The sequence below is a fragment of the Zingiber officinale genome, chromosome 3A (assembly GCF_018446385.1).
Source record: "Zingiber officinale cultivar Zhangliang chromosome 3A, Zo_v1.1, whole genome shotgun sequence".
NCBI classification, from domain to species: domain Eukaryota; kingdom Viridiplantae; phylum Streptophyta; class Magnoliopsida; order Zingiberales; family Zingiberaceae; genus Zingiber; species Zingiber officinale.
In genome coordinates, this window is record NC_055990.1 from 47,581,060 (window position 1) to 47,653,148 (window position 72,089).

The 72,089-nt window shown below is 37.8% G+C and overlaps 2 protein-coding genes and 2 long non-coding RNA genes across 4 annotated transcripts; 3 read left to right on the forward strand and 1 right to left on the reverse strand.

The window, feature by feature from the left end:
• The first annotated feature begins 21,717 nt into the window (after window positions 1-21,717).
• LOC122053715 lies at window positions 21,718-30,164 on the forward strand. Its single transcript, XR_006132318.1, has 4 exons — window positions 21,718-21,747; window positions 21,861-21,889; window positions 21,974-22,122; window positions 30,145-30,164. It is a non-coding gene; the product is annotated as an uncharacterized LOC122053715 (long non-coding RNA).
• Window positions 29,529-29,906, forward strand: LOC122053714. The gene is made up of 3 exons (XR_006132317.1): window positions 29,529-29,566; window positions 29,680-29,708; window positions 29,793-29,906. It is a non-coding gene; the product is annotated as an uncharacterized LOC122053714 (long non-coding RNA).
• Window positions 30,165-34,995: 4,831 nt separating the features above from the next.
• On the forward strand, window positions 34,996-52,729 carry LOC122051851 (WD repeat-containing protein 25-like). The gene is made up of 5 exons (XM_042613153.1): window positions 34,996-35,090; window positions 39,790-40,145; window positions 40,216-40,377; window positions 51,262-51,746; window positions 52,245-52,729. The coding sequence occupies exons 2-5, from the start codon at window positions 39,854-39,856 to the stop codon at window positions 52,614-52,616; spliced, it is 1,311 nt and encodes a 436-aa protein (XP_042469087.1). The 5' UTR covers window positions 34,996-35,090; window positions 39,790-39,853; the 3' UTR covers window positions 52,617-52,729.
• A 9,354-nt stretch (window positions 52,730-62,083) lies between these two features.
• LOC122053716 (aspartic proteinase A1-like) lies at window positions 62,084-64,534 on the reverse strand. The gene is made up of 5 exons (XM_042615702.1): window positions 64,215-64,534; window positions 64,066-64,126; window positions 63,186-63,227; window positions 62,935-63,075; window positions 62,084-62,241 (listed from the first exon to the last, which is right to left on the reverse strand). Exons 1-4 carry the CDS (start codon window positions 64,329-64,331, stop codon window positions 63,062-63,064), a joined length of 234 nt encoding a protein of 77 aa, XP_042471636.1. The 5' UTR covers window positions 64,332-64,534; the 3' UTR covers window positions 62,084-62,241; window positions 62,935-63,061.
• Between the last annotated feature and the right edge of the window lie 7,555 nt (window positions 64,535-72,089).

Sequence of the window (72,089 nt, forward strand, 5' to 3'; positions counted from 1 at the left end):
GTGAAGACTGAGTCACGAGCCGCTCAGAAGACCTAATGGCTGGAAATCAATGCAATTTTGGAGGAGCCTCATACACTAATCTATGAAGAAAAATAGGAGGTTCAAGCGTACCCCAACCGACTGGAGGCCACTACATTTATCGTGACTGATCTGAGCAGAAAAAAGAAGGTCGAACTGGTTTCTTATTTACGGCAAGGCCATGATGTGTTCACTGGGCCACTCATGAGCTCCTGGGTATCTCGCCAACAATAGCCCAGCATGAGTTGCACGTCCGATCAGACGCCAATCCAGTAAAGCAAAAGAAAAGGGATTTAACTCAGAATAGAATTAGATTATCCGAGAGGAGGTGGAGAAGCTACTAGATGCAGGGCACATTCAAGAAGTACAGTTCCCTAGCTGGCTCACCAATATAGTGTGGGTCTCCAAGGTGGGTAACAAGTGATTGGTCTGCATTGACTTCAAAAGATCTAAACAAGGTCTGCCATAAGGACTACTACCCTTTGTCGTACATCGATCAGATGGTTGACTCCACGGCGGATTGCAAGCTGGTATGTATGCTGGATGTATATCAGGGCTATCATCAGGTTCCGCTTGCCAAGGAAGATTAGAAAAAGGTCAGGTTTATCATGGCAGACGGGACCTACTATTACAAAGTCATGTCGTTCGAATTGAAGAATGTCAGGACCACCTACCAAAGATTAATAAACAAGGTGTTCCAGCATTAGATCGGTAGAAATATAGAGGTATATGCCAATGATATATTGATAAAATCTCTCTGAGCTACTGACCTATATGTAGATATAGAAGAGGCATGCTAGACCTTGAGGAAGTATCGAGTAAAGCTCAACCCCAGCAAGTGCTTGTTCGGAGCAAGGAGCGAATGATTCCTCAGGTACATTGTAACTGAGCGAGGAATTGAAGCAAATTTGAGCAAGGTGAAGGCACTCCAAGACATGCCCCCTCCACATAATCTAAAGGAAATTCAGCCCTTGATCGAATGAATTACAACCCTGTTAAGATTCATCTCCAAGTCGTCCGATCAGAGCTAGCCAGTCTTTAAAATTGTACGTCAAGCTACCAAGTTTCAATGGGACATTGAATGTGACAAGGCATTGGAGGAACTCAAGAATTACTTATCTTCTTTACCTGTACTAGCAAAGCCCATCGTCAGCGAGCTGCTCTGGATATACTTGTCTTCCATAGAGTGAGCGATCAAATCAGTGTTGGTGTGACAGAACGATAATGAATAATAGCTTGTGTACTTCTTGAGCCATTTATTGAAGGATGCCAAATGCCACTATACCTATCTTGAGAAGTTGGTGTATGGACTGATCCTCACTGCTCGGAGATTATGCCCTTATTTTCTCTTGCATCCTATAATTGTGTTAACTAACGACACACTAAAGAGAGTCCTCCTCAACCTAGAGGCATCCGGACGGCTAATCAAGTGGACTATAGAGCTAAGTGAATTTAATAGACAGTACCAGCCCAGATCGACGATCAAGGCACAAGCCTTAGCTGATTTTGTGATTGAGATACATAACACCAAGCCAGAGTCAACTTGGAAAGTATATGTGGATGGGTTGTCCACTCAAAGGGTAGTGGAGTAGAAATACTTTTAATATCTCTAGGAGAAGATAGGATGCAATTGTCCATTCGGTTGGACTATTGGGCTATAAATAATGAGGCAAAATATGAAGTTTTGATCGCCGGTTTGCAAGCAGTCAGACATGTGGAAGCCACACGGGTGCTTATCCACTTGGATTTCCAATTGGCATCCCAACAACTTTCAAATACTTTCAAAATAAATAATATCATGATGAAATTGTATACCGAGGCTTTCGAAAAGTTAAAGGAAAGATTTCAAGAGATAATCATGCAAAAGATCTCTTGGGCGGACAACCAATATGTGGATAAGTTGGCTAAGCTAATAAGTTCTTTAAGTCCTATAGTGTTGGATAAGTCGATCGATCAGGTGAAGTTGGTAGCTCATATCGAGAGAATAGCTGAGATAGGAACTCCAAGTGATTGGAGGATACCTTTGATTGAGTTCCACCGATCGGGCAGCGTGTCGTCCGACCGAGAGCAGGCTTGGTTGATAAAAAAGAGAGTCAGGCGATTCACATTAATAGGATATCACTTATATAAGAGAGCTTTCTCGAGGTCATTGCTCAAATGCATCAGATCGGGAGATGTTCAATACATCTTGCAAGAAGTACACCAAAGCTCTTATGGCAATCATCCGGATGGTCGTTCACTAGCTCAAAAAATCTTATTGGCTAGATACTTCTAGCTTACCTTACAAGTAGATACCGCTCTAACAGTAGCGACTTGCCTATCATGTCAAAAATAGCAAAACATATCACATCGACCTATAGAAGAGCTGAAGGCATCCATCGTGTCTTGTCCGTTCAACCAGTGATACATGGATATTGTTGGACCTTTTCCTATGGCGATCGGTCAGAGAAAATTTCTTCTCATAGCTGTGGATTACTTCTCTAAGTGGGTGGAGGTTGAATCGCTCGCTAAAATAATCAATTAGATATTTATCAAATTCTTATGGTAAAATATTATGTGTCAATTCGGCGTTCCTCACAAGTTCGTCTCTGACAATGAAAGACAATTTTAGGATGGGCTTAGAGAAAGGTGTGCCGGCTATGACATTCTATAGATCTTCACTTCAGTGGCCTATCCATAGAGCAATGGCCAGGCAAAAATTATGAATAAAGAAATCATCAGAGGACTCAAGACTCGGCTCGACCACGTTGGGAGAAGCTAGATGGACGAGTTGTCGAGCGTGCTATGGGCCACTACACCATGCCTCGAGAAGCCACCGACATAACCTCGTTCCACTTGATATATGGGGGAGAAGTAGTAGTTCCAGTTAAAATAGGCGTGGAGTCCGATCAGAGATAGCTATATGATGAAGAAAATCCCGAGCAGCATCTTATGGAATTAGATTTAATAGATGAAATCAAAGATAAAGAAGTCATTTGGCTAATGTCATATCGGCAAAGGATGAAGTAGAATTACAATAGAAGGGTGATTCCCAGATCATTCTAGGTTGGTGACTTAGTTTGGAAAAGAGTTAAGCTGGTCGGCGATGTCTGCAAGCTAGAAGCCCCATGGTGTGGACCGTATAAAATAATACAAAAATTCAACTCAGGATCTTATTATTTGTAAGATGAGAGCGAGAGGAATCTGGACCAGCCTTAGAGTGCAAACCATCTACAGCCCTATCAGGTCGAGTAATAAGTTTACAATGAAATTTATGTAAATTATAAAGATATTTGTTCTATGAATGAAGGAAAATTTAAATAAAAAATTATTGAGTATTCCAGACTCTCGCATCCTTCGACCGAGTTATAAGTGAGCATTCTCTCACTCTTCCAGACTCTTGAGTAGTTCAGCCAAGTTATAAGTGAGTAAGGCCCTTGCGCTAAGTGTCAAAGACTCTCGCGCCATTCGGCTAAGTTATAAGTGAGCTCAGCTCTCACTCTTCCAGACTCTTGAGATGTTCGACCGAGTTATAAGTTCAGCTCTCATGCTTCCAGACTCTTGTGCCATTTGGCTGAGTTATAAGCGAGCAAAACTCTCATGTCTAAGTGTCAAAGTCTCTTGTGTTGATCAGTCGAGTTATAAGTGAACATGCTCTTATGCTTCCAAACTCTTGAGCCATTCAACCAAGTTACAAGCGAGCAAGGCTCTCACGTTAAGTGTTAAAGACTCTTGCGTCATTCTGCCGAGTTATAAGTGAGCTCAGCTCTCAAGCTTCCAGACTCTTGAGCCATTCGACCAAGTTATAAGTGAGTAAGGTGTTGGTGCGGGAAGCATCTAACGATCGAACCTGAGTTTTGATAATGGCAAAGGATTCAAAGTTAAGGTGTGTTGTGATCTAACATGTTGAATGAGTATTTCAGGAAAAGTCCTAACTGCGGTTAGGCAGGTGAAAAATCCTAGGGGGTGGTAACCCTAGGTCCTAGGGGGTAGTAACCCTAGGTGGAGAAAAGTCCTAGCTGCGGTTAGGCAAAGGGAAAAACCCTAGGGGGTGGTAACCCTAGGTCATAGGGGGTGGTAACCCTATGCGGAAAGTCTTGGCAGGTCGATGGCTTCAGGCAAAAGTCCTAGGGGGTGGTAACCCTAGGTGGAAAGTCCTGGTGTCGCGAACCAGGTGAAAGACTGGACTAGCCGGGAAGCGGATGTCCAGCAGAAAGTCCGGAAGCGTCGAGTGCTGAGCAAAAGTCCAGTCGATCTAGAGGATCGCACTGGCAACATGTCTCTCTGAGTGGAGTAGGTGAGGACGTGTTCCCCGTAGAGGAAGAGGCGTCGGGTCGACCTAGGGTTTCCGGGGAAATCCGAAGTCATCGAATGTTGTCAAAACTTTCATTATTATCATTCATTATGTTTACGTGCTAACTTTGTTTTGCAGGTATGTGTTTGGGACTAACACATTTTGCGAGAACAAAGGAACAAGTTACAACTCGGATGAATGTCCGAGGCGCCCATGGAGCTTGGGCGCCTCAAAAGTAAAAGCAGTAGCGAGAAGGTTGGGCGCCTTAGATGAAGTTCAAGGCGCCTTGGGTCGAAGGTTGAAGGCGCCTTGGGTAGGCTGAAGGCGCCTTGAACTGGATGAAGTTCGACCAAGTCTGTGCTGATCTCCGCGGGTGACTTGGCCTGTTTAAGGCGCCTTGAAGGGCTTTAAGGCGCCTTGAACACCCTTTATAAGGGGTTTCGAGCAGCAGCACCAGAACAACAAATACCAAGTAATCTCTCGTCAACGTGCTGCTCCAGAAAACATTCCGAAGTGTTGCTACAAGTGCCCGACGACCCGAAGCTTCAGATTTGGCATTTCTTGTTGTCGGTATAATACTTATAGCTTTTAATTGTACTCATAATTGTAATCTTTTAACGAGCTTATAGTTGTTGCCCACGGAAAGCGATCAAGGATCGCGGGCCTTCGAGTAGGAGTCGCCTTAGGCTCCGAACGAAGTAAAATCTCTCGTGTCTCTCTGTGTGTATTTGTTCTTTATTCCGCTGCGTGTTTTTAAACTCTGATAGTTCTTCGATTTAACAGAACGATTTAGCCACGAGTGCTATTCACCCCCCCCTCTAGCACGTCTCGATCCAACATAAGGCCCTCGTGCTAAGTGTCAAAGACTCTCGCGTCGTTTAGCCAAGTTATAAGTGAGCTCAACTCTGACTCTTCCAGACTCTTTAGCTGTTTGGCTAAGTTATAAGTGAACAACGCCCTTGCGCTCAGTGTAAAGACTCTCGCATTGTTCGATAGAGTTATAAGTGAGCTCAGCTCTCACGCTTCTAGACTCTTGAGTCGTTCGACCAAGTTATAAGCGAGCAAGGCCCTCGCACTAAGTGTCAAAGACTCTCGTATCGTTCGCCCGAGTTATAAGTGAGCATGCTCTCACGCTTCTAGACTCTTGAGTCGTTCATCCAAGTTATAAGCGAGCAAGACCCTCGCGCTAAGTGTCAAAGACTCTCGCATTATTCAGCTAAGTTATAAGTGAACATACTCTCATGCTTCCAGACTCTTGTGTCGCTTGGCCGAGTTATAAGCGAGCAAGGCCCTTGCGCTAAGTATTAAAGACTTTCATGTCATTCGGCCAAGTTATAAGTGAGCATGTTCTCACATTTCCAAACTTTCTTGTCACTCGATCGAGTTATAAGTGAGCATACACTCACGACTAAGTGTCCAAGACTCTCGCACCATTCGACGGAATTATAAGTGAGTTCAGCTCTCACGCTACCAGTTCTCATGTCATTCAGACAAGTTTTGAGCAAGCTTTGCTCTCACACTCCATATTGCTTGAGTAGACCTTTAATGCTAAGTCTCAGATACTTAAAGAAAGCTTAAATTAGCACATCTACATATCAAGAACTTTATAAAGTAGAACGGGAGTGCATTGAACTAAACTTAGAAATTTTTTACAAGAAGTACTTAGCAGGTACAAGGAGTTGTTACAAAATTAATAGAAAAACTGCGCTAGATCGGCAACTACATCTTCGAGGAGCATTTCCACGATCTTCTTCCTCTTAATAAATGTCACTGGGACCTTCGTTGTTAGAAAGCCGCCTTCCTTTAGCTGCTGAAAGGTCCCCTCAATGCCATAGATGAACAGTTGAATGGTCTAGTCAGTCAACATCTAGTTGAAATCCCTAGAGTAAAGATACTCCACCCTGTAGGTTTCTAGCTAGGTGGGCTCTTCTTCTTTAAATTTGGCCAGTTCGGCCTTCAATGCTCACAGCTTGGCATCCTTCTCATCAACTATTCTTTTAAACTCTCTAAGCTAGAGTTCGTGGCTCACCTGCTCGACCATACGACCAACCTGCTCTGCTACTAATGTGTTTTCTGCCTCCTTGAGTTTTTTGGCTAGAACTTGAGCTTCTTTGTTCTTTATATCCAAGTCCTCAATGGCCCTAAGCTTCCTGGTATTAGCAAAATTGATCTTTGACTCAAAATTATGAACCTGCTTGGTCAGCCGGTCGAGCTGAAAGGCCTGGTCATGATTTTTGTTGTTCTCTATGGCCAGCGCCTACTCGAACCCTAAGAGCTACTTAGAGGTAGTGTCCAAATCTTTCTTTAGTTGGGACACCTCAGCAGTTAATTACTCAACCTAAGCTCGTGAGGCACTTGCTGCCTCAACCGGGGCTTGCAGCTGCTTGTTCTCATGCTCCATGTAGGCTAGTCTCTGGCACATAGCTAGGCTTTCCACCCAAAACTATTGGGGTAAAAAAAATAATAAGTTAACTAAGATTGATCGGGAAACATAAATGTGAAAAGACTGGAAGATCTTACCCTAGTGGATTGTTGGGTGAAGCTACTAACAAGCTCGTCGAGCAGAATTGTTGCCACCCTATCCCTAGCATCCACCCAGGTCTGGGCCAAGGGCCTCTGTATTTTGATCTGATGTTCGAGGGAGCGTTGTTCGACATCATCTGAGTGACGCTAGTCATCAGTTGGTAATCTGATAATGACCGTGATATATCTACGACCACTCAGATCTGAGGGCTCTGAAGTGGGCTTATGCTTGGACTGACTAGAGGAACAGATAATAGACATAGGTGCCACTAGGTCAGTTGGTGGCGACATCAAGTAGGAGATGGGTTGTGCTATGGTGGTCTTGGCCGACAGCTCGGACAGGGAAGGAGTCCAATTGGATGATGGAGGAGTTGGTAGGCCAACCGTCCTCTTAGGGATAGCAGATGAAGAACTCTTACCCCATTCTGACTCGGGTCGCAGAGCCAACATGACTGTAGAGGGCTGCGGAATAGAGGCCTTTGATCGGGAGGAAGCCTTCGATCGGAGCCTTTTTCGGCATTGGTCATGGATCAGTGGTTCATCGGATGTGGTTGATTCTGAAAGAATCACTATGGGTGCCATGGACAGACGCTTATGAGGCAGCTTACAGTAGTAGCTGTGGAATCGCTGCCTGCCGCCCAGCTCACCTCCGCTTCTCTGGTCTGCTCTTCAGAAGGCCCGACCGGCAAGTGCCTGCGGCTCTCCAGCTCGGCCGCCCCCTGGAGTTGATTTCCACATCAGTTAGTTTGCTGGAGTCGTTGAGTAATGACTTGAGCATGATTTGGGCTGCAAAAGAGAAAAAGAAATCAGTTAGATTAAAAAAAATGACACAAGGAGAAATGGCTTACCTAAAGAGTTGGGCAACGGGGCTCGGATGGGACTCAACCCAAACATATACAAGATGCCCTCAAACAGTAACTTATGGATGTGATATTTCTGACTGGCTAGCTGGGTGGCTGCTTAAAGGTAGGTCGGCTCCCATCAGCATTTTCCCATGCTTGGCGCGTTCGACAAAGCCATCTTACTAGCCAGTCAAAGAAACGGGCCGCTTAGGAAGACGAACATAGAAATAGTGGGACTTCCAACCCTTATTAGATGTGAGCATCTTTTTGCAATAGACGACACCCACTCGAGCTTGAAAGAGGAACATGCCCATCTCAGATAACTTTGGGCAATATAAATAATGAAAAATACGGGGTAGGAGAGGAATTCCATATAGACGGAATAACACCATGACCTCACAGTTAGACCCAACCCTGGGTTGGGTAAACAGGTCGGTTGCTGTTGGTGCAGCTAGACCGGCAAGAGGGGAGGGGTGAATTGCCTGCAAATAAAACAAAACCCTCCTCATTCTTTCAACTCAAGAATAACAACAATAATAAAATAAAACAGAAATAAAAGTAAAGCAGAGAAGAGAAGACTCAGGGTTTTACTTGGTTACAACCTAGATGGTTGTTAATTTAAGACAATTGAAAAAGCGCACTACGAATCTCCTTCACTATAGGCAGAGAAGCCTTTTTACACACTAAGAAAGTTCACAAGTTGCTAGGAATTAATTACAGAGTTGATTGCTTAATTCCTAGCTCCAAGGGCCTTTATATAGCACTTGAAAACTCTATCTCGAGTCTTGAGGGCGCCTCCAAAGGGGTTGAGGGCGCCTCCAGGCAAGACATCGAATAAAACTTTATCTAAAGTCGAAATAATCAAGTAGACTGGGTCAAAGGCGCCTTCAATGGCATTGAGGGTGCCTTCAATGTTGAGGGTGCCTTCAATGTTGAGGGTGCCCACAATGCTGTTGAGGGCGTCTTCAACCTGCATGGTATAAATAGCTTCCAACTTCTCTTTTTCTTCTTCTTCCGAAGCTCCGATCGCTTGGGTGATTTCGGCCAACCGAAATAGGGCTCACCCGAACCCAATTTTCGGTCTTCTCCTTGAGCAGGCTTCCGTCCCAACTTCTCGTCCCTCGAACATCGTGCACATTCTTCTCATCCACCGGAGTACTCTTTCGTCCTTCGGATGCACCGAGCTCATCGACTCCCTTCCCGTGTCGTCCTTCTTGCTAGCTGTGTCTTTCGCTCGACTTCCTGCGCTCACCGGAGTACTCTTCCGTAGCTCTTTCATCCTTCGGACACACCAAGCCTGTCGGCTCCCTTCCCATGCCGTCCTTCTCGCTAGCTGCGTCTTTCGCTCGACTTCCTGCGCTCCTAAGTTCCTGCACACTTAGACACAGGGATTAAAACAAATCAGGACCTAACCTAACTTAGTTGATCACATCAAAACAACCACGGGGTTCAACAATCTCCCCCTTTTTGATGTGCATCAACCCAAGTTCAAGTTAGGGTAAACCAAACAAGTAATTTAAAGAAATTACAAAACTAACATTTCAAGCATAAAGTTTGCAATTAAAAATTAATTGCAATACTAAGTATAGAATGAATTTATCTATCAAAATTCAGAAAAAAATGACTTTAACTCCCCCTGAACTTGTATTAACTCTCCCCCTTTGATCACATCAAAAAATATTGGGCTAAAAAATGAAGTAAAGATACTGTTTAAGTTAAAGCAAACTTTAACTCTATTTTTTAAGTTTTAAAAAATATTCAAATAATTGACAAGAATTTTAAAAGCATTAACCGATATTTTATGCTTTATCAGATTGCCAATTAAATATTTAATTCGATAATCGGCTTCTAGGCTGTGGCGAGGCACTAGGTCTTTTTGGTTATTGGATCATCAATCACTTCTAGACAAAGTCTTTTAAGGAATTTTAATATTTAATTTCTTCTGAAAGCCTTGATTAACAGAAGTTTTACTTTAGATATGATTTTGGAACCGAATAGAGGTTCCTTCCTATTGGGTTAGTTAAAAACTTAGGGGATATATATCCTTTAGGTATTTTTCTAAGTTGACCTTGATGATGTTTGATATACCAATTTAATTTATTATAAATTCTAACTTTTTATTTTTGAAATTTATTTAAGCATGCATAACTATTTTTCAATTTTTTAATTTCAATTTTAATTTTTCATTTTCTGAGTTCATATTATCTAACCGTATTTTTAAATCAGCAAATTCTTTTTCTAATTTGACTAAGTCTTTAGTAAGTACTTTGATAAATAGAAAAGACTATTTAAGGGTTAGAGCACGTACCTGACTTACCTCTATTTCTGATGCTCCCCCTTCATCGGAACTTTCTTCTTCTGATGATCCTCCCCCTTCTTCTATGCTCATTTCTGAGTTAGTCTCATCTTCTTCTACTTAATGGTTGGCCATCAGTGCTAATCCCGAGAAGGCTTCGACTTCAGATTCGAGGGTTGATGATTCATCCCATATAGCCTTCAGACTCTTGCGTTTAGTGGTCGTCGGTCTTTGGGACTTCTCCTTATCCCTTTTCTTCAACTTTGGGCAGTCATCCTTGATGTGCCATTCCTCGTTGCAGTTGTAGCATCAGACTGTCCTTCTGTTGCGTTGATGCTTGCTCGACTGCGATCTAGATTTATTAGTTTTAATAAACTTATTTAATTTCCTTACCAATAGTGCCACTTCATTTTCATCGATCGATGCTTCGGAGTCGGGATCATCCATCTCGGCTTGTAGAGCAACATTGTGATTTGACTTCTCTTTAGGTTTTGCAATTCGAGACTCGTGAAGTTCAAAAGTAGAAAACAAGTTTTCTAGCATACTTACCTCAAAGTCCTTAGACATGTAGTAAGCATCTACTAAGGATGCCCACTTTAGAGTTCTTGGGAAGGCGTTGAGCACATACCAGATAGAATCTCGGTTCGTTACCGATTCTCCGAGATTGGTCAATTGAGTTATCAGCTCCTTAATTCTCGCTTGGAGTTGCGCCACCTTTTCACCATTGTTCATCTGGAGATTTCTCAGCTGGGTCCGGAGGATGTCGCGTCTTGCTAATTTCACTTCTGAGCTGCCTTCATGGAGCTCTAGGAAGTTTTCCCAAAGGTCTTTGGCGGAGTCGTAGCTTCCGATCCGACTTACCTCCTGGGGCGGTAGGACACTGAGCGGATGGAATTCTGCCTTTCCATTAGCCACGAAATCGACTTGCTTCTTCTTTGTCCATTGGAATTCTTCTTTATCTTTTGGGATTGAAAAACCATATTTCATAGTTAATAAAATATCAAAATCCGTTTTGAAGAATACCTCAATTCGACGCTTCCATGTCACGAAGTCTCCGTCAAATTTCAAGGGATGAATACTTGTTTTGGCCATCGTCTTGATCTTTGTTGCTTTAGACGGTGGTTAGTCATTCTGAGGTGGTTTGGCTCTGATACCACTTGTTGGTACAACGGGACCGGCAAGAAGGGAGGGGTGAATTGCTTGCAAATAAAGCAAAACCCTCCTCGTTCTTTCAACTCAAGAATAACAACAATAATAAAATAAAACAGATATAAAAGTAAAGTAGAGAAGAGAAGACTCAGGGTTTTACTTGGTTATAACATAGATGGTTGTTAATCCAAGACAGTTGAAAAAGTGCACTATGAATCTCCTTCACTGTAGGCGGAGAAGTCTTTTTACATACTAAGAAAGTTCACAAGTTGCTAGGAATTGATTACAGAGTTGATTGCTTAATTCCTAGCTCCAAGGGTCTTTATATAGCTCCTGGAAACTCTATCTTGAGTCTTGAGGGTGCCTCCAAAGGGGTTGAGGATGCCTCCAAAGGGGTTGAGGGTGCCTCTAGCCGAGGCATCGGATAAAACTTTATCTAAAGTCGAAACGATCAAGTAGACTGGGTCAAAAGCACCTTCAATGGCATTGAGGGTGCCTTCAATGTTGAGGGTGCCCTCAATGCTATTGAGGGCGCCTTCAACCTGCATGATATAAATAGCTTCTAGCTTCTCTTTTTCTTCTTCTTCTGAAGCTCCGATCGCTTGGGTGATTTCGACGAACCGAAATAAGGCTCACCCGAACCCAATTTTCGGCTTTCTCCTCGAGCAGGCTTCCGTCCCGACTTCTCATCCCTCGAACGTCACGCACGTTCTTCTCATCCACTTGAGTACTCTTCCAGAGCTCTTTCTGTTAGTTAGAGCCCTAGAGCCAATCATTTGATGATTGTATGGACTCATGTATATCATATTCATGTATATATATTAAGGCATTTGGTTTTTGGTTATTATGCTTATTTGTATTAGTGCCAGATAAAATAAGTATAGTAACGTCCTAGAGTAGAAAGGTTCTTACCTATATCAATCGATTGGTTGAATCGATAGTGAGATGATATAGGGAACACTACTCTAAATCATTCCTAGTCGAGTATTAACATTCAGGGACAATGTTAATACAATAAGACTAGCATGTAGGTCAGCTCGATAACTTGATCTCACAAGTCATGGATATAGAGATATCAAGCTGACACATGGGTATGCATTAGAGAATGTATACTGAATGACCCGCCATGAGAAAGTATCATGGATCGTTATATGAGTGTCATATACTTTCTCATGTGGCTATTAGTATGACTATTAGTCCTTTGACCTGAAGTCACCATGGATCCCTACATAAGGAGTTATGTACTTTAGTTTCGTCAAACGTCACCCGTAACAGGGTGGACTATAAAGGCGATTACTGGGTATGTAATAAATTATGCAGAGGGATGTGAGTGATGTAGATGGGATCTATCCCTCCCATATAACGGGAGCGACATCAATATTCTTGATAGAGTTAGACCACGAAGTGCATGGCCATGCCCAAATGAGTCAACATGAGATGTTGAGCTCATTTGATCGAGTGAGTCTACTTGGAGTTCAAGATTTAGAATGATTAGAGGATGACACGGTCTATGCCTCATATTGATCAATCAAGATGTCTAGGATAGAAGGACAATGTCACATATTTTGTGAGGAGTCACAATTGGTAGTCACAAGGTGATGTCGGATCTCGACATTCTTGTAACTTGGGTAGTAATGATGTGTTGCTAGATACCGCTCATTACTTATGCTCCTAAATGGGTTTAGGGCATTGCCAACGTTACAAGAACCTATAGGGTCACACACTAAGGATAATTAGATGGAGATTTGGTTCATATGATGAACCAAGAGGATTAGATTCATTTGATGAATCATATTGGATTAAGAGTAATCCAAATTGGGCTAATTGAGTTAGACTCAAGTTGATTCATGTATTCAATGAGTCTAATTTAGATTATGACTCATTAAATCAACTTAATTTAATGAATTAGATTCATTATATTAAGTTGGCTTGAATCATATGGTTGGATTAGATCAACCATGAGAGAGATTGATCAAGTTTGACTTGATTTGAGAGGAAGAGAAAAAGTCATGTTTGACTTGACTTTTTGCCACATCACTAGTGAGTTGGCAAGATGTGGACCAATAGGATTGCTCCACATCATCAATGTGTGCCACCTCATGGAGGTTACAAGCCTCTATAGCATTTAATGTGGGCGGCCCACATTAAATGAGGAGGTTACACTTGTTGCCATGTCATTTAGTGAGGTGGCAAGATGTGGACCAATAGTGTTGATCCACATCATCCTAGAGTGCCACCTCATGGGGGTTACAACTCTTAATGGTCTCCACATTAATTGGAATTAATGTGGGGGTTACACCTCCTAGAGTGGTCGGCCACTTGATGGATAAGGGGTTGTTTGAATTTCCTCTCATTGATTTGATTCACTCTTCTTCTCCCTTGGGTGCTCTCTCTTCTCCTTCTCCCATTCTTTGGCCGAACACTCCATTGGTGCTAGCACACCTTGTGTTTTGGTCATCTCCTTCTACTTGTGTCCGTGTGGATACATATAGAGGTTGTCTACTTTGACAACTAGAGATCCGGCGACATCTTGGACAAGCGGGAACGCGAAGGGCTTCGCTACAAGGGTAATGATCTTAACTTTAGTGTAGATCTAAAGTTTTTACAAACTCATACAAGAAAAATGTTTTTCGAAAAATTTTGTTTACGAATCTTTGCACGAGATCCATGGCTTTAGGTGACTCGGGGTTTCCGCGACGCGAAAAAGCGGTTTTCGCGGCCCGACTAACCCAACACTTTCATCCTTCGGACGCACCGAGCCCGTCGGCTCCCTTCCCGTGCCATCCTTCTCACTAGCTACATCTTCCGCTCGACTTCCTGCGCTCCTAAGTTCCTACACAATTAGACACAGGGATTAAAACAAATCATGACCTAACCTAACTTAGTTGATCACATCAAAACAACCACGGGGTTCAACAGTTGCCTGTTGACTCCGTTCACTGGGCCGAACCAAAACTAGCTCGGCATGTTGTCGGGTCAGTTTCAGTTCCTTAAGTGTAAAATTGGCAAACCGCCAGTTTGGCCTGCCGGTTCAACCAAATTTTTTTATTTTTTTACCTTTAGAACAACCGGTTAACCAGCAGTTCCTAGTCGTTGAGGGAGGGATGGGGTTTTATTTGGGTATTTTTTTTTCAACGATTAGGATCATTTGACCGTTTTGATCAATAGCTATGATTTAGTATCCGTTACTATCCAAAATCTATAAATAGAGAGTTCATTTTATCATTTTTACACATATCTTCTCTACTCTTAATCTCAATTTCATATTCTCTATATGTTTTCGTCTTTATTTCTATACACTTTCGTTTCCAATTTTCAATTATAATGGAAGGAGGTCGTGGAAGTGCATCATCTCAAGCTCGGAAGGGAAAGGAAATAGTGAATCCGTGGGAGGAGGACCCCCAACATTTAATCCACCAATGATGAGATTGAGCACCTTCCGAATCTGACACCCGAAATACAAGGAAGTACCGATGTAATTACTTCTAAGATTCAGAAAATTCCTCATCTAAAGTCTTCTATTTTTACTAAACATTTTGAGAAGGTCACTCTTCCGCCAAGAGAAATGCGTGTAAAATGTAAGCACTACAATGCTTCCTACAAATTCCAAGTCGGCAGCGACTATGGATTGTTGAAATGACATGTAGAAACAAAACACTTAACAGAATATGGACTCGACTGTCCTCAAACATAATTATCAAGATTTTTTTCAACTAGCGATAGTACTAATTTCGATTTATTTTTATATTCGGATAATAAATTAAGAGAATCATTAGCTAAATTTATTTCCGTAAAACATCTTTATTTTAGTTTTAGATCTAAATGCACATTTGAAGATTTTTATAAAGAATCTCTTAATCCATGTGTTAAATGTCTTCCTAGGACTACACTTATTTGTACAATTAAAAATTTAATAAAATAAGGAAAAAAGAATTTAATTGATGAATTTAGTAAATTAGATAATAAAGTTTCTTTATATTCTGATATTTGGAGTGATCATTGGAAACACATTCATATATGGGTGTGACTTACAATTGGATCGATAACTCTTGGAACCTCAAAAAAATATTGTTAGCTTATAGAGTTTTTGATGAATCACATAATGTTCATAACAACGCATAATTATTATGTTTAATTTTAGAAGATCAATATGGATTTATTCATAAAATATTTTCAATATCATTAGATAATGCTAGTTCGCTTGTATAGATGAACTAAAATTTATTTGTCAACCTATTATTGGTGGCTTATTTTTTCATATTCATTGTATATGCCATGTTTTAAATTTATGTGTTCAAGATGGATTAAAAATTTTAGAAAATTATATTAAACCAATTAGAATTGTAATTTCTTATTTATGGTCATATCCATCTATAATGAAACAATAGAATAGGTTTTATAAAACTAATAGAATGAGACCTAAAAAATTTCCATGTGATGTACCAACACGTTGAAATTCAACATACCAATTATTACAAAATTCATTTTAATATAAGGAATTATTATGTTTATTTTTTACATAAAATACTAATACTAATATATATTTATTTTCATAACAATGAAATATTTGTACTAGTATTTGTGAAAATTTAAAAGTATTTAATGATGCAACCGAACAACTTTTTAATATTTTTTATCCCACTGCTCAATTAGTTTTAGAAAAATTTTCTAATATAGTATTAGTTTTAAATGAACATATTAATAATGAATCTTTATCTTCTTGCATCTTAGCTATGAAAACTAAATTGGAAAATATTTTTATTTTATTCTTGAAATTTATTTAAATGCTTTTGCTTTAGATCTTAGATTTAAATTAGAAGTTTTACAAAAAATATTAACTTTATATTATGGCGCTTTAATTCCAATTAAAAATTCTTCTTCGCCTAATCTAGTTAGTATTATATATAATGTTAGAATTAATTTATATAATATTTATAATCAATATTATGTAAAATATGAAACATAAATTAATATTTCTAAAATATAACAAACTACTAGTGGTAATTTAAATCTATAAAAGCACAATTTTTATTAAAACAATGGACAAAATATCCACGAGGATCCTCAAGTTCCACACAGGAACTTGAGAATTATTTTACGACTTCTTTTGATTTTAATGAAACAGATAGTGAAAATTTTGATATCTTAAAGTGGTGGTCATAGAAGGCTCAAAGCTTTCTCGCCCTCTCTGTGATCGTCAAAGAAATTTTAGCTTATCCAGCGTCAACTGTTACTGTAGAACAGATATTCAGTGCCGACGACAACATATTAGATAAATGACGATCAACTTTGTCTCCTAACTCATTGGAAGCCCAAGTATTACTAGACGATTGGACCAGAACTGAGAAAAGAATCCAAGAAATGCAACTTTCAGATAACGAAGTTGAAGATTTTGATATTAAAGGAACGAATATAATAGGAATGGGAAATGGAAGTGAGTGACAATGTAAAAGGGTAAAAATATAAAAGAACTACATGAGCTTTGATTCCCCCATACCTTAAGTGGATGCATAGGAAACTTAAATAAATGCAAGTATTTTTTAAAAATAAATTTTAATTTTTAATTTTTTTAATATAATAATATTGAATTGTGGCGAACCGTGGTGAACCATGAACCGAACTGTGAACCATAGCCGTCTTGGGCGATTAAGGTTAAGGGTCGACTTGCCAGGAACCGTCGAATCGATGGTTCCGAATCGTTGAACCGTCAGTTATGAACCGTGGTCAAGTCTACGCACAGTATCCTAAAGGAATTAGGTACTAACTATTGTAAAGGGATGTTGAAGTATCTACCGACTTTAAAAAAGAAAGGGTGTATAGGAAAGTGGAGACCAACATTCAATTGGTTCTTAAAGAAAGGGATAAAGTCGTCCGGAGGCATGTGGGGATGATCATAGGCAGAAGGAATAACAATTTGGTGATCGTCGGGGATATGATAAGTCATGTTCATTTGATCCACCTCGTCGCCATTGAAATCCGATGAGGTGGAGGTGAACCATAGGCCTGGGATAGCAGGAGGAGGGGAAGGAGAGCACGCTAAATGAAAGATGATGAGATTCAAAGATCGATAGGAAGAAAAGGAAAAGACTTACTGAGAGAAAGTCCCTGGCGATGAATAGAGAGTAAGAAGCAAAGAAGACGAGGATGAAGACGAAGGTACAGATATGGCGAAGAAAGGAATAAAGGGTTTAAAAACCCTGTGGATGGTCATCCCGAGTCGTCCGATCAAGGGTTTGATAAAACCGAGGCTTGATCTGGCTGTTGAATTTGAAAAGGTAGCCATCGCATTAGATCCCAACAGTTGTTTGTCACATCATGCATGCAGTGGCAAGAAAAAGCGACACATGGCCCTCAATCACAAGTGACATTAATGAGAAATGGATGTGTATGATTAAAAAGCATGTGTGACATGCTTTACATTAATGGCGAGGGATTTAAGTGATTTTTGAGAAATTTGGATAATGTTAGCAGTAATTAAAAGACACTAAATGTGGGTGGCTGCTCGGGAAGAAATCAGAAATAGGCTAAGAAACGACTAAGTGTCGTCCATGCTAGATCCGAGCGACATCAACCTTGAAGTATGAGTGGCCTCTTAGGAAAGAGATCAGAAATAAGTTAACAAATAGCTAACTGTCATCCATGTCGGATCCAAGCGGCATCAACCACGGAGTATGAGTGGTCGCTCGTGAAAGAGATCATAAATAAGTTAACAAATGACTAAGTGTCATCCACGCCGGATCCGAGCGGCATCAACCTCGGAGTATGAGTGGCTACTCGGGAAAGAGATCAGAAAAAGGATAGCAAATAGCTAAGTGTCGTCTATGCTAGATCCGAGCGGCATCAATCTCGAAGTCTCCAGATCAGGAAGAGATCAGCTTCTTGTAAAGCGATAAGAACAGTGATTGCCATAGCCGAGTGGCGACTCTAAACCCTAGAATGCCCGATCAGGAAGAAGAGTTGCAGAAAATGTCACGCCCTGAGAGTAAGGTTGTCCGACGAAAATCGGACAGCACCTCCCCTGTAGCAGTGACAAATGAAACCGGTATACATCACCAACAGATAATACATATGCAAATTAAATCACAACCACACAGATAATATGCAGCCTACACGGCTGGAAAATCAAACATAGCGGAAAACAAAAATAACAAGTATAAGGTAACGAAAACTCACCGCGGGCCGGCCCGGCTTGACTCCTTGACAAAACAACCAAATACAAAATAACAAGTCCACAGCCCAATTATTACAATGCTAAATTCAAAGGTTTAACTCACAATAAAATGAAAAACAAAAATCATAAAATCGTCCTCTGAAGCGACGTGGGACCGGCAGTCGGGATCCTCCTCCAAGTGTACTAGCATCGCTATCAGCTACCTGGTGAAATTACCAATGTGGGTGGTGAGTATAAAGACTCAGCGGGTAACAGAATAGACAATGCATGAGTATCATAAAGAACAGGAATACAAAAGGATACAGTCTCGGAAAGATAAATAGCAGATACTACTAGGTAAACAAAGTATATATCCATACCTGATACCATATCCTAGGCTAACAGTGTAAGGTCTGAGATAACATAAACTGCTACAGTACTACTCATAACTACTAGAATCACATATAAAGTATACTGTAATAGTAATCAGGGTCCAAGCATATATAACAGGTATGTGATAACAAAACTGCATAAGTAAACATAGACAGCATAAGCAGGTATATCAAAAAGTAGCGTATGCACGGATGGTCACTCCCGCCCACCCCTCAAGTCCATGACCCCATTATGGACGAGAGGCCGGGACAATGACAGACTGTACACCACTCCAGCTACCACTACTCTCGAGTGGCCGAGGGGACAGTTGCATAGTAGCTGAATAGCTACGTCTGCGACGGGGGTCCCTACTGCCCGCGACTCCAACAGACACTACCCATGAGTGTGCGAGTAGGGGGCATGACAGGACATGTGGCACGCTCCAAGCTACCACTACCCATGAGTGGCCGAGCGTGCGGCCTAGGCCAACGACCGTCTCAACCACAAGGGAGCCAAAGTCATTGGCTATGCATGCAATGACATGATGCAAATAATGCAACAGTCATCATATATATATATAACAGAAAATCAAGTATGCTACATGAATCCGCATGCTCAATACTAAGCATAAATAAACAGTAGTCAAACAGGTAAACATGGCATATAGTATCTGCTAGTTATCAAGAATAACAACGGGAGACTGTATAGATACGAAAGTGAGCATCTCGAAGATTGAGTGGATAAAGTATCAAGCACAAGAAATAAAATGAGTGGAGTCAAGATAAACACTACTTTATCTGGGCTACTCATGCACCAAGAACAATAACTAAAGAAACAAGTAAGAAGTACCCGCCTCAAATGTAGGCTGAATCCGACGTCAACCTCGTCACAATACCCGCCTCGATCAAAGTCCTGTATCAACGTACAAAATTTAACTAACTACATATGAAACTAAATAACTATACTAGTGTACATGTCAGATGAATTAAATCCAAGTTGCATTCATTACCCCAACGAAACCATTCTGATCTACTAATACCCAATCCACAGCCCTAACCGTATGCCTTCAGATCATAAAATTAGGATTCCCCCAAATCATGCATTTGTCCCCAATACAACAATGTACAAAATGACTATTCAATTAAACTAGGTATCTGAAAAACCTAAACCTTACCTTACACCCCACTGATCACTCACTGCCGGAAGGTGAGGTCTTCGGCTCAAACCTTCCAGTGATGCCCACTGCCAAGATTCACGAACAGAGCTCCTACAGAGCCTTCCAACTATTGCAATTACACTATCAATGCACAAATCAGATGGAATACAACCTCAGATCCACAAATCTACTGTCTTAATACTGTAAATATCTTACCTATGAGTCCCGGATGATGACCAGCTGCTGGAGGTTGTGGCCGAGCCCCTCACAGCAAGCCATGCCCAAAACCAATCCACAATCCGTTCATCCTCCAATCTGGACACACATCACAACTTCCACAGCTACCAAAAACCCTAAACAAACAATCCTTACCTCTAATACCTTAGTGACAGCTTCCACCACCAGCGACGAGGTGAATTCCGACGAATTTGGCTCGGCCCTAAAGCTCGGGAAGACGAGATATCTTCCTAAGGTGCAGATCCTCGACCAGCTTTGAGCTCTGGAATGGTGATTCAATCTCCGGCGTCCCCAAAGCTCAGATCTGCTCTCCCGACCATGGATTCTTCGCGAGCAGTGGCGTTTTGAAGGGAACGCTGCAGATGAGGTCGCCGACTAAACGTGGAGGAGGCCAGAGACCCGTCTCGCAACCAAGCGTCGGCGATCGACCGTGGGCGTGCGTCGATGCTGATCCCGTCGACGGATAGGTTGAGCTCGAGGGGGAATCGGGCGTTTTCGGCGGAGTGGACACGAAGGGGATGCGAAGGGAAATGAGGCGACCTTTAGGGCTAGAGTACAGTAGCTTCTTATTTTTATAGGTAGGGTTTAATTACTCCAGCTAATTAACTCCCTAATAAGCCTCTCAAATGGTGATTTCCATTATCCCTTTAAACACTGTCATAAGTCCTCCAAATAAATCCAGAAAAATGTCTAAAAATTCCCAATAATCATTATAGGTTATTTTATTTTGTCGTATCTCACATGCTGCTAATTAGTATTGGTCAAACTTACGACTAAACTTGGAATATATGGGGATAAAGATGGACCCTACTAAAAGTGGATCAAAGCATTGAAGACCAATTGACGTGGAGGTCAAAGACCCAGGACTACAGATCAGGCAAGGTTGGCTAAACGGGCCCTCGATATTGGTCGGGCATGACCGTCTGAATGGCCACCCTCTATAAACTTATGACTGGAGTTAAGAGACAAATAGTAATATTCCTGGCCCACCGTCCCTGTCGAGAGGACCTTATGTCCAATCGGACGACATGCAACCCTTCGACAACCAAAAAATCAAGTGAATGATAGGTTAACAGCCTTACTCTGTATGGCTAAGATTGTAAAATACCGGAAAATAAGCGGATATTAATAAGGGATTTTTCCGGAATTTTTGGAAATTTTTCGAGAATTTTTCGGAGCTCGTACGGACGAGTTCACGGGGATAAAAACGGGGTCCGGAAAAGCCTGTTTTGGCTACCCTATTTTAAAGAGGAAATGTTTAATTTTCTTCCTTTTTCTTTTATTCTTTTTCTTATTTTCCTCCGTCGATCCCTTCATTCCTCTTCCTCACCGAAAACCCGTGCGCCCCTTTTTCCTTCCCCGTCGCGACCGTGCCCTAACCACTCGGCGGTTCTCCTCCTCCCTTCTTCCCTTCTTCTTTTCTTCCCCCGACAGACCTCATTATGCCCTAACTCCTGGTCGCCTTCTTCTCGCTCGGAGCAGCGCCGCCGCCACTTCTTCTTCTCTTCTCCCAAGCACCGGCGACGCTTGCGCCAGCCGTGCCCTAGATCCACCGCCGGCCGCAACTCACAGAGCCGACGACGAGCAGTGCCGGTCTTCCCTCCTCTGTTTCCCGATTCCCCTTCCTCCTCTGTGCCGAACCCCAGTGCCCAACGCCACCTTACCGGCCGAGTTTGATCTGTGCCCTAGTTTCCAGATGCTGAGTTCTTCCTCTCACTGATTGGAATAGCGGTAGGTCATGATCTCATTTTTAGTTTCTGTTGTGGAGGGATTAATCTTTGCTTAGTTTCAGTTATATGGCAGATTAGTTTCTTTTTAATCTACTGTGGCTAATCTTGTTTCAGCTGAGGGTTTTTAAGGAGAAGGTGTCAAGGTTAGTGCTACCAGTAAGTTTCTCAATTAGGTTTTCTTGATGTTGCCTTGATGAATTTGTATCTTCTATTCTTAATTGGAGCAGTAAGGGGGATTCCAGTCAAGTGTTGTGCACTGTGGGGAAGATTTCAGCAAGGAGGTTTTGCTGTGGTATACCTTGTTTCCAGCAACAGTTACTTCGTCCAGCAGTAACTTTCCTTGCCTGTGGTGTAACAGGAGCAGCTGAGAAGTAAGGTAAGGTGTAGAGCATTTGATATATGTTATAGGTCATGATTTTGATTGAATTATTTTAGATAGATGATCATGTGTAGATTAATTCTTGTGGGAAGAATGATGATCATATGATTAGGGTTTTGTCCTAATTTAGGATTAGAGATTTTATTTAGCTATTTGGAATAGTTGTAGCTAAATAAAATATATTTCTATTTTTGACACAGGACTTTGACGCGAGACGCATATCTTGACTACCAGATTGGACTATCCTATTGGAGGCGGGTACTTTTGACTTATTGTCTTTGATATGCATAGTAATGAAATTAACAAGCTGCATTAATTATGTTCCTCATTTGTTTCGGTTAATCACTACCTGATTACCAGTTACCTGCTTGATTGATTGTGTGTTTTGCATTTTGTGTGGTTATGTACCTGATTACATATGCTCATAGGGGTAGTGATATAACCATGTTTCCCATGTTCAGGACCTAGGTTTGATACCTTATTTGATCAGTGTACTTTGATATGATTTGTTCACTATGGTGCACATTATTATATGTCCATAGATCGGTTTAGTATAATACCATGCTTAGTGTCATGCACCATTCGCATGATAGCATGTTGTGTGATAGATTGCTCTATTATTGTCGAGCACATTACCAGTTTCATCACTGTTTGGTGCTCCGTTGTGACGCTCATGGGTAGCGTGACGCAGCGTGATAGCACGTCAGTTTGCTCTTCCGATGCTCCGTTGGTCCGCTTAGGGGTAGTGTGACGTAGCGTGTAGCACGTTAGAGATCTCTCCCCGTCATAGTGTACCGGGAGATGAGAGCATTGCGCTCCCCCATTTATGATTTGGGGTAGGAGTATGTGTGTACTCCGACAGCATCCCGTCCACTCGGTCACTCATCAGGGGTAGTGATGCAGAGTGCACGGTCGTCACAGCCCTACCCACTCGGTCCCACTTTTGGTTGTGAGTTGGCTGACTGGTGTCAGGGGTGACCACGACATGGGCATCATATGCATGATGCATTTATTGCTTGTATTTGTGTTTGCTGCATTTATATGCTGCATATTGTTTGGATACCTATGTTTGACATGCATACAGGTCTTCTATACCTTTCGGACTGTTTGTCCTTATACCAGGTCCTGGTTAGTACAATTTCTCTCCTGTTTACTTCGGTTTGTATTTACCTTTATTTTATCAGGAGACTGTGCGCATGATTAGTGTTAGGTGTTATTTCCTTACTTTGCATATCAATTGTACCTGCTGAGTGTTGGACTCACCCCGCCTCCATTGTTGTTATATTTCAGGATGATGCTGTCAGGAGAGAGTTCTAGTTGCTGGTCCCCTAAAGACCCCGAAGACTTATGGATCTTTTAGTTTTGTTTTGCTTCTTATTTGACCATGTTTACACTTGGTTTTGTTTGATACCTGGATATTGTATGGATTGTCCTTGTTGATGGATTTTTATTCGATATGTTTTATTACATGCCTGCTTGGACGGCAGAAGAGGTGAGTTTGTTGGATTTGTGTTTTATGAGTGTAGTGGAGTAGGAAAAATCAGATTTGATCTTTACGAGTGTAGTTGAGTAGGGTTAATTTCGAGTCAAAGTATTATTGTTCTGTTTACTTGTTATATAAACTGCGTGGAATGTCTGTGATTGTATTTTATTTCTGCTATTATTCCAGCCGCATGTGGCTGAGGTATGTGGATATGTAGAAAGTTTCAGATTGTCCGCGTACAGGGGAGATGCTGTCGAAATTTCTTCGGACAGGGGCTCCTCCGGGGCGTGACAATTTAGTGGTATCATAGCCAAGTTTTACGATCGTTGTTTTCGTATTTTGGATAGTTGGTATAACCTGATACCAATTGATATGGTATCAGAGCGCCAAAGTTTGGCGATACTTGTTTGATTTTCGAGATTTATCTGATACCAATTTATTGGTATCAGAGCGGGTTGTGATACCTACTTTTGGTATTCTGGAGATTATGTGCTAGCCTAAGTTTGCGAGTCAAACTGGGCATTTTCGGATTTTCGTTATGGTTATGTTTCGGGCATCTGTTCCGGATTTTTATATGAATTTTCGGTGATTTTTCTTGTATGTAATTCTGAGGTCAATTTGGGGACTGGACAATGACGGAATATCTCCAGACGGCAAATAAGTAAAAAGGTAGTTATATATTTTGACCTCTTACACTTCCTTGACTTGTTTAGTAATGTGAAACCTCTATGGAATGCCTATATATTTGCTTATTTAAAAGGTAATTCTAGAAGCTTTCAAGCTCATAGAACTGTGATAGTCCTTCATTGTGCAACGATTTGTTTCAATTGACCTATAGGTTATTTCATGCACAAGGACAACAAGGATTGGACATCAATAACAGACTTGGTATTGATGATAAATTTAGATACTGAAATAGGTTGATGGAAATATAGGAAACAACTATATAATCACTATTATGACCATCTGGAAATAACTATGTCATTCATTGTGGTATAACAAGTATTGGATTTTTAAATCTTCCTATCTGTTGCCATGTGTGCTACATGGTTGGTGGATATGGTCCTAGGACCTTTAATTAGACTGCTTTTAGTTAGACTGAACTGAACAATAACCATATAGAGAATGATAAAACGAGAGGTGTCGTGATGCACTCTAATGCCACTTGAGAATAATTTGTAAGAGTTGTCATTGACAAATTCTTACCTGTAGTGTTGCTGGCCGACCATATTATCGATCATATTGATTTTAGTTAATAACCATACAAATAGTATTTAATGCCATAGTTATAATTGAGTTGAATGTTTAGTTATGAATTAAGCTTACAAGTAGAATATGAGATGTTCGCTACCACATATTGCCAAAATATTTGAAATAAGTGAACAGCCTGTTCTTTCCTACTGATCGTGGTGCAAGATAAACACCTATTGAAGTATGTATTGATATTTCTACTCAGATCATGATTAAAAGCAATTTCTGTAGGAAAATATATATATATATATATATATATATATATATATATATATATATATATATATATATATAATAAACAGATAATAAAATAATGACATATTTATTAATATAATTGATAAATAATAGCTATAAAATTAAACTCTGGCTAACATGTTAGTTGGTTAACTAATTAACTCTACTGTAATTTATTCCTTAATAGAGGAAAAGTGATTTAAAACTAGTAAACCTATATGATAAAGATGTATAGAATGATTACTCAGATCTCAATACATCTATATTGTCAGATCTTACTAGTTATGATTTCCGTATTAATACGGTCACCAAAGAGGATGCGCAACGAGCCGACGGATCTATTTTCCTCGATACGATTTCTATTTATCCCTTATCTGTAGATATACTGATAGATACTGGTAGCTCGCATTTTTTATATCCCGTACCTTTATGCGGGAGATTGGTAGATTACCCACTTTCCGACCGTAGCGACTGACCGTTTCCCTACCGTCCGGTGATACTTTAGACGTCACCCAGGAGGTCAGAGGTTGCTCGTTAGGTTTTGGCAACCTAATACTTACGGTGGATCTTTTAGTATTAGAAATGGTTGATTTTGATATTATTCTTGGCATGGACTGTTTGTCAGTATATCATGCTACCGTTGATTGCCAGACGAGGGTGGTCACCTTACGGCCTCCGAACCAACCCTTGTGGGATTTCACTGGCATCAGAGATGACGGCATCTCGATCATTTCGGCGATTCAGGCTCAGAAGCTGCTGTCACATGGTTGTCAGGGTTTTCTGTTATCTTTGATCAGTACTGAGGACAGCAGTAGTTCACAGCTCTCCGACGTTCTTGTAGTCCGGGAGTACCCAGATGTATTTTCAGAGGAGCTGCCAGGTTTGCCTCCCAGAAGGCAAGTTGAGTTCGCTATTGAGCTGATTCCGGGGACCGCACCGGCATCGAAAGCTCCTTATCGTATGGCACCAAAAGAGTTGAACGAGCTGAAGGTTCAACTCCAGGAGCTTTTAGATAGGGGATTTATTCGCCCTAGTGTTTCTCCATGGGGTTCTCCGGTATTATTTGTCAAGAAAAAAGACGGCACCATGAGGTTATATATTGACTACAGACAGTTGAATGCAGTTACCGTCAGAAATAAATATCCTTTACCACGGATCGAGGATTTGTGTGATCAGCTCAGAGGTACTTCAGTGTATTCTAAGATTGATCTGCGATCCGGATATCATCAGTTGAGAGTCAGAGACTCAGATATCCAGAAGACAGCTTTCCGTACGAGATACGGTCATTATAAGTTTTTGGTAATGCCATTTGGGCTTACCAATGCTCCAGCGGTGTTTATGGACTTGATGAACCACATTTTTCTGGAGCATCTGGATCAGTTTGTTATCATTTTCATTAATGACATATTGGTCTACTCGCGTTCCGAGGAGGAGCATGCACAGCATCTTCGCATAGTCTTGGAGATTCTTAGACAACATCAACTGTACGCGAAGTTCAGCAAGTGTGCATTCTGGCTATCCTCAGTCGATTTTCTGGGACACTGGTCTCTAGAAGAGGTATTTCAGTAGACCCTCAGAAGATCGAGGTTGTCACCAATTGGGAGCAGCCGAAGTCAGTTCAGGAGATCCGTAGTTTTCTGGGATTGGCCGGATATTACCGACGTTTTGTCGAGGGTTTCTCACGTATCGCTATACCGCTGACACGCCTTACCAGGAAGGGCGTGAAGTTTACGTGAACAGAGGATTGCGAGACCAACTTTCAGGAGCTGAAGTGGAGATTAGTGTCGGCTCCAGTTTTGGTTTTACCTTCTGGAGAGGACGGATTTGTACTCTACACCGACGCGTCACTTCAGGGTTTGGGCGCTGTTCTGATGCAACACGGCAGAGTGGTCTCTTATGCTTCTCGTCAGCTGAAGGAGCATGAGAAGAACTACCCAGTTCATGACCTGGAGTTAGCCGCCATCATATATGCTTTGAAGATTTGGCGTCATCATCTGTACGACGTTACATTTGAGATACTCACTGATCATAAGAGTTTCAAATACATTTTTACCCAGAAGGAGCTTAATCTCCGACAGAGGAGATGGATGGAGTTCCTGAAGGACTACGATTGTACCATTAGCTACCACCCGGGGAAAGCTAATGTGGTTGCCGATGCACTCAGCAGGAAGTCCAGAGGGACTTTGGCTTGCCACCGGACTTCAGTCACGGATTTGATTCAGAGTTTTTCTAAGTTAGACCTTGAGGAGCAGGGATCTACAGAGCAGGGTATTCTTGTTACTATGGTTGCTCAGTCGTCGATCAGGACGAAGATCCGAGAGGCACAGGCTGGTGATCAGCATTTGCAGTTCATTAGCAGTCAGATAGCTTCTGGGCAGCAGACCGAGTTTACACAAGACGAGGAGGGTGTTATATACTTCCGAGGCAGATTATGTGTACCTCAGTCTCATCCGGTCTTACAGGAGCTACTTCAGGAGGCTCATCGTTCTCGATTTGCTATTTATCCAGGCGGGACCCGTATGTATCGAGACTTGAGGCGTTCCTATTAGTGGAAAGGTATGAAGAAAGACATCGCGGATTTTGTAGCTAGATGTCTTGTTTGTCAGCAGGTGAAGGATGAGCACCAGAGACCTGCAGGGTTACTTCAGCGGATTCCTATTCCTGAGTGGAAGTGGGATCACATTACCATGGACTTTGTGGTAGGGTTGCCGAGGACACGACGAGGTCATGACGCGATTTGGGTAATCGTTGATCGATTAACCAAATCCGCGCACTTCTTAGCGATCTGGAGGACTGATCCTCTGGATCGATTGACAGATCTGTATTGTCGGGAGATTATCAGACTACATGGTGTTCCGTTGAGTATCATTTCTGATAGAGATCCACAGTTTACGTCTCATTTCTGGCAGAGTCTGCAGCAGGCCTTGGGCACACAGCTCCGTTTCAGTACAGCCTTCCATCCACAGACAGATGGACAGTCAGAGCGGACCATTCAGACTTTAGAGGACCTGCTGAGGTCATGTGTTATGGATTTTGGAGGCAGTTGGGAGGACCATCTGTCATTGGTAGAGTTTGCCTATAACAACAGCTTTCATTCAGCTATCCAGATGGCACTGTTTGAGGCGTTGTATGGTAAACCTTGTCGGACACTCGTCCTCTGGGATGAGGTTGGAGAGGCCCAGTTGTTGGGACCTCATAGAGTTCAGCAGGATGCAGAGTTGGTCCGTACTATCAGACGGAGGATGTCAGAGGCGCAAGACCGTCAGAAGAGTTATGTTGATCGGAGACGCGGACCACTAGAGTTTTCTGTTGGCGACCATGTATTTTTGTGAGTTTCACCCACGAAAGGGGTGAAGAGATTTGGCCTCAGAGGTAAGCTAGCTTCGCGGTACATTGGTCCTTTCGAGATCTTGGAGAGGATCGGAGCAGTAGCTTACCGACTGGCACTACCACCGTCCCTGTCAGGCGTACACAATGTATTCCACGTATCTATGCTGCGGAGATACGTACCCGATCTGACGCATGTGCTGGCAGATATTCCAGTTCTAGTTCAGCCTGACATTACATATGAGGAGGTTCCGGTACGTATTCTGGACCGGAAGGAGCGACAGTTGAGGAACAAGACTATCCGGCTGGTTAAAGTCGGATGACAGTATCATTCGGATGAGGAGGCTACTTAGGAGCTCGAGGATACGATCCGAGCTCGATATCCCCATCTTTTCACTTGAGGTATGTGATTTAATTTACCGTTCAGCATTTATACTCTATATCTGTTGTTAGTATTTGCTGATGGTAGATAACGAAATTTGGGGACCAAATATTTATTAGTGGGGGAGAATGTAAAATACTGGAAAATAGGCGGATATTAATAAGGGATTTTTCCGGAATTTTTGGAAATTTTTCGAGAATTTTTCGGAGCTCGTACGGACGAGTTCACGGGGATAAAAACGGGGCCCGGAAAAACCTGTTTTGGCTACCCTATTTTAAAGAGGAAATGTTTAATTTTCTTCCTTTTTCTTTTATTCTTTTTCTTATTTTCCTCCACCATTTCCTTCATTCCTCTTCCTCACCGAAAAACCCGTGCGCCCCTTTTTCCTTCCCCGTCGCGACCGTGCCCTAACCACTCGGCGGTTCTCCTCCTCCCTTCTTCCCTTCTTCTTTTCTTCCCCCGACAGACCTCATTATGCCCTAACTCCTGGTCACCTTCTTCCAGCTCGGAGCAGCGCCGCCGCCACTTCTTCTTCTCTTCTCCCAAGCACCGGCGACGCTTGCGCCAGCCGTGCCCTAGATCCACCGCCGGCCGCAACTCACAGAGCCGACGACGAGCAGTGCCGGTCTTCCCTCCTCTGTTTCCTGATTCCCCTTCCCTCCTCTGTGCTGAACCCCAGTGCCCAACGCCACCTTGCCGGCCGAGTTTGATTTGTGCCCTAGTTTCCAGATGCCGAGTTCTTCCTCTCACTGATTGGAATAGCGGTAGGTCATGATCTCATTTTTAGTTTCTGTTGTGGAGGGATTAATCTTTGCTTAGTTTCAGTTATATGGCAGATTAGTTTCTTTTTAATCTACTGTGGCTAATCTTGTTTCAGCTGAGGGTTTTTAAGGAGAAGGTGTCAAGGTTAGTGCTACCAGTAAGTTTCTCAATTAGGTTTTCTTGATGTTGCCTTGATGAATTTGTATCTTCTGTTCTTAATTGGAGCAGTAAGGGGGATTCCAGTCAAGTGTTGTGCACTGTGGGGAAGATTTCAGCAAGGAGGTTTTGCTGTGGTATACCTTGTTTCCAGCAACAGTTACTTCGTCCAGCAGTAACTTTCCTTGCCTATGGTGTAATAGGAGCAGCTGAGAAGTAAGGTAAGGTGTAGAGCATTTGATATATGCTATAGGTCATGATTTTGATTCAATTATTTTAGATAGATGATCATGTGTAGATTAATTCTTGTGGGAAGAATGATGATCATATGATTAGGGTTTTGTCCTAATTTAGGATTAGAGATTTTATTTAGCTATTTGGAAGAGTTGTAGCTAAATAAAATATATTTCTATTTTTGACACAGGACTTTGACGCGAGACGCGTATCTTGACTACCAGATTGGACTATCCTATTGGTAGAGCCGTCAATTTGGGTTGGGCCCGTCGGGTTGGCCCGCCCCGCCAAACAATTTAAGCGGGTTGGGTTGGAATTTTATCAACCCAAGTCCGCCGTGGGCCGACCCGCCTAGGCCCGCGACCCGCGCGGGTTGGCCCGCTCGGGCTTGGGTTCGCCCGCGGGTTGAAAAACACATGTAAGATAAGTTTTAGGCCAATTTATTATCATTCTGTGTTATAATTTTGAAATAAAAATAATACTTTTCATCCAACATTAGTACTCGTTTGTGCTCATTTATATTTAAAATACATGTTTATGTATACATTTAATTGTAGAAAACTTTTTTGAAGTAAAATATTGAAGATATGAAATATTTTTTAATTTTTTTAAAAATTTTTGATGGGCCCGCGGGTTGGCCCGCCCAACCCGCAACCCGCCTTAGAACGGGTTGGGTTGGAAATTTCCCAACCCGCCAAGTTGGCGGGTTGGCCCGCCCCACCCCGCCAAATGATTAGCCCGCCACGGGCCGACCCGCCCCGCCATGGGTTGGCCCGTCTGACAGCTCTACCTATTGGAGGCGGGTACTTTTGACTTATTGTCTTTGATATGCATAGTAATGAAATTAACAAGCTGCATTAATTATGTTCCTCATTTGTTTCGGTTAATCACTACCTGATTACCTGTTACCTGCTTGATTGATTGTGTGTTTTGCATTTTGTGTGGTTATGTACCTGATTACATATGCTCATAGGGGTAGTGATATAACCATGTTTCCCATGTTCAGGACCTAGGTTTGATACCTTATTTGATCAGTGTACTTTGATATGATTTGTTCACTATGGTGCACATCATTATATGTCCATAGATCGGTTTAGTATAATACCATGCTTAGTGTCATGCACCATTCGCATGATAGCATGCTGTGTGATAAATTGCTCTATTATTGTCGAGCACATTACCAGTTTCATCACTGTTCGGTGCTCCGTTGTGACGCTCATGGGTAGCGTGACGCAGCGTGGTAGCACGTTAGTTTGCTCTTCCGGTGCTCCGTTGGTCCGCTTAGGGGTAGTGTGACGTAGCGTGTAGCACGTTAGAGATCCCTCCCCGTCATAGTGTATCGGGAGATGAGAGCATTGCGCTCCCCCATTTATGATTTGGGGTAGGAGTATGTGTGTACTCCGACAGCATCCCGTCCACTCGGTCACTCATCAGGGGTAGTGATGCAGAGTGCACGGTCATCACAGCCCTACCCACTTGGTCCCACTTTTGGTTGTGAGTTGGCTGACTGGCGTCAGGGGTGACCATGACATGGGCATCATATGCATGATGCATTTATTGCTTGTGTTTGTGTTTGCTGCATTTATATGCTGCATATTGTTTGGATACCTATGTTTGACATGCATACATGTCTTCTATACCTTTCGGGCTATTTGTCCTTATACCAAGTCCTGGTTAGTACAGTTTTTCTCCTGTTTACTTCAGTTTGTATTTATCTTTATTTTATCAGGAGACTGTGCGCATGATTAGTGTTAGGTGTTATTTCCTTACTTTGCATATCAATTGTACCTGCTGAGTGTTGGACTCACCCTGCCTCCATTGTTATTATATTTCAGGATGATGCTGTCAGGAGAGAGTTCTAGTTGCTGGTCCCCTAAAGACCCCGAAGACTTATGGATCTTTTGGTTTTGTTTTGCTTCTTATTTGACCATGTTTACACTTGGTTTTGTTTGATACCTGGATATTGTATGGATTGTCCTTATTGATGGATTTTTATTCGATATGTTTTACTACATGCCTGCCTGGACGGCAGAAGAGGTGAGTTTGTTGGATTTGTATTTTATAAGTGTAGTGGAGTAGGAAAAATCGGATTTGAGCTTTACGAGTGTAGTTGAGTAGGGTTGATTTCGAGTTAGAGTATTATTGTTCTATTTACTTGTTATATAAACTGCGTGGAATGTCTGTGATTGTATTTTATTTATGCTATTATTCCAGCCGCATGTGGCTGAGGTATGTGGATATGTAGAAAGTTTCAGATTGTCCGCCGTACAGGGGAGATGCTACCGAAATTTCTTCGGACAGGGACTCCTCGGGGCATGACAAAGATGGTGATGTCTCGGCCGAGCGGCCTTCGGTCAACTTATAACAGGACCCACTACCATATCTCACCATACCCTTTTCAAAGTTTGTGCCATTGACAACAGAGCATGTCTAGCATGTAAATCATACTTTAGAAGCTTCTAGCTTATCGCATCAGAGATTTGTATACTCGCTTAAAGGAAGATACTAGAGACACTTTTTGACTTATCTTTTCCTAAGACACTTTGGAAAACGTACATAGGCTTTGAGATGCATGCACTAGATGCTATGGTGACGCTATAAAAAGGGGTATCCATTCACAGACGAAGGTATACGATATTTTGTTATCTACACACTTTTAGCTACTGTTAATTTCTACTATTCTTCTCCACTAAGCCGAAAACTAACTTGAGTGTTGGAGGGCCAACGATGGCAATCCCTTCCCGGCCCTGCACTAACGCTCTTAATTTTGCAGGACAACACAGAGTCTTCTTCCAATTAACCACAAATCCAAGTTCCCAGCTTGCCATCTTCTCAGCTTTTAAACAAGATCATATTATAACTATTAATATGTGTTTCATTCATGTTACACTTTAAAGTATTAGAAGATTAGCTACCATATTTTCCTAAATTCTTAGGTTTCAAATTTCACATCTATAGGGCTCTTGGTTTCTTTTAGTTATAACTAATGACATGTGTGTTCTATCCATGTTACAGTTTAAAGTATTACAAGATTAGCTACCATGTTTCCTTAAATTTTTAGGCTTCAATTTTTAGTTATAACATATGTGTTTCATCCATGTTGCACTTTGATGATATAGTCACCATGTTCTTTAATATAGGTTTCAGTTTGGACACCAATGACTTTCAGATTTTGTGGTAACATGTGTGTTTAAATGGATTGTAAAATCTGTAGATTTCAGATTATGTCAGAATTATTTTTCTCGCTGTTTTTAGGGGTTAATAATCATGTTTTCACTTTACAACCATGCTTACTTGTTTCCAATTAAAAGTTAGCAATTATATTTTGATATCACTACAATACAAATTAGTTTTGGACTAGGGTTAGGTGGATATGAAGTCAACCATATTTTGATGTCTTAGCCATGCTTAATGTAGTGATCATGGTTATGTTTATTTACATGTTTATATTCATGCCTATATAGGATCATGTTTATATTTATATACATATTTATGTTCATGCTTATGTAGTGATCATATGTTTAGATACATAATCATGTTCATCTACATGTTTATGTTTATGTCCATACTTATAAAGTGATCATGGTTTATGTTAGGTGCATGTTTTTGGCTATATTTATGCTCATGTAATGATCTTGTTTACGTTATGCACATGTTTATATTTATGTTCCATGTTTGTGTAATTATCATGTTTATGTTTATGTTTATGTACATGTTTATATTTATGTTTATGCCTATGTAGGAATCATGTTTATATTTATGTACATGTTTATGTAGTGATCACATGTTTGGTGCATAATCATATTTATCTACATGTTTATATTTACGTTAATACTTATGAAGTGATCAAATTTATGTTAGAAGCATGTTTTTCATTATGTCCATGCTCATGTAATGATTCTGTTTGTATTTATGCACATGTTTATATTTATGTTTCATGCTTGAGTGGTGATCATGATTATGTTTATGTACATGTTAATGGGGGCCCATGCTCGGGCCACTTACCTAGATATATTCTGGGGACTTATACTTGGAAAGCTTACCAGTTGGATTAGTTATATATATATATATGGGTAAGATAGGTTCTGGGAATCCAAGTTCGGGAAGTTTACTGTAAAATTAGTTATGTATATTTATGGAGGATATGTTCCCGGGATCTAAGTTTTAATTGATATTTCTTAGTTTGATATTAGAAAATTAAACAAAATTACTACAACGACGTGGTTATCAAAATTATTTAAATGATAGGCATCGGGAATTCAATCTTCTTAGATAGCTAAATCAAATAATTAAGTTCTAAAATCTTTGTTAATCACTAATCTAAAATAATTTTATATTCCAAACATTTTCACTCGCTTAAACATAAGAGAAGTAATCTTTATAAATTTAATATTTAAATGATATTTTCACTCATAAATTTCACACATAATTTATTTTAATATTTAATTAAGATTCCATAGAATAGTTCTACATAAATTATTAAATATGAATATAGATTTTAAAATTTTATAATAATTAATTTTGTGATAATTTTTTTTAATGACAGATAAATTCGAATGCAACTTATATATGAAATTGATTTCTAATATATATATATATATAACCGGTAAAACAATCATAGGTGTCACAAATAAATGTTGAAGACAAGTCCAAATAATAAAGTTAAAATCTTCTATTTTTAAAAATAAGTTTAAATAAAAATAAAAATTTGTTAAAAATAAATAATGTAGTATTTTAATTTTTTTAAAAAATAAATTTATTTTATTTTCTAAAAGTTATAATTTTATAAATAAATAATTTTCAAGTTGAAAATAAGGTTGAACTTTCAGCGAAACCCATTTAACACCGCCAACCCAAACCCTACATCCAAAATCCTCTCCCAACCCTCGCGATCCGCCCCCCTCCAACACTAGCGTTCTCGGTTTCCTCCGATCCCTCGCTTTGCATACAGCTTTATTCAACCTGCTCGAACCCTCGTCGCACTCCGCTGTTGCTCTCCAACCTGCATCCAACCCTCGTCGTAGCGAGGCCGTGTTCAAGTAGTTTGTCGCCAGGCCCACGCCTGTACATTTTGACCCTCATTATAACAGTTCGTCGTTGATCTCATCTTAAAGCATTCGTATATATCAAGATCTGGTAAAATTCTGATCTAATCTATGGCATCTCAAATCCATATTTTCATTCAAAGCAGCTTGTGGATGATAGTGATCATATTTTCTTTTCGGTTGAAATTCTGTCATAGAGATTAATTTATCGATGACAAACGGTTGCATGGATACTATTCTATCCTTTCGCATTTTTTTTCTCGATTTCATTTCTGCCATTTTTATTAGTTAGCTACTGTACTGGCATTCACTTCCAGATCCAGTCTGTACCAATGTCACTTACTGACCAACATAATTAGGAGTCTGGGTTTGTTTTATCCTCTTCTATTAGGAAAAACTAGTTTAGTTGGAAACTAGTTTAATAGGGAAGTATTGAAAGTTGGGTATTTAAGTTTCATAGGAACAATTAGTTCGGTTGGGAACTAGTGTTGGGTTTACTTTCCATTTGAATCCTTTCATTTTCCGTTCTTTTACTCAAGTTTCATAGTTGATACGAAACATGCTATAGGTAGAGAGTGCTAAAAGAGAAAAAATTATATACAAACATATCAAAACTAATGAGAACTAGGAAAATGACTACAACATCCTCTTTTGGATTTCATGGAGAACCACTTTGATCACCAAACAACCAGCAACTTTAGAAATGACTACTGATGGATTGATTCTTGAGGTGTCTCACTACAAGCAATCACAGCATTCAAATTCATCAACATCCCGGCAACTAATGGACTCATTTTAGAAGGTCAACATTCCAATATTAATGGGAATATGAAGGCTCTTGTGCCTCATCACGACTTGGAAGTCAAATATGGAAATGTGTACTTAATTGACTGAAGGTTAAACTTGAATCTAACACAATATCAAATAATCTTCCAAATTCAAACTTACATTTTAAATCAAAGCATCTCACAAAAACTTTAGGTTACCGTGATTGGTTCTACAGACACTTAGAACAGGTGAGATGACAAAAACTATTAAATTGAAAATATTTTTGAAATTTATAAATTAATAGAAATATTTTCTTAAAATTATTTTTTAAATAATGATATTTCATGATTGTCTAGGTGTATTATATCTACATTTTTCAAAAATCTAAATACTTTTGAAAATGATGCTTATTTATCAATACTTAGAGTCAAAAATCATAGGTCAACATTGAACTCCTAGACCCCTAAGACACATAGGTATGTCTTCCTTATAGTTAACAAGGATGTCTTAATGGTGTGTTAGGTTAAGGGGAGGTCCATATTGAAAGATCAACATTTGAAAATGAGTTTTCAAAATATATTTGATAAAAATCTTTGAAAATTCTTTTGAAAAAATTCCTCGAAAAAATATTTGAAAATTCCTTTGAAAAAGTCTTTAAAAAATTCTTTAAAAATCCCTTTGAAAAAATTATTATTTGAAAATTCCTTTGAAAAAGTATTCGAAAATTCTTTGAAAAAAAATATTTGAAAAAATCATTTTGAAAACTATTTTGAAAATTGCCCTTGAGAAATTTTTTTAATACAAGAGTTTGAAAAACCTAAATTTTTTGAAAAATTTAAAAAGGTTTGCCAAAGGTGTTGAAAAAATTAAGTGACAAAATTTTGAAAATACAAGCCTTTGAAAAACCTTAATAGAAATTTTTGAAAATATATTGAAAGGTTTTTAAAGGTATTTTGAAAATTTATAAATGGTCTTCAAGAAGGGATAGAGAGTAATTTTTGACCTAAAGATTAGTGCAAAACCTAAGGTCGACCTTATGTAATATGTCAAAGGAGGAGAGGAAGACTTAAGTTAAAAAAATTTAGTAATTTTTAGTTTGGTATAAGAACCTTTTAAGACCTAAGTCTAACTTAATATAAAAAGGGAGAGATTGTTGGTACAATCAGCCTATAGAGTTTCGATGTTTGACAATACACCTATGTTTAATAGTATTATAGTTATGCTAAGTTGTATTCTTCTTTCAATTCCTATCTTTTATCCTAATCATTATTCTTTGCCCTTGGAAAATTTCAATTAGTCAACGAACATTTACAAGGAATTGCCTCAATTCTAAGTTCTTTAAAAAACTAACCTTAGTGAGTTGAGTGATTGAGTGACAACAGATTGTTTTAATTGCGACAAATGGAGAAGAAGCAAGGCTTGGAGAATCATTTGAACAATGTACCTTGAGACTTTCTTCTCCTTGGATTCACATTAGTGAAGCAATGTGACTTGAGACAACACATGGAACACATGCAAATCAAATTTGCTCAGATCTTAGATAGATTAGAGAACAAAGATGCTGCAATTACTAGATTACAAAGGAGTCAAGTTACTAGAGTTCTTACGCCAAAACTCGCTAGATAACATAGCAATGATGAGAATGGTAATGGGGATGGTGATAATGCTTCCAGTGACAAATTTGATCATGGTAGAGTGATGGAGTCAAAGAAAGAGAACAAGTTACCTAACAAGCTAACTATATGGATTAATGTGAACCCAAGGAGAAGAAAGTCTCATAAACCCACAAAGAATTGAAGGTAGAAACAATCAAAGTCTAAATCAATAAAATGGATGAAAAGAACCTCAACCCAATGTTTAAGAAAGCACGAACCTTGGTATAGAAGATGGAAGATGTCGCTCTTTGGGATTGAGGTTGATAAGTCTTTGAACGCCACAAGGGGATGCCTTGATAAGTTCTAATTCAATTAAGAACCAACAAGTGAGAGCCTCACCGTGCCTTAGATTGAAACAACCCAAAAGATACAAAGGAAGCTCATTTAGTAAAGGCCCATGTAGATTACTTAGCCATTTGAGCTTACTTAACCATTTTGAGCTTATGACACTATTACAACCTAAATAAAGATAGAAATTGAGCCTACATGTCAAACATATCCCTACTATATAGACATGAGACTTGAGTGGCTAATTAAGTTCATCTAAGGCTTGAATTAGATTGATTAAGCTGCATGACTTGCTGTTGGTCAAACCTTTTTCAATTGTAGTTTTGACCTTCACATCTTCAATTAACACATTAAGTGTTTCATTCATCTTTTTATCCTTAGCCCTTGTAATTGGGTCTCCATTGATGCATAATGGATCATCAATAATATCTAGAGTGGGTTGCTCCTTTTCTTCCATAGCCTTAGCTTGATCCATACCATTAGCTTGTTGGGCAACTTATTTTCTTTCTTTGATTCCATCAAATCATGAATGGTCTACGTAGATAAATCATTTAGTCGTTCTGATCTGGAGCGATCTAGGCCTTCAATGGAGAAACCTCTAAAAAAAATCTTCTGATATTGGGTGGGCACATAAACATTTCTTATCAAATACCAATGTTTTACATTTGAATGGATGTAATCATACCATTAAATTGTCTTTGCAAAATCTTGAACTACTCAACAATGGATGGTAAATCCTAAACAATATATTCTAAGAAAATGTAAATTATAATCGCTACAAATCATCCTATTATTTTTACAAACTATTATTAACATAACATTTGTGTACATTGTATTTTTTCATGTTATATACATTCAGATTATAAATAAACAAAAGACTATAGTCGGTAGAATACATACATGAGAAAGATTTAAACAGAATCAATAAGAAGATGCTGAATGAACTATACTGAGCTATGCTAAAATCCTAATTAGTCATTTTTGGAGAACAATTAGTCTTCTTCAACTTTTTGCTGGTTTGCTATACTGCTGGAATGGTGTTTTGAGCAGGATGAGTTGCATGTAAAACATGCCTTGGTAGACATGAAGCTCTAGGTGACGTTTGAGCGGCTCAGATGCTTGGGAAATTAAGTTAGTATTACCACTATTGATGGGAGGGGTATTATTGGAATTAGGTGCACCTTTAGTAAAAAGCATAGTGCGCCCGTTGAGAATTTCAAAATCTTGATTGCAAACAAAAGAACTAAAGGGGTTTAAGAAACATAAATAGGTAGTCTATTTGTAAAATTTTGATAAATTAAAATTATATAATAATTTTAACTAAAGTTGTTATATGGATTTAAATAGATCAAAATACAAAATTGTTTATTTGTAAATTTTAAATAATTTAAATTATATAATAGTTTTGATTAGGCTCCAAACGCATTAGAGAAATGGTAAAAGAATTAATTGTAAAATTTTAATAATTTAAATTTATACAATAACTCCAACTAAAATTATTAAATAATTTAAAAAAATATAAAATAAATCTGGAAGATACATGAAAAAAATCAACGAATAGTAAATTTCAGCATATCAATCATCTTCAATTCGAATCACAAATACAGGTAATCAATCCACCGCAAATACTTGTACCATTACATGTACCAACTTGGGCTGGCTCATGACAGGGCGGATTAACTTGCCAAAAGCTCTTAATCTGACTGGCGACTAGCATGCTATTCTGATGGATTGAGAAATCTCCAATTCAATCTAACTTAGGGTGAGTTACGGGTTAGACTCGTCCAAAATATAAAAATTCTTAAAAATTTATTGAATTTGATTATTTCATCAATAAATATTTCTAAAATATTTTTTAATAAAATTCTCAATTCTTAATTTACACTTATATCTATTTTAAAATTTTCAATTTAATTTTAAATTTTAATATTTTTTTCTTCAACTCCTCAACTAGTGGACTAGCTCGAAGCTGCTCCTCGCCACAGGCTGATCATTCCCTTTTAAATGATAAAATTTCAATTAATCCGCTGGCCAATCCAGCCGACACCACCTAACCCAAATTGACGCTTTGCCTCACAGACCTTTTTCGCCTTTGCATGGTGTCGCCTTGCTGACGTTCCGCAAGTTTCTGCAAATACCACCGATGGATCTTCTCTGCAAAGCTTACGGCGACGCTTCCGACGAAGATGGAGAATTTGAGAACCTGGGTGAAGTCAAATACAAACGCCAGTGCTCTATCCCTCCTCATAAGAGAACCTGTTCAGAAGCCTACGCTCCCGTGCAATCCCCCTCACCTGCTGTGGTTCTTCCTGCCCAACCTCCTAGTAGATATGTGTCCAAGAGGAATCGAGCGATCTTGGCGGCTAAAACGACATCCACTCCCTCCGCCGCTCTCCCTCTTCCCAATCCTCCTACCACCAACGTCGAGCCTCTTGGTATCTCGATCTCTCCTCCTTTATCCTTGTAAACCTTTATGTTTGATCTTCTTCTTTTTGTTTTTTGCAGTTGGATTAACTTTGGATTCAGAACTTCCATCAGATATTTTGAATTTATTAAAGTGCAAAAAGAACATTGCTGCTGCTAAGAGTAGGGTTTCTACTGGACTCTCGGTTTCATTAAATGGTCACACTTCTGCCGTCAATTCTATACAGTGGTCAAAAAGTCATGGTTAGTGTCTTGTTTTTGATTTTCCCATTATTTTCTAGTATTATGCAATGGTGTTTTTTTTTCTCTGTGTATTGAAATTTCTTGGTTTTACTAAAAAGGAATCTTCCATTGACAATGTGCTCCATTTGTTCTCTAGATGCTATTAGAGTCATGTAATACTCAGCTACGCAATAGAAGATATAGCTTATATTACTGTTATTTTATTTGGAAATGATTTACCAATGAAATTTCTTATTTCCTATCTCCACTGTCTACATATGGTTATTGCATTGCCTTCTTGAGAACTTACACTTTTCTAGCTTCCATGCAGGTGGCCTCTGTTCCTTTTTTCAGTAGCATGTAATTTCTTTATCCTTTTTGCATTGTAATAGATTCCATACAATAAAGATGCCATGTTCAGTGTATACAAATTAAAGTATGAAGTTCTTTTCTCAATTTAAAATTTAAATATTTAGGAAGCTATCCAAATTATATGAGAGAATTGATCAATAACTTGTCAAAAGCCAACATTAGACCTGAAGTGCAGAAGCCAAGTTAATAGTAACTCAATCATTGAAGCTTATAAAGTTTATTATTCCTCATGGTATTCGTCGATCTAAAAAACTGATGATAGAGTCCTGAGACAAATTATGCGGAGAATTCTAGAAAAGAAAGATGTTAGCCTAGTGTATATTAAAATAATTAAAGATATGTATGAGGATGCAATGACAAAAGTGAAGATTCTAGGTGGATTAACCAAAGTTTTTTATAAAAATATAGTTACATTAAGGATCAGTTCTAAGTCTGTATCTTTTTTGCTAATCATGGATGAACTTACTAGACACATCCAAGACATGTTACCATAATGTATGTTGTTTGTAAGTGATATTGTTTTGGTAGATGAGACACGTGATGGAGTAAATACTAAGCTCGAATCTTGACTGAAAACAGTAGAAGTTTAGTAATATATTGAATTTAAAATTATTAGCAATATTAGACGTAAAAGACAATTGTTAATATAGGAGATAACAAATTTCTTTAAGTATTTTAGATCGTTTTTGCAATAGGATGGAGTGGTTAAGAAAGATGTCTTAAATACAAATAGGATAGTTGAAATGGAGGAGAGCCTTAGTTGTTCTTTGTCATCTTAAAGTACCTCTAAAACATAAAGGAAAGTTCTACAAAATGACGATTATACTTGCTATGTTATGAAGTTGAATGTTGACTTATGACTCAAGTATATGAGCAGAAGATGAGAGTCGCATAAATGAGGATGTTAAGATAAATATACGGATATATGAGGATGGATAGATAAGAAATAAAAACAAGAGAATGTTGTGTTGCTCCTATTAAGAAAAAACACCAAAGATGCATTTAAGATGGTATAAACATGTACTTAGACGATTAATAAATATGTCAGTTAGACGATATGAAACTATTATAAATACACATATTAAACGAGAACAAACAAGACTAAAGAGGATATAGTTAACAACGATAAAATAAGATAATTTATTTAAATATACATGATGATATAGTAGGGGATAGAGTCTAATGATGCAGGATGATCCATATAATAGGAAATAATTGCTTAGTGAATTTTAAAATATGATAAGTCCTTTTGATAAATATCACAGAGTATGCAATGGAAGATTAAAATAATTAACAAAGCAATATGTAGTGGAAGTAATTAAAAGTTAACAATAAGATAAAATGATTAGAATTAAGTACAATGACACAAGTGATTTAACTTGGTTTGGAACCCCTAGATTTCTGCTCTTTTGTTTATGGATTTGTTAGGTGAATCACCTCCAAATATACTATTATTTTTCTAGGAAACCTTCCCGAGGCAGAGAAACCCTTACAACTTAGCAAAATAATAGATAGATAAATAAAGTACAATGCCAAAATAACAACTCAGAAAGAATAATACACAAACAAAGATGCTGAGTTGTTTGATGCCCTTGCAGAGCTTGAACAACGAACATGAGCACAAGAAGCTTGAGAGTTAATGATGTTCTCGATATTTTTAATTTTTTAAGATGTCCCCATTGAGCCCTTTTTATCGTCCTTTTCGATCAATTGAAATTCTCGGTTCAATTGCCCAAGCAAATGTTTATTTGTGCTTAGTCTTCGTTATTTATCCTTTACTAGTTGACTGCATCCTCTTTTTCGATCGATTGGAGTCCTTCCACGCTAGCTTTTCCATCTAGGTGAGTGCTGCCGATTGATTTTTCTGATTTCCTAATCACTCTTTAGTCTCTCAAATAAAAGCTAAACGTTGCTATGTTAGCAGATAAAAAATAATCCTTTGCCACATTAGCATCTGGATTGATTTTATATTCATTGCTTTATCCAATTGCCCGAACCTCTTTTTCGATCTCTTGAACACCGGTCGATTGGAAATGTTGTTCGGTTGTCCGGAAAATCTACAACACAAAGTTAGTTCGAAAAAAATACAAAATATTATAACAAAGTAGATGGCTACTTGATTGACTTTGACTTCCAAATCCATGTTGGTTTCTAGGTCAAGTCTAGCCTACCTAAAGGGTTTACCCACGTCCATGTTGGTTTCTAGGTCAAGTCTAGTTAGACGGTTTACCCATGTCCCCTAGATATAAGATACTCTTTCACAACCTTCTTTGTCATAAGGACCTCTCCTAGACTTACTTTTTGCTTAGTGCATAGCATGACTTATTGTAACTGCCCAATGTCTGGACTTACCGAGTTTTTATTACTTGGTATCTTGACCTATGAGACTTCCTTGCATGTTCAGCCTCCCTAATTTACTAGGTCTTTTTTGCTTGGTATTTGGTTTACCTAACCTACCAGGGTATCCTTTGTCAAGTTACCTGCACTTGTAAACTCTATACACATTAGACCACATATTATCTAACTTTAAACACTTTCTCATACATAAAAACCCTATGACTCTTGCACCAATAATTCTCCCTTTTTGATGACAAACAACTTGTTTAAAATTAGTCAAACATATCACTAAGCAAGATAACCATAAGCAAGCTCTCTCCTTAACAAATTTGAGTAGTAATATTTTTAAATTTTCAAAAATCTCCTTTCTAAAACTATAATTTTTGCAAAATAATTTTGTAAAATATTTTTGAATTACTTTATTTTCAAACCTTTGAAAATCTTTTGAAACATCCTTTGCTAAAATATTTTCTAAGTGTCCTTCGCAAAAATATTTTCGCATCCTTTTGATAAAATCCTTTTGAAATATTTTCCAAATCCTTAGTAAAAATATTTTCAAAAGTATTTTGTAAAAACCTTTAAAATTATTTTTGAAAACATTTTGTAAAAACCTTTAAAATTATTTTTGAAAACATTTTGTAAAAACCTTTGAAGACACTTTTGAAAATATTTAGTAAAAACCTTCAAAACATTTTTGAAAACATTTAGTAAAAACTTTTAAAAATGATAGGGTATTGGTAACCCTTTGATAGGATCGCTAGAGGGGGAGGGGTGAATAATTGTTACCTACAATTTGAAAACTTTTCTTTCTCTTGCTGTGTTTTTAACTAGGACAAATATACATTAGTAGATAAAAATAGCTAAACAAATAGATATGCACATACCAAAAGACACCTCGATTTAACATGGTTCACAACCTTAGGTTTGCTACGTTCACGATCCTATGAACACGAAGTCCACTAAATTTTTCCTCCTCGATAACGTGCTGAAGGCGGAGAAACTTTTTATAATCATTAGTATTACAAGGTATGAAGAAATAGAAAAACACTAAAGTTTTGAAAGGAGACTGATCTTTTGTAGCATAGGGTAATATGTTTGTGTTCGTGATTCTTCCTCAAGCCTTTTGGTTCTATTTATAGGCCTCTTGCATGAAGTGCCTTGCTATCATAAACTTGTTGACATGTTACAATGCATTCGACCTTATGACTCTTGTTCGACCAACTTCATCCGTAAAGCACAACATTTATTTGATAATACTGACGTGCCACGGTTCGATTGACTAAATGCTTTTTTTGATCGATCTATCCCTTGGTTAATTAAATCTTTGACCGCCTCATTTGATCTGAATCACTAACTCGACATAGGTCCGGTTGACTAAACACCCTTTCTAGTCGACTAATTATCTTGAGCTGATCTAGATTATGTTGTTGATTGAGTTGACTCCAGTTTTGGTCACCTAAAAACAAATTAAGTCGGTTGAAGTTTTGGTCAACTTAATAGCCCTCTTGTCACTTGGAACTTTGACTTTAGTCTACTAAAATCGAGTCTACCTAAGTTGAGTTCTACACTTCTAAATATAGGTTCACTCAACTCATCTCACAACCGTCTTTCATCTGGTTTTTCATCCTTTGGATGCATCAAGCTCGTTGGCTCACTCCCCGTGTTTCTTTCTCGCTCCACTAGTGTACTTTTTCGCAAATCATTTCGTTTCTTGGATGTACCAAGACTGTCGGCTCTCTTCTCGTGTTTAGGGATGTAAACGAACCGAGCCGAACAGTATCATGCTCATGCTCGAGCTCGGCTCGTTTAAGTTATATTCGGGTTCGAGCTCGGCTCGAGCTCGAATCGATCTCGGCTCGAGCTCGAATCGAGCTTTTATCACAAGGCTCGAGCTCGGCTCGTTTTAGAATTATCAGGCTCGCGAACAGTTCGAGCTCGGCTCGTTATTAGCTCGATTATCAAAGTTAACGAGCCTAACTCGTTAAGCGAGCTCGGACTCGTTTTCGGGCTCGTTTTAGAGCTCGTTTTTTTGCTCATTTTAAGGCTCGTTTTAGAGCTCGTTTTTTTGACTCGTTTTAGAGCTCGTTTTTTTGGCTCGTTTTAAGGCTCGTTTTTTTGGCTCGCGAGCCTATAAACGAACATGTTCGCGAGCTCACGAGCCGAATATCCTTAAGCTCGAGCTCGGCTCGATAAAACTGTCAAGCTCGAAATCGAGCTCGGCTCGATAAGATAAATGAACGAACTCGAACGAGCTTTTTACCGAATCGAGCTCCGAATAGCTCACGAACCGTTTGGTTCATTTACATCCCTACTCGTGTTACCCTTTTCACTTGCTTATGTCTTTTGCTCTAAGTGTACTTACCTTCGATACTTTTTGTCCTTCGGTCCGTTGGGTGTTCCAACCACCATTCTCTGAGCTTCCATGAACCCTATACCATCAAGTAACCTTGTGCGTATTCGTAAGTCCTTGTATACTTTGACACACAATTAGATCAAACACCAGACTTAACTTAAACACTTTGCCTAACATCAAAACTCATGATCTAACCACTTGGAAATAAAATCATCAAGCCTAATATAAAAACATTTAAGTTAGGTAAAACAACATTAAACATAGCAATAATAGCAAATTAAATGCGGAAATAAATCCATTCAGTAGTTTGACTTAATCCCAGGCTCTCTTGCATCCATTCTCCCTCTATATGTATTATCTTCTCCTGGATTTTTATTTCTGTCATAAACCTACTTCTCTCTTGACAACATCAATAATGGGGTGTAAATAATCTAGGAATTAAGAATTTCAAGTCTTTTATTTTTCTTAATTTTTTGAATTTATCATTAAATGTTAAAATCCAACATTTCCTTAACTATATCAATTTTATTATCCATTAAATTCAAAAAATTCTAAAATTTTGACCACGTCATATTGTCGTTTAGCATATAACTTTTAAAATCAAATTTTTTATAGTAAATTTTCTTCAAAAAATCATTAGAAAATATATATTACTTGATAAATCATGAAATTTTGAACACTTAAAGTTAATATGCCATAATTTTTTATTTTAAAGAAAAATTTTAAATAGATTTTTCAAAATTGCATAGTTTTAGCATGCATCTCTCAAACTGAGTCAACTATATAATATTTTAAAACTTAATTTTCTATGGTTGACTATCTTAGGGGTTTCCTAAAATTCAAAATCGATTTTGGTACCCAAAATAAATTTGTGCCTATTGGATTTATTAAATTTTTTTAGGGATTAAACTTTTCAAATATTCTAAGTTTTGAATATTACTTTTAGCCCCTCCAAATCCTAAACCTTCCCTTCTAAATTTCGGTCTTTAGTTATTTAACAATAAGTTCATGTCAGTAAAACCAATAAAAAATGTATCCATGGCTAATTTAAAGGTTTCTACCTGTTCTCCTAATGTTACATTTTCAGCCGTTAAATTTTTAAAATCGACCTTTGAACAAGGATTTATTAATTGATTTTCTAAGTGTTTTAAATCTATATATTTGCTTCTAATTTTACAAAGGGATTTACAAAGCATTTTTATAGCATCATATAACTTATCAGAATGTAAGTCACATACCTCGCCATGTCAAAATCTAAGATGATATTCCTCCCACTATCGCTCCCATCAGTTGAAGTGTGGCTTGTTCCTCATGGATTGCCATGAATGCCATTCCTACTTTGTGATCAAACTCTTTTTTAGAATCTTCTGAGGATGACATATCACACCCAATTGCCTTCAAATTTCTGGCCTTGGATGCTGTCAAAATTATTATTTTGAAAAAATCTCTTGATTTTCCTTACCAGATATACCTCCTGGTTACCATACATCGATGACTCTAAGTTGGACTCCTATGTTGTTGCTACAGCCACATTACCTTCTTATGTTCTTCACTTTTCTAATATTGATCTGTAATTCGAGATTCAAACAATTCCATAGCAGAGAAGGATTCATCTAGTGCACATACCTCAAGATTCTTTGAAATATAAAATGAATCTAATCAACACCCATTGTGTCGTTCTGTGAATGCATTGATTGCACATCAGATAATGTCTCAGTTAGACATTGGTTCATTAAGAATATTTGGTCTGGTCAGGATCTCCTTGAGTCTTTGTGCAGATTAGCCACTGACTCTCCCTTGTCAGACTACTGAGTTTGACTTTTTAGCAAGTCCTGCTTAGTCAGTTTAGCCTCTAAAGTGCCTTCGTGGAGGTCTATTAGTTTCTCCCCGAGCTCTCTCTTTTACTGAATTGTTTGCTCCATCCCTGTTACTTCTTGCGCAGAGATGGACCTGATTAAGATTCTAGTGCTCAACCAAGCAATCAAATAGCAACAATAAGAAAAGTGTAATCTTTTATTTACTTTGTATTTTTGTCTCCATTTGTGTTTTCTCATTTTGTTTTAACCTAAATAGTCTTGTAAGAGGTTTCTTTACCTTCGTGGATTTCCGAGAAGGAGAAAAGGTAGAGGTGATCCTGGCAGTGCCTTAAGGATCATAGGTTATAGAGTAGGAACGGGGGTTTTGAACGAAATCGAAGAGTTTATTGACCCCCCTCTACCCACTTCCAACATTTCTACAAAACTTAGACGCGTAATTCCAATAATTTGTTGAAGCAAATGTGAAAGTGCAAATTAGCTATGCTTTGACAAAATTGTCACACCTCAAATGAGTTCTCTTTCCATGATTCAGAATAGCTAGCCACCCACCAGTGGTACAATTCCATCAGCCTCTCTCATATCATTATGCCACGTAGACAATAGAAATCAAGTAACACAACCATACATATATTCGAGCATCACATACTCTAGTACGTTAATAAATACAAATTCACCTATTATAAGTGAAACATATTAAGCATCCATGTATTAAAAAGAGAAAAGATTTAAACAATGAGATTAAGATGTAGAAAAATATCACATTGTGAAGAGGAAAGTAAAGAATATACAAAACTGTTGGTATTGCAGTAGGGGTTTGGATGGCTAGAGGAGAGGAGTGAATCGTGACCTGCAATTAAAATTTAGATTTCTCTTGCTAATCACTTAGCAAGGACACACACAAGTCAATCGAAAACAAATAAAACATAAGAGAAAGGGGACACAAAATTTACATGGTTTGCAACCCACGAGTTGCTAGTCTAAGATCTAAGAAAGCACTTGTCCACTATCTTCTCTTCGGGAACGATTCAAAGGCGAAGAAGCCTCTTACAACGGTTAAGTACAAGAGTAAATAAAGAACTGAAAACAGAGGTATTTGAGAGTGTTGTATCTTGTTCTTTGAGCTTCAATCACTTTTATAGAACCCATTTTGATCTGATCGTTGTGCTGACGTGGCATCTTCCGGTCACATGAAAGCCTTTCGGTCGACTGGATCTTTGCTCATGTGGCTTCAGGCTTTATCCGCTTCGATAATGGCTTGATAACGATTCTGGATGACTCGGCAACCTCCGGTCACATACTTCCGGTCTCCTAGAGGCTGTTGACTTGGCCATTGATCCGTTTCGACAATGGATATGGATGACTCTAGGCTTTAGGTCGCTTGGATTGTCTCCGATCACTTGGAGTATCTTTAACTTTTGTACTTGACCATTCGCTTATCTCGCCTTCTTCGATTGCCTGGGTGGATACTCCGGTCGCTCGAACACTTGGTCGCTCAGATCCGATTTTGGTTGCCTTGAGTGCAGTCTTCCTTCTGACTTCTCGTCCCTTGGATGCATTGAGCCCTTCTGGCTCACTTCCCGTGCATCCTTCTCGCTTTACTAAAGTACTCTTTCGTAGCTCTTCTTTCCTAGGATTTCACAGAGCCTGTCAGCTCCTTTCGCATGTCATCCTTCTCGCTCGTTTGTGCCTTTTGCCGGGCCTTGCCATCTCTGATGGTCCTAAGCCATCGGGTACATGTGTGTTTTCCTAACTCACTGTACATTTAGACACACATATTAAAACACAATAAAATCTAACTTAAACTTATTTGACAACACTTCAAAACTCCATTTGGGGTTCTAACAATAACAAGAACAAACACAAAGTTCAACTCATGTGAAACCTCAAATTCATGACAACAATGTGTTATAATAGTGAATTAGGGGCAACATCTTTAATGACATTCCTATTTACTACCCATGGATTAAAATAGTAAATTAGGTGCAACATCTTAATGAGATCCCTATTTACTACCCATGGATTAAAAATTCAATCTCATCAGGATGATATTTCTTAGTTCTTTCATAATGGATTGGTAATGGGTTCTTTGATGTCATATCCAACGTTTACACGGGTGGAATTTACTATTCCACTCACTGATTGGCACGACACTGACACAAACAAGAGCACTGACTAGGCAAAGTTGTGATGCCTCTTGCAGCTACCTCACTTGGTTGTGAGGCCTTAGTGAGTCAGTTTTACCTTGTGTGAGGCGGACGTGAGTCCACTACGAGGCCCCACGACCGTGAGGCTGCCATGAGTCTCTGTGGCTACGCGAGGCAACACAAGGCCGCCGCGAGACCCTACAGCTGCGCGAGGCCTAGTGGATGCCATCGAAAACTTGTGTTCTTGAGATGACATTTTTTTTCTTCTTTTTTTCTATTTCTATTTTTCTTCATTTTATTGAACTGCTATTTTTTTGTAACTCTTAATTCTTTTTCCTCTTAAATCTTTCTCCTTTCCTCTCTATTAATTTCTTTCCTCCTTAAACATATAGATTTTTTTTTCAAAAATGGAATATCTTTTGTCCTATTAATTTCTTTCCCCCCTTCACCCATTCATATAGGCAAACACAAAGGCTAAGGGAAAAAAAAAGCCTTTTTAAGGATAGAAGGGACAGATTGCTATTAAAGAAAAATGAGTATAATATAATATCTAAATACTTCTTGAACCAAATTTTTTTTATATATAAATTTAGTTTAATTTTAAACTGATCCATATAAATTCATTCTAACCACCCTGACTAGACTCTAGTTAAATCCTAAATTGACTTTTGCTCAATCCTAATTATTAAAATATTAATTTATTTTAATTTAATTAATTATTTATATTAAAAAAATCATTTAAAATATAAATTTTTAAAACAAGTTAAAATATCATATTTAAAAGATTTTATATGTTCTAACTTTTGTGATGTGAGTTATCAAAAATTATATTAATTCATGACTAATTTAAAATTTTTAAATAAATGTAACATAATCAATCCTTAAAAACATCAAAATATATCTAAAGATTTCGAAGATCAATCTTCATGACTATTATAAATGCAAGGTCTTGGACTTGATACCTCTACAATAAAATTTAAAATTGAAGATCTATTTTCATTACTATTATAAATGCAAGATTGCTGGACTAGATGCCTTTACAATAAACATGAAGATCTATCTTCATTACCATTGAAAGCCTTGATGTCTCTGTAACAAAATTGTAATTAAGAATATTTAATTATATGCAATAATAATAAAAATATAAAATTTAAATTTATATATTTAGTAGTTGTTGCAAAAGATTTAACAAGCATCAAATATCTCATGAAATAATATCAAAACTTGAACTCAATATTTAGCATCTCAAATATAACATAATAGTAAGCATTTATGACCATCAAATATTAATAAAATTATTTTTTAAATAATATATTTTATATTTAAAAAAGTACTGAAATCTCATTAGAGTAGTATAATATGATACTGAAACTGTATCATTCTGGTCATAAAACAAAACTTTGGCTCGAAATTTTAAACCTTGGTCATGTCACATGCATTAATCTCCGTTCGGATGCCATTTCCATCTATTAATCAAGAGTGTGATCTTTGTTTATTATCAGATTACTTAATTTCAAGTAATGATAAGCTTATGCTTTATAATTTAAAATGCATGAGCTCATAACTTTGTTATTTCCATCAATTCTACAATTTTGGTATTTTAGGACACCTGTTTTCTATACAACTTATGATATGTAACTTCATGTGAATGGCAACAATTATGTTACAGTAGAATATATGTTAAAACATCCTTAGATTTCTTATTTAATTAACCTTAAATTTTTAAGTTCAGATTTTCTGAGCTTAGCTAGTGATCTTAGTACTTGTTCAAATCTTTTTCTTTTACATTATAACAGAAATATTGATAGACGTTTTGCTTTTTTAAAATTAGTTATTGTCAACGTTGATGACCACGTGCTTATGGATAAGTTTCAATGTACAGGTCATCTTCTTGCTTCTGCAAGTATGGATCAGGCAGTTTATGTATGGAACGTCTGGAACAGAAATCAACAGAAAGTTTGTGCTTTAAGATGCCATAATGCTGCGGTAAAAGATGTCAGATGGTCTTCCGATGGATTATCTTTACTTTCTTGTGGTTATGACTGTTCATCACGACTTGTTGATATTGAAAAGGGTACACAAACACAAATGTTTAAAGAGGAGCAAACCGTGGAAGTTGTCAGATTCCATCCAGAAAATTCTAGTCTATTCCTTTCTGGAGGTTCAAAGGGCTTACTCAGACTATGGGATATAAGAGTTGGGGCAGTGGTGAAGGAGTATCTTAAAGGGCTTGGACCAATTCTCGATGTAGAATTCAGCCGAGATGGAAACAACTTCATTTCTTCCAGTGACACTTCTAACAGCCGCATTAGTGAGAACACTATTGTATTATGGGATGTTATGCGGCAAGTTCCTTTATCTAACCAGGTAATGTTTTCTATCCTTGTTAGTCCCAAGATATCTTTTAATATGTTCAGTTTTTAACTTCTATATATACTTTTCTGAACAGACATAACATGGTACATATTATGTAAATAATATGAAGCTATGCCAATGTTGGCTGTCTATTAAGATGGTGCAAGTGATTATTTACTTTGTATAATATATATTATTTAATATATCAATGATAGCTGATCGAAATGCTTGCTAAAATGTAATATATGCAACTTTCACTGTCAACAAATGCCACTTCTCAGAAAACCTATTGCATGACGCCTGCTTAAAGAGCACAATAACCCAAAGGCACAATCTAATTTTTTTTTTTCAGTTTTGCTTACCGGTGAATAGAAAACTGGGATTTGTTTGGAGTTTCTTTTTAGTTTGACTTTAGATCCTCGTTCATTTCTGTCTGATGCTCATCTGATGTTTTCATTTCTGCTTTAACTTGCCATCCATTTGACATTGTTTTTCTTCTATTTTCATAAGGTTTATGCAGAGGCGTACACCTGCACTTGCGTTCGGTATCACCCATATGGTTCTTGCTTCATCGCACAGTCGAATGGTAACTATATTGCTGTTTTTTCTGCTAGGCTACCATATAAGTTAGACAAATACAAGCGGTATGAGAATCATGGCGTGTGGGGCTTCCCTGTCAAATGTAATTTCAACATGGATGGTCAACAAATTGCATCCGGCTCCTCAGATGGGTGTATCTACTTGTATGATTACAAATCATCCACTCTTCTGAAAAAAATTAAGGCATTCGAGCAGGCATGCGTGGATGTTGCCTTCCACCCCACAATACCTGATGTTATTGCTTCATGTAGCTGGAGGGGGGAAATCTCCGTGTTTGGATAAACAAGTTGTAATGAAAACTAGCTTCTTGTTTTAGGAATTGTTAAGTTTCGGAAGGTAAATATAATGTATATTGTATGCAATATTATCTTTAGTGTTAAAAAACACCCGTTAAAGAATTTTGCTTCCTGGTGCCCTTCGTGGAACCATATTACCTGATTTTACTCTTTCTATAGACGCTATTTGTAACTGATGTAAATCCATTTACTAGAGTACATGTGCACGTTATAGATTTTGAGCCCCGTTGGTGAGTCTTACCCATTAATTGTCAGATCATTTGTGCATCAATAGAGTTTGACATGAACAATCAAATATATTTTTCTTGCAAAATCAAATAAAAAGATTAAGTGCATGAATAATAAAATTAATAAGAGAAGGTACAAATAATAATAACAATTATTTATGTGATAGGTAAATTAAGCTCGAAATATCTAAGGTGCATAATAATAAACAATAAGATAGCTTATTTGGATAGTTTGAAGCTTGAATTAGTTGACAGTTGATTATTATGACACTATCGCTCAACAACTAAAAATTAGTTGATTAAAGTCTTGCATATACAATTGGGTTAGATAAGATAACAAGTTTATCTGCTATCGACTTTTATCTCTAGTTAACCCTAATAAGTATTCAATTGACTCAATTATGATCAGTCGATTGATACTCATACAATTGTGGCAACTAGATAATACGACAAGTTTATCTTATCCAACGGTCATATTGATCAATTCAAGCAGTTGACTGAGTAGCTTAGTTGACTGAAACCAATATCACTTAACTTGATTTTGATTTGATTAAGGATGACCTAAGACTGGTCAATGGGTGCAAAGGAAGTAAGTCCCGAAGACATAAGATCTTTTGACATCAATATTTTTAACATTGTGAATAGTATTTTTCAACACGAAGAGTACCTTTAGTTGGCTCCTTGAATGAATTAAATAAATAATATTTTTGACATAAATATTATTTTCAGTCTGAAAATAAAATAAAAAGTTATTCAATTGACTCGGGCAGTCAACTGGCATGGCAGTATTTTATATCATGAAACGTTTCAGCATGAAATTAATTATTCAATCGGCTCGATTAGTCAACTAATGGTTTTCCACATTGAACAAAAGGTTTTGAAATCGGCTTGGGAAATCAATCTAAGCATTTCATATCCAACAAAAAGGTCTTCAGTTGGTTGATGGAGTCAACTCATGTTTTCTTAGAATGAACAATAGGTTCAGAAGTCGATCAACTTATGGTTGTTTCGGAAAATAATTAATTAAGATGCAGGCTTACCATTTCCTACGGTGTCGACTATATTAAGCACAACAATCGATCACTATATTAAGCACAACAATCGACTGGTGGTGTGCAAGTAGGCGATTCATAGTGATGAAGATAAAAGGTTGCGAGCTACTTATCTTATAATCAACAAGGCTTTGTTAGATCTATTTGAAGGGGCTCCAGTGTGAGTGTTGGTGCATTCTAGTCATAATTGATGACTTCTCATGAATCACCTAGGTAAACTTTATAAATCATAAGACTGACACACTAGATAGATTCATCCAATTTTGCAAACTAGATGAAAATGTGAAAAATACTAAAATCAATAAAATCCAAAGTAACCATGGGTGTAAATTCAGAAACCATAAGTTTACCAAATTTGTGTCTATAAAATGGGTACAAATATAAATTTTCCTATCCTAGACTTCCATAACAAAATGAGATTGTATAATGTAGAAGAAAAATGATATGCTCAAGGAAAGAATCTCAATGAAATACTCAAGGATAGACACATAAAATGATGGGACCCACTAAAAGTGAAATGGTGGACCATGAATTTATGTGTCTATTCTTGAGCATTTCATTGAGATTTTTCCTTGAATGTATCATATATAGCTCAATGTAGAAATTGAGTCCTACAAGAAGCATCTAGAATAATGTTAAATAGATACTCTCTTCTAGGTTACTTTTAGGCCGAGATAGTTAATGCAACATATTATGTACAAAACCATGTCTACATAAATTAATTTCAACAATGGACACCTTATGAAATTTCTTATAACAAGTCACCTACTATTAACCGCTTAAGAGTGCCCGGTTCTAAAGTATAAACCCTAAATACAAAAGACAAATTGTAAACAAATCAACTAAATATGATGAAGGAATCTTTATTGTATACTCAATGTCGAGTAGAGCTTATTGGGTCTACAATAAGAGAACATTAAAAATTGAAGGATTTGTTAACATCATTTTTTATAACAAAATATACTAAAACTTATCCATGTAAATCACAATACAGAGTGTTTTGGTTAAGTTGTGCAGATGTATTGACTTTTTGTGACGAAGGTTTTTGATGGTTTTGTGACTTGAGGTCTTTGAGATTGGAGAAGGATGATGCTTTTAAGGGATTGCAGAATAAGAAGCATCGAAGCATGACAAACTAAGGAGGTGAACTACATGAAGTATGGCATGGGAAGGAGCCAAGGGCTTTTTGCTTTTAAGGGACAAGAGAAGACCTCAGAGTTTGGATGAACTCACATGAGATGTGAGTGGAGTGAAATGAATACACGGGACAAAGACTAGTTAAGTAACTTAGGCAGACTAGTGGAGCAGTTGACTAAGGATTGATGAGTTGGCTGATGCTAAGCTCAATTGACTATTGCTAAAACGATCAGATTCAAACACTATTAGTGTTAGTCCTAGTACTAATTATGAGATGATGGTAAAGGATTTCTTTTATATCATATTTCATTATTAATAAAAGGTAAAGTTGGTTATTATATTTATTTCAATTCAATGCCGAATGAATAAGTATAATAATGTCCTAGAGTAGCAGGTTCTAATCTATAACATATCAATTGGTTGTATTGATAGTGAGATATTATAGATATACATAGAACACTACTTTTAAGTATTCCTAGTCAAGCATTAATATGTAAGGATAATATTAATGTGTTGAGACTAGCATGTAGGTCAACGAATGATTTAATCTCACAAGTCATGAATATGAGATATCAGGTTGATACATGGGTATATATTAGAGAATATATACTGAATGACCCGCCATGAGAATGTTTTATGGATCGTTATATGAGTGTCATAAATATTCTCATGTGACTATTGATATGATTAGTCCTTAGACCTGAAGTCACTACAGTTCCTTACATAATGCGTTGTATACTTTGGTATCGACAAACATCACCTACAACAGGGTGGACTATAAAGTCGATCACTGGGTATGCAATAACTTATGCGGAGGGATGTAAGTGATGTAGATGGGATATATCCCTTCCATTGTTGGCGCAGCGGCGGGGCCGACCAGAGGGCGCAATGTCTATAAAAAAAATAAAACCTTTCCTTATTTCAACTAAGATTAGTAGCACTATCACAATAATTATATAAAAAAAAATGAACAACTAATACAATTAAAAGAGGCTAACAAATTTAACTTGGTTACAACCTATGTGGTTGTTAATCCAAAGCAGTTGCAAAGCTCCACTAGAAATATCTCCTTTGTGAAGTTGGAGAAGCCACTTACAATCTATGAAAACCTCAAAAAGACTAGAAAATTAATTACAGAAGTTGTTGTTTATTTCCTAGGTGCAGGAGTCTTTTTATAGCCCCTGGGAAATCTCATCCGAAACTTGAGGGCGCCTCCAAAGGGCTTGGAAGGAATCTCCAGCGAGGCAGCAGTAGACAAAGGTTTATCCGCTGCTAACGACCACTTTGGCCAGGTCGAGGGCGCCTTCCATGCTTATGGAGGGCGCCCTCCATGCTTATGGAGGGCGCCCTCCGCCTAAAGGTGACGGAGGTGCTGGCGCGCCTCGGAGGTGTTGGCGCGCCTCGGAGGTGCTGGCACGCCTCGGAGGCGCCTTCAACCTTTGTTCAGGGTGCCTCCAACAGGCTTAATCAGCTCCTTTTGCTTTCCTGCTACTCTGATCGCTTGGGTGATCTCGGCCATCCAAAATAGGGCTCACCCGAACCCAATTTTCGGTCTTCTCCTCGAGCAGGCTTCCCCTCCGGCTTCTCGTCCCTCTAACGTCGTGTACGTTCTTCTTGTCCACTGGTGTACTTTTCCACAGCTCTTTCGTCCCTCGGATGCACCTAGCCTGTCAGCTCCCTTCCCGTGCCATCCTTCTTGTTGGCTGTGTCTTCCGCTTGACTTCCTGTGCTCCTAAGTTCCTACACATTTAGACACATGGATCAAAACAAAATAGGACCCGACCTAACTTGATTGATCACATCAAAACAACCACGGGATCCAATAATCTTCCTTTTTTTATGTGCATCAACCCAAGTTCAAATTAGGGTAATAATGAGCAAGTAGTAATAAAAGAAATTACAAATAAAATATTTTAAGTATAAAGTTTGCAATAAAAAAAATTACAACACTAAGTATAAAATAAACTGATTTGAATTCAGAATTTGAAAAAAAAAGCCTAACTCCCCCTAAATTTGTATCTATTCCTCCCCCTTTGATCACATCAAAAAATAGGATAAAAATATGGAAATTTAAGTTTTAAGAAAATTTGACTTAATAAAACAAGTAAAAGAAATTTAAAACAATTTCTAAGTTATGGAATTTTCCAAAAAATTACAAACATTGAAAACATTATCTTAATTAATTTCACAAGTTTATCAGTTTGTCAATTAAATATTCAATTCAATAATTGACTTCCAGGTTGTGGTGAGGCATTAGACCTTCTTAATTATTGGATCATCAACTACTTCTAGACAAAACCTTTTAAAGAATTTAAACATTTAACTTTTCTGAAAGCCTTAAAAAAATATTTTAATCTAAGTATGATCTTGGAACCCAATATAGGTTCTTTCCTACTGGATTAACTAAAAATTTGGGAGGTAGATGATTTTTTGGAACTTTCTTTATTTATCCCTGATGATATCTAATATTCCAATTTAGTGTACCATGAATTCTTAGTTTTGATTTTTGAAAGTTATTTGGTTTTAATCATACATGGTCATTTTTTTAATTTTTTGATTTTTCATTTTCTAATTTTAGATTATCATACAATTCTAGAGGACATGCCTTTGCCAATTTCAATTTTAACTCAGCATTTTCCTTTTCTAATTTCACTAGATCTTTAATAAGAATTTTAATAAAATTAAAGAACTGTTTAGGAGATAGAGCACGTACCTCACTTACTTTAATTTCTGATGCTCCCCCTTCATCGTTACTTTCTTCCGATGATCCTCCCCCTTCATCTATGCTCATCTCTGAGCTGCTCTCATCTTCTTCTTGATGGATTGTCGTTAGGGCTAGTCCGGCATATGCTTCGATTTCAGATTCGAAGGATGACGACTCGTCCCACGTGACTATGAGATTATATTTGGGTCGAGCTGGCTTCTTATTCTTTTCCTTGTCTTTGTTCTTCTGTTTCCAGCAGTTATCTTTGATGTTCCCTTCTTCATTGCAATTGTAGCATCAGACGGTCCTTCTATTTCGAAGATGCTTTCTCGTCTACGATTTAAATTTATTAGATTTAATAAATTTATTGAACTTTCTTACCATAAGAGCCGCTTCAACTTCATCAATGGATGCTTCGGAGTCTTGATCTTCCGTCTTTGCTTTTAGGGCAACATTGAGATTTGTCTTTTCTATTTCTTTAGGATATGCAATTCGAGATTCGTGAATTTCAAAAGTGGAAAACAAATTCTCTAGCGTACTGGTGTTAGCCTTTTGCTTGTCACGAAGCGCTCCAAATCAATTTTGATTGAAACTCATTGTAACTAAAAATAACAAATGTAGTAAGGAGTCTCAAGTCGTATTTTTCCAAGGTTAACTAGTGAATATGTGTACTCTAGAATTGATTTAAATTAAATTCTCTCGTAAACAAGGTCAATTAGGCATTACCATTTGATACACATGATAAATTGAATTATATTCTTCTATTTGGCAATAATGCTCTAGTAAATTAAGAATAGAATCAATGGACAATTAAACTCATTTAGACATGATACTTATCCATCTCATCCAATTAACATCAGTAAAATTCGGCTACTAAAGCATCATCTAATCAAACCAATCAATTACCATATCCTCAACTTGCCATAACAGTAAAACTGAATTCTTTTGCCCAAACACACTTGTAAAAACTAATCAGCATCCATTTCATAATAACTAGCTTCAACAATCAAGCCCAAACAAATAATGTTGAATAGAGATAACCATCAAAAACTCAAGTAAAAATTAAACATTCAAGCAAAATCACAGTAACAAAGATTGATTGTTAAGAGCAAAGATTTGCTAACTAATTATCCTAACCTACAAACAAGCTGTAATAGATTTTTAGAAATATATCAGAACCTAAATCAATTCTAATGAGTTAGTAAGGTCAGGATTTGAAAACAAGAAATCAAATCTGTAATTCAAAGATTCAAACAAAAATGAAATCTCAATGTAATGAATCAGATCTGAAGATCTGAGCAAGTTCAAGAACAAATCAAAGACAAAAATAAAGAAAACAAAACCCTAATCTATAGTATTCTACAACCAAAACCGAAACTCAAATCCCTCTACTCTGTTTCTAACAGAAATGCCATTGGAACCTCCCATCAAGCATTCAACTACAAATCTCTAACCTCCAACTATTACCAGGGAATGATCACAGCTCCAAGAAACCTCCCTTTAAGCTCTCACTCGTCTGATAACCTCACCAGCCGAAGAACAGAGCTGAATTCTGTGAATTGCTCAACTAGATCGAACGGCCAAATCGTCACAGCCTTGCTGCGGAATGGAGATCGGAAAAGGGTCAGAAACTCCAAGAAACCTCCCTCGAAGCTTTAGTGTATGCGGAGATCGCTGATCGAAAATCTCCCCGACCAGGAATGTGGCGGTGGAACAGAATCCAAGTCGCGTTCAAGAAACCTCCCTTGATCTCTCACTGACCTCCGGAAGATGAATGCCGAAGGCTTGGGATTGTTGTCGGAGAAGAAGCTAAGCTCTCGGATCTGGAAGTGGAGCGCGGAGCGTCGGCCGTCGCGTGAAGAAGATGAAGCTACTGTAGCATAGAATCGCGAAGCCGAGCCCAGGAAGCACTGTAGCTTCTCGCGGGTTTTAAATCTCCTCAGATCTGATCCAACGGCTGAGATTCTTCGGAGCTTGATCAACGGTAGAAAATCGCCTAAAATCTGATCCAACAGTATCGATCTTCATCTACAGTCCAGATATGCTCCTCATTAGGTCGGATGAGCCGGATCTTCAATGGATGGCTCCGATCTGCTTGATCTTCAATGGAAGGTCCAAAGCACTCCAATGCTTGATCGCTTCGTTTAGCCCTAGATTTGAGCCCAAGTGTGGCCTAATCTGATCGAGTCCAAAACCCTTTTGATGCCTACAAAATCATAATCAAATATTAGCATCAATTACCATGAAAATAGGCTAATTTGCAATTAGGTCCAAATTCAAATGCAATTATGAAATATGATGTAAGATGTGATATTAAGCTATGAAAAGATCATGAAAAATACGCATTATGAATTAAAATAATATAGCAAAATCATGGTTATCACGTACTTACCTCAAGATCCTTAGAGATGTAGTATGCATCAACTAAGGACGCTCATTCTGAAGTTCTCGAGGAAGCGTTCAGCACATACCGGATTGAGTCTCGGTTTATTACCGATTCTCCGAGATTGTTTAACTGAGTAATTAGTTCCTTGATTCGTGCTTGGAGTTGCGCTACCTTTTCTCCATTGTTCATCCTCAGGTTTGTTAGCTGGGTTTGGAGAATGTCTCGCCTTGCAAACTTTGCTTCCGAGGTGCCTTCGTGAAGTTCTAGAAACTTCTCCCGGAGATCTTTGGCGGAGTCGTAGCTACCGATTCGATTGACCTCTTGGGGTAGAAGAATGTTGTGCAGATGAAATTCTGCTTTACCATTCACCACGGAGTCGGCTTGTTTCTTCTTCGTCCACTGATGTTCTTCTTTGTCTTTTGGAACTATAAAATCATATTTCATTATTAATAGAATTTTGAAATTTGTTTTAAAGAATACCTCCATCTGGCATTTCCATTGTGCGAAGTCTCTTTCGAATTTTGGTGGGTGAATGCTTGCACTGGCCATCATCTTGATCTTGGTGCTTCAGTCGGCAGTTAGTCCTTCTGAGGCAGTTGGGTTTTGTTACCAATTGTTGGCGTAGCGACGGGGCCGGCTAGAGGGCGACGTTGTAAAAAAAACAAAATCTTTCCTTGTTCCAACTAAGATTAGCAGCACTATCACAATAATTATAAAAAAAATGAACAACTAATACAATTAAAAGAGGCTAACAAATTTAACTTGGTTACAACCTAGGTGGTTGTTAATCTAAGGCGGTTGCAAATCTCCACTAGAAATATCTCCTTTGTGAAGGCAGAGAAGCCTCTTACAATCTATGAAAAGCTCAGAAAAGACTAGGAAATTGATTACAGAAGTTGTTGTTTATTTCCTACGTCCAAGGGTCTTTTTATAACCCCTGGAAAATCTCATCTGAAGTTTGAGGGTGCCTCCAAAGGGCTTGGAAGGCACCTCCAGCGAGGCAGCAGCGGATAAAGGTTTATCCGCTGCTAATAGCCACTTTGGCTAGGTTGAAGGCGCCCTCCGTACTCATGGAGGGCACCTTCCATGCTTATGAAGGGCGCCCTCCGCCTGAAGGTGGCAGAGGCGCCGACACACCTCGAAGGCACCGACGTGCCTCAGAGGTGCTGGAGCACCTCGGAGGCGTCTTCAACCTCTGTTGAAGGCGTCTCCAACAGACTTAATCAGCTCCTTTCTCTCTCATGTTGCTCCGATCGTTTGAGTGATTACGGCCAATCGAAATAGGCACTAAAAAAACAAACTTTTAGAAGCGGTTTTTAAACACCTATAGCAATGGTTTTCACCCGCTGCTATATATATTGCACCGGTTAAAACCCATTGCGGATGTTGGCGACGCTAAAGCCAACAGAAGTGGTAAAGCTGACCGGTGGTTTATGACTAAGAGCCAATTCTGATGGATACCTATAGAAGCGGTTAATGACTGATCCTAATGGATATTTATAGAAGCGGTTAATAATCGATCCTGATGCATACTTATAGAAGTGGTTAATGACCGATCCTGATGGATATATATAGAAATAGTTAATAGCCGATACAAATGAATACCCTTTAGAGGCGGTCATGACCACCTCTATAGATTTTTTCAATCCAGAAAACTAGCCTTTAGAAGCGATTATAACCGATTCTAGAGGTCTAGTTATAGGAACGATTAATCGCTGCTATTATTGAATTATCAATTTTATAAAAAAAATCTTATTTTCTATTCTACCTGTAGAATTCCAAACCAAATGCTCAAATTAAATCAATTGACAATATTCATATTTCATTTCACAAACCTAATATATTTCCATAATACATAAATATAAATTGGATTACCAAATCAACACATAAAATTTATATTTCATTTCAAAATATTCATAACATATAACATTTAACTACACACTATAACATTAATACAATATTTTCTTCAATCTTCAAAATATATACAACCTTCAATAACAAGTTTTCTCCATAAAAAAAAAAAAATCAAAAGGCATATGTTCCAAATGACAAAAGGCATGTGCTCCAAACGACAAAAGGCATTTGCTCCAACCTTCAATAGCAACCTTCAATAGAACCACCAAATTATATTTTATCAACATATTTCAATATATAATAAAAAAAATATTTAACAAAAGCTTGTACCAGATTAAAAAAGTTGAGTTAAAAAGGTGCTCCTCCCCACCTCCAACACCAACCCACAACTTCCACAAAACAAAATAAAATGAACCCCATCAAACAAAATATCATGCTCCGAGTTCAACCAACACAACTATTTTCCCATTCTTTACACCACCACTCTCCAAGAATAAAATCCAGCAACGTGTCAAGAATACAAAACCTCCTTCAACACCATAGTAATAAGCAAACACCAACACCAAAATCTCAAAGCCGAACAAAACAAACTCCACCTCTTTTCCACACCTATTCATGGCACCTAATAATCAACATCAACTAGTCATACACCACCAAATGAGACCACAACAATTCCACTGCATCAACCAGTTCTACACAATTTGAATCAACTCCATTTTCAATTTATAAATAACTTATTTAATAGTTTATAAATAATCAAACTGGATCATGAATTAACTTATTTTAAATATGCAATAATATAAAAAAACTCATATGCCTAGGATTATGAATTAACTTATTTTAAACATCAATTTTAAAAAATAGAAAGTTAGACCAGATAAAAACAAGTGAGTTATAGGCAAACACTGTAATTGGGAGTAGGAAGTGAGTTATAGGCAAAATACCACACAAGCACAGCATCTCCGACTGATATTTCCTTACATCCAAGTCCTAGTATGCCATCAAATTTTGCAACCAGGAATGTGAGACCTGGCTCCTTTGTGGCTTCAATAAATTCCAGGATGAATAATATCACAATCCACAATCTAAGAAAAATAGCCACAAAAAGCAACGGTTAAAGAAAATATAGAAAGGTTATGAACCTGATCTTTAACAATTAGATCACCGATTGTAACACAATCTTCACTAAAAATACCTGATATTACTCCTGTTCCATAATGGATGCTTGCAGATTTACCTATTCATGGAAAGCAATGTAGAATTAGAATCTCTTCAAGATGGCAAAAAAAGATGAATACGCTCGCTCTCAGCGCCCCCGTCAACCCGTCTAAGGGCCAACACGGAGAAAGTAAATCACGGACGGCTACTAGCCTTTGAAATAGTGACTAATACATAAAGGAGGCATTTACTTCGAATTTATCGAGATTCGAACCCCAGACCTCATGATGACAACACCCGCCTAGATTCAAGATCCATACCAAATTGTACCAACTAGCCGATGCATGCAGATGATAAAAAAATTTGAATAGATTAAAAGAAGAAGAGGAGGAAAACATGAAGGTAGACAAATTTTACACTGCTGTCACATGTGACTTCAGGAGAGATAAGGAAAGGATAGAATCAGCTCTGGCATCATAGGATGCTTATTCCATATTGGAAAAACAAATTAAACCACGATAATGCTTCCAAATACTATCAAGTAAAACTCTTAAAAGACTTATTTTGAGCCAGGCTATTTCAAACACAGTGAAGATGATTTCTAGTATGCAGTCAATATGTGCTATTGTACATTATCCATCTGGAAAGAATTCTCGTTTAGTGTGCTCCTCAACTACAATGCCCAGAATAATAATTCTTGAAGCTATAATCAGTTTAATATATGAAAAAAAATTTCAAATTCCACTTGTTTCTTCATATGCATGAACTACACAGTATATCATTTTCATTTCCACAGCAGCCAACTGTAGTTACGCTAGAATAGCTAAGCAGATATGCAGTGGAGCGATGCAAAATGCCATAAGCAACTAAGAAAGCATGATGGTTCAAGAGAAATGTTTTTCATGCTAACAACATACCATTCCTCTGATAAGTGCTCGATAGTTCTGACTTGTACTTCGGATGAAAGTAACAAGCGAGCTGGATTACCATGAAATTTGGATTATTTCAAGAGCCGCAAGAAAAACAAACAAAAATAAAGATTCAACCGAAGTAGGACAACTCTCACTGAAAAGTAGCACTGAGAAGATGGAACCCATAGATTCGAGCTACCGGTATCGAAGATCACAGTGAACTTTTGCGGAGGAGTACCAATGCCAATCTCCCCGAAGTATTGCACGTTCATATAATTCTTGAGCGAAATAATATCCTCAATCTCCGTTACTCACAACACTACTCCTCACTCCAAATCTCTGCCAGATCAAACCTTTTATTTCGTTCTTCGAAAACCGCGTTGCAAGCCTGCTATTTTCATCCAATGGTTTCTTACGCATATGAATTCGAACCAATCCATTGGAGGCGGACGAGGCGGGGGAACTCAGATGTTAATTTTCCTGAAAAAAAATGTAAATTTGTATGATGTTAATCACAATATAAAACAAGTTCTAATTTACACACAAGTGATCCCACTACAGATCACCAAATTTGACATTTTGAACATATAAACACGTTTTTGGATGATTTACCCCCTAGAACCACAATTTACAAGTCTTTGTACACAATTTCACAATAAAAAAAACCTAGTTTGAATGGTAATCCTTAAACACTATGGAGAATCTCAATCATCTTCATTATTTCTACCAAGAATAAGAACAAGAACCGGAACAAAAATAGGAACAAAAATATGGACAGAGAAAGGAAATTATTGCTCAACTTGCCCTTGATTTGCAAGGCAACACGGGGACTCTCGACTGCCACTCGTGAGGCAGTGACCCTTGGCCAGGAGAAAAGGTCGCACGCGAGGCAGCCGACGCCTCGTGTATTAGTATTCGTTGCCTCGCGAAGCAGCAACGACCTTGCGTGCGGTCGTTTGTTGCCTCGTGAGGTAGTAGCAGTCGCCTCTCGTTGGGTCGCCGCTGCCTCGCAGCGGCAACCCCATGAGCGATGGCGAAGCAGGCGGCAACCCCACGAGCGGTCGATCGCTGCTTCGCGAGGCAAAGGAGAGAAGAAGGGAGATTGGCTGCCTCTCACTGCCGCCTTCCGATGTTTACTGCCTCTGTTCCTGAACAAGAAATCGAGTTTAAGAAAAATAGGTTTTACCTTGTGTGCGGGAGAAGAATAATCAAGGAGAGGGTACAACAACAGAGAAGAATCGTCGAGGAGAGGAAATGGGGTGGGAGCGTAAGTAAGGTAATGGGAAGGAAGAGGAATCGAAGCGGGAATATGAAATTTTGGGGCGGGAGTTTAAATATAAGGCCTCTTTTTTTATTTTTATTAATATTAATGTTATTATATAATCAATTTTAATTTATTTTTTTTTATAAAAATAGAATGATATTAATATTATATAATATAAATGTTAATATTAAATAACAACTGTTTACCTTTTCCCCATTTTTAATAAAAATAAAAATAATAAAATTAATAATGTCTAATAACAAATAAATTGATAAAATTAAGAATTATCATGAAAAAAAATAATAACAATAATATTAATATAGTAGTTGACATGTCTATTCAGAAAAGATAAAATTCATATTTCATTATATAAATAATTCTAAAAACATAAGTTATTTCACAAAATTAACATGAGAGCGAGTCAACATAGGAACAGGTAGTGTATTAATCACTATGCATTATGTAATAGTAACAAGTACTAATATTTTCTAAATATTTCTACTCATCTTTCTATGAAATTATTCATATAAAGTATAGGACCTGATTTTATAAGGAAGTTTCTTATCAAGTGATACATCCTGTTTTTATGTATACCGTATCAGTTCAACTGGTCACTGAATAAGCATGATAAAACAGTTGGTCTAACATATAGACGGATCACCTTTCTATTCTTTTATGTTATTTTTTATACTATTTTTTGCTATATCAACAAGAATTAGGATCATGCTTTGCTTAATAGTGCATCATGGCACAATAGTGACAAATTCACTCCATAAATACCAATTGCAAGCTCGATCACATATGATGGAAAGAGACAATAAGTATACAACGTAGAACTAGCAAAATTAGTTTCAAGCACAGATCAATTTAACTCTACTTTTTTAGTGTGAATTCCATCTTATGTTCTTGAATCAGTAGCAGCTTTAATTTAACTCTTTGTTATTTCAGTGATTAACGAAAGTTTTAGTTAAGCAGAGCTTTTCAATACTCAAGCCGAATATACTTCAAGTTTCGAATTCTGAAACTTAATCCAAGAAGTTCAACTCTATTCTTGCTGAAAAATTTGAGTTGTGATAGAAATTTAAATCAATTTTGTGTCAAACCTTATTGTAATTCTATCCAAATGACAAACTCAAGAGGAAAGGTCTTTGAGAATAAACTAGATATTGAGAAACTGTGAACCTTTGTTAATTCTGAAACTGGAAATTCTGAAATCAGACATTCAGAAATAAAAAAGCATCAAATTCTGAAACCATGTCAATGCTGAACCTGTGTCAATTCTTAAAGTGAACCCGTGCCAATAAAAAATTAGCAAATAAATTAGTGTACTTGCTGACTTAAAAGGATGCTGCTGGAATTGTATTAGCATTAGCAATAGCTGAAACTATATCAATAGTTGAAACTGTATCTATTAGAAATCAACAAGAACTCTGAAATGGCAAGAGGTTACTTCCTTGGCTATCAAGAAATAATAACTATTTACATTAAAAAAAATAAAAAAAATTTGTAGAAATGAAAACTGTGAGTGATGTATCAATTTCAACATGGGTGTGGAAGGATGATGTAGATGTGGAAGGATGACACTAGGGTGGAAAGATGATGCTAGGGTGTAGTTAATCTGATGGAATAGAGAGGCTCGCTAGAACAGAGATGGTTGATCGAAAAGAGAAGGTCACTGGAACAAAGAGTCACTGAAACAAAAACGATTACTGTAATTGTCAAAATAACATGAGATGTGAGCATTTTTTTATTTAATCTCGTATTTGACCTTTAGAAGCGATTTTATATTGCTTCTAAAAGACACTTATAGGATCCGTTATATTATCCGCTTCTATATGTGAGCATTTTTTTATTTAATCTTGTATTTGACCTTTAGAAGCGGTTTGTAATTGTTTCTAAAAGAAACTTGTAAGATCGGTTATATTAACCGCTTCTATATGTGTCCAATTGCAACGGTTTAACAACCGCTTCAACAAGAGATCAACTGAAGTGGTTTAAGAGAGTTTAACATTGACCGATTCTATTAGTTCTGCTTTTACAACCGCTTTATCGACCACTGCTAATTTTCCGATCCTAATGTCCATTTTTTTTTGTAGTGAGGGCTCACCCGAACCCAATTTCTGGCTTTCTCCTCAAACAAGCTTCGATTCAGCTTCTCGTCCCTCGAACATCACGTACGTTCTTTTCATCCACCGGTGTACTCTTCTACAGGCCTTTCGTCCCTCGGATGCATCGAGCTCATCGGCTTCCTTCCCGTGCCATCCTTCTTGCTAGCTACGTCTTCCGCTTGACTTCCTGTGCTCCTAAGTTCCTGCACACTTAGACATAGGGATCAAAATAAAATATGACCCAACCTAACTTGGTTGATCACATCAAAACAACCACAAGGGTGAACATCCATATGACGGAAGTAATATCCGTGGGTCCCTTGATTAGTAGGATACAAGAATGCATGACCATGCTTAAATGAGTCAATATGTGATATTGAGCTTATTTGATTGAGTGTGTCTGTTGGATCGAGAATCGCTAGAGGGGGGGTGTGAATAGCGCTCGTGGCTATTTCGTTTGATAAAAAATGTTTTAAGAGTAAAGCAGCGGAAATAACTAAAGCAACCACACAGAAGACACCAAAGGTTTACTTGGTTCGGAGCCTAGGGCGACTCCTACTCCAAGGCCTGCGATCATAGATCGCTTTCGGTGGGCAATCACTATCAATTCGTAAGTCTTTTACAATTTTAAAATACAAGTGCTCAATAATGACTTTATACCGACAATATGAAAGATGAAGAAGCTAGTAGTTGTCCGTCGGAGTGTCGAGGTGCTTCGGGGCAGTGCACAGCTTTTAGAAGATTGCTTTAGTTCTCTTTTCATTGTTTTGAAGCTGCAGTCCGAGGCTCCCTTTTATAGCCTTTACAGATCTGATCCAGATCCTCGAAACCTGGGATCATTTTTGACTCGAGGTGGATCGGTCGACCGATCCCCGGTTCGGTCGACCGATCAGGTGATCTTCTCCTCATCCGATTCACCCGATCTGCTCGCTCCGCTTCGATCTGGTCAAGCCTTATCCTCGGTTTGGTCGACCAAAAACCCGGTTCGGTCAACCGATACCCTGGTCAGCCCAATCCATTCACTGCAAGTCTGATCTGCTGCTTTGGGGGTTCGGTCGACCGATCCCAAGGTTCGGTCGACGGATCCCAAGGTTCGGTCGACCGATCCCAAGGTTCGGTTGACCGATCCCGGTCAGTTCTAGCCCTGCACAAAACTGTTAGTTTCCTGTAAAACAGAGTTAGAACAAAACAGAATATATAAGAATCTTAAGTTTGACAGTCTTCGGACTGTCCGATTCTGACTTCGGGTTTCTGTCCGAAAACCCTAGGTTGAACTGACGCCTACTGTTCCCTCTTCCAGGGAATGCGTCATCACCTACTCCCCTCAGAAGAGATTACCTTTTGCCAATTCGGTCCTCCAGACCGATTGGACTTTTGCTCAGCGTTTGATGCTTCCGGTCTTCATGCTGGTCGCCCGGTCCACGACCCATCCATACTTCAACCTGGTTCGCGACACCAGGATTTCAACCTAGGGTTACCTCCCCCTAGGATTTTGCCCGAAGCTCCGACCCGCTAAGACTTTCCGCCTAGGGTTACCACCCCCTAGGACCTAGGGTTATCACCCCCTAGGGTTTTTCTTTTGCCTAACCATAGCTAGTACTTTTACCTAAGTAAACTTAGGACTTTCCTGCAATGCTCATTCAAAATATCAGACAACAACACACCTTAACTTTGAACCCTTTGACATAATCAAAACATAGGTTCGATCATTGATGCTTCCTGCACCAACAATCTCCCCTTTTTGATTAAGACAATATAGTTCAAAGTTAAGAAAATATAGCAATAATATTAGGAATTTAAAGCAAAGGAATAACTGAGATAAGGAATTTAAAGCAAAGGAATAACTGAGATAAGAAAATAAAATTTCCTTATATTCCCTCCTTACTTAACTTTGATCTCTCTCCCCTTTGACATAGATCAAAAAGAAATTACTTAGGGAGAAGAATTCTATTTTTCATGTAAGTTTTAACTCCCCCTGAAGAGTAACTAAATTTGAAAAAATGTTTGAAAAACACTTAGTTAATTTTAAAAGTGTTTTGAAAAATCTTAGTGTTGTCAACAAAAACTTAGGTTTTTTAAATAATTATTTTGAGAAACATTATGCTAAATTCTTTTGAAAGATTTTTAGAAGAATTTGAATTAATTTTCAAAGTATTTTAAAATAATTTTTCAAATGATTTTCAAAGTATTTTTTAAATAATTTTTCAAATGATTTTGAAATAATCTTCAAGGTATTTTTAAGTAATTTTTCAAATGATTTTGAAGTATTTTAAAATAATTTTTCAAATTATTTTCAAAGTATTTTAAAATAATTTTTCAAATGATTTTTAAATAATTTTTAAATATTTTTTCAAATGATTTTGAAATAATTTTAAAGGTATTTTAAAGTAATTTTTCAACTAATTTTCAAAGTATTTTTAAATAATTTTTCAAATGATTTTGAAGTATTTTTCAACTGATTTTCAAAGTATTTTTAAATAATTTTTCAAATGATTTTGAAGTATTTTTCAAATGATTTTCAAATAATTTTCAAAATATTTTTTAAGTAATTTTTCAAATGATTTTGAAATAATTTTGAAATAATTTTTCAAATGATTTTGAAATGTTAATAATTTTTCAAATGATTTTCAAATAATTTTCAAAGTATTTTAAAATAATTTTTCAAATGATTTTCAAATATTTTAAAATAATTTTTCAAATGAATTTCAAATAATTTTCAAAGTAATTTTTCAAATGATTTTGAAGTATTTTTAAATAATTTTTCAAATGATTTTCAAAGTATTTTTAAATAATTTTTTAAATGATTTTCAAAGTATTTTTTAAAAATAATTTTTCAAATGATTTTGAAATAAAAGAGAATTTTGAAATTTAAATAAATTTAATTTATTTGCTTGAGTTAAATAAATTTGATTAATTAAGTTAAGATTGTTAATTATTTAAATTGAGTTAATTAAATAATAATTTTTTAAATGATTTTCAAAGTATTTTTTTAAAATAATTTTTCAAATGATTTTGAAATAAAAGAGAATTTTGAAATTTAAATAAATTTAATTTATTTGCTTGAGTTAAATAAATTTGATTAATTAAGTTAAGATTGTTAATTATTTAAATTGAGTTAATTAAATTAAATTTATTAAAAATTACTTAATTAAATTTATTAAAATTATTTTAGACTAAGTTCAACCTAGATCCATTTCACCCGATTCTAGTTTATCAATCAGGTAATCTCAATTAATTTTTTTTTGTGAGACGTCATCTTTAATTTAGGTGATTTCTAAGGATAAATTTACATTTAAGTTAAACTTAGGATTTTCAATTAGTCAATTAAACACACATTTCAAGGATTGGTTCCCAGGTCATGGCGAGACACTATGCCTTCTTGGATATGAGATTATCCATCACTTCCTAGACAGAGCCGCTCAAAGAAATTATGCATTTAATTTACTTTTTGAAACCCCTAGGTTTAACTGGTCAAGTGTAAATTAAGCCTAGGTCCTTAAACTATCCTGATTTAAACATGCATATTAAAAAGTAGAAAGTTCAAGCATCAAACAATTCATCTTATGATAAAAATAGTTTTTTTATTGGCTTCCCCTAGATCATAGCCTTGATATGGTCTATCAAGGTAATAGATCTGATCCTTGGGGGCCCAATATGTTCCAAGTCCAACTTGATTAACCAGGTTTGACTTGGGGACCCATGCTTGGACTATGTTTCTATTGTTTCTATTAAATAGGGATAGATATGATTTATATTTTCTTTTGGTTTTAAATCTAAGTCCAGATTTGTTGTAAACGGCTCGCTGTTTTCCAAGAATTAGATCCAGATTCTTGGAACCCAAAGTGAACCGTTCCAATGTGTCCTTGAGTTCTTTAATTTGAATTTTCAAATTGGAATTTTCTTTCTCAAGTTGTTGGACTTGAGTTGAATTTTCAATTTGAACTGGCTCATTTAAAGAATTCAAGCCAGTCGCCTCCTTAAGGGATGTTACCTCCTTTTGGAGTGACTTGACCCGGACGTTGGATTTAGCCAACTTCTTTAATAAATAGGGAACTAAATTCTTTAATTCATCTAATTTAGTTTCGGCGAGTAGAGAACTTACAGTGGGGTTCGATCCTTCGGAAACAGATGCGGATCCGTGGCTTCGCTCGGACTCGATTTCTGACTCGCTCTCGCTTTCAAACTCGAACTCGGAATCAGTTTTGATGATGTTTGCTTGCACTGGTAATGCGAGGAAGCTTGTCGATTCTTCTTTGTCTGACTCGGATTCATATGACGACTCGGACCAAGTTGCCTTCAATGCTTTCTTTCTTTGTTGCTTCTTATTTGGACAATCTAGCTTGTAGTGCCCTTTTTGATTACAACCGTAGCAGGTGACTCTAGTCTTGTCTTTCATGTTTGTTTGAGTTGTCTTTTTGTTTCTGCATATTTTCGTACGAGCCTTAATAGCTTGGTAACAATCTCCTCGTCGTCCTCTGAGTTCAATTCGTCTTTGGACTTGGGTTTGGTTTTGCACTGTTCTTTGGCTTCCTTGGTTCTGCTTATACCTGCAATCAAAGCTAAACCTTTCTCGGCCGAACGTGAGTTAATCTGTTCATGAAGCTCGAACTCAGCAAACAACTCATCTAATTTAATAGAAGAAAGATCCTTAGAAACCT

What these genes read in the sequence shown, in the direction of transcription:
- LOC122053716 (XM_042615702.1), bottom strand. Translation starts at nt 64,331, where the DNA reads ATGAACGTGCAATACTTCGGGGAGATTGGCATTGGTACTCCTCCGCAA. An exon ending in CTTCTCAGTGCTACTTTTCA is followed by an intron (nt 64,127 to 64,214) that starts GTGAGAGTTGTC and finishes ATGGTAATCCAG; the next exon opens with CTCGCTTGTTACTTTCATCC. An exon ending in GAGCACTTATCAGAGGAATG is followed by an intron (nt 63,228 to 64,065) that starts GTATGTTGTTAG and finishes TTCCATGAATAG; the next exon opens with GTAAATCTGCAAGCATCCAT.
- LOC122051851 (XM_042613153.1), top strand. Translation starts at nt 39,854, where the DNA reads ATGGATCTTCTCTGCAAAGCTTACGGCGACGCTTCCGACGAAGATGGA. An exon ending in CACCAACGTCGAGCCTCTTG is followed by an intron (nt 40,146 to 40,215) that starts GTATCTCGATCT and finishes TGTTTTTTGCAG; the next exon opens with TTGGATTAACTTTGGATTCA. An exon ending in AAGTTCCTTTATCTAACCAG is followed by an intron (nt 51,747 to 52,244) that starts GTAATGTTTTCT and finishes TATTTTCATAAG; the next exon opens with GTTTATGCAGAGGCGTACAC.